The sequence below is a fragment of the Telopea speciosissima genome, chromosome 6 (assembly GCF_018873765.1).
Source record: "Telopea speciosissima isolate NSW1024214 ecotype Mountain lineage chromosome 6, Tspe_v1, whole genome shotgun sequence".
Lineage (NCBI taxonomy): Eukaryota > Viridiplantae > Streptophyta > Magnoliopsida > Proteales > Proteaceae > Telopea > Telopea speciosissima.
In genome coordinates, this window is record NC_057921.1 from 39,360,922 (window position 1) to 39,432,056 (window position 71,135).

General features: G+C 42.8%; 6 protein-coding genes across 6 annotated transcripts; 2 read left to right on the plus strand and 4 right to left on the minus strand.

Annotated features, from left to right (window-relative positions):
* The first annotated feature begins 16,998 nt into the window (after positions 1-16,998).
* Positions 16,999-19,874, plus strand: LOC122665720 (adhesive plaque matrix protein-like). Its single transcript, XM_043861869.1, has 4 exons — positions 16,999-17,938; positions 18,060-18,131; positions 19,464-19,676; positions 19,777-19,874. The coding sequence occupies exons 1-4, from the start codon at positions 16,999-17,001 to the stop codon at positions 19,872-19,874; spliced, it is 1,323 nt and encodes a 440-aa protein (XP_043717804.1).
* A 541-nt stretch (positions 19,875-20,415) lies between these two features.
* Positions 20,416-20,805, minus strand: LOC122665721. The gene has a single exon (XM_043861870.1). The coding sequence runs from the start codon at positions 20,803-20,805 to the stop codon at positions 20,416-20,418; it is 390 nt and encodes a 129-aa protein (XP_043717805.1).
* Positions 20,806-23,155: 2,350 nt separating this feature from the next.
* Positions 23,156-23,834, minus strand: LOC122664767 (gibberellin-regulated protein 1-like). Its single transcript, XM_043860740.1, has 3 exons — positions 23,734-23,834; positions 23,598-23,631; positions 23,156-23,352 (listed from the first exon to the last, which is right to left on the minus strand). The coding sequence occupies exons 1-3, from the start codon at positions 23,809-23,811 to the stop codon at positions 23,171-23,173; spliced, it is 294 nt and encodes a 97-aa protein (XP_043716675.1). The 5' UTR covers positions 23,812-23,834; the 3' UTR covers positions 23,156-23,170.
* A 2,809-nt stretch (positions 23,835-26,643) lies between these two features.
* Positions 26,644-27,236, minus strand: LOC122664766 (gibberellin-regulated protein 1-like). The gene is made up of 3 exons (XM_043860739.1): positions 27,159-27,236; positions 27,037-27,070; positions 26,644-26,900 (listed from the first exon to the last, which is right to left on the minus strand). Exons 1-3 carry the CDS (start codon positions 27,234-27,236, stop codon positions 26,719-26,721), a joined length of 294 nt encoding a protein of 97 aa, XP_043716674.1. The 3' UTR covers positions 26,644-26,718.
* A 16,444-nt stretch (positions 27,237-43,680) lies between these two features.
* On the plus strand, positions 43,681-44,407 carry LOC122664969 (snakin-2-like). Its single transcript, XM_043861016.1, has 3 exons — positions 43,681-43,804; positions 43,910-43,937; positions 44,064-44,407. The coding sequence occupies exons 1-3, from the start codon at positions 43,727-43,729 to the stop codon at positions 44,243-44,245; spliced, it is 288 nt and encodes a 95-aa protein (XP_043716951.1). The 5' UTR covers positions 43,681-43,726; the 3' UTR covers positions 44,246-44,407.
* A 10,601-nt stretch (positions 44,408-55,008) lies between these two features.
* LOC122665722 (DNA replication licensing factor MCM2-like) lies at positions 55,009-60,365 on the minus strand. The gene is made up of 17 exons (XM_043861872.1): positions 60,319-60,365; positions 59,967-60,172; positions 59,681-59,856; positions 58,656-58,837; positions 58,352-58,541; positions 57,959-58,178; positions 57,645-57,852; positions 57,431-57,565; positions 57,150-57,341; positions 56,856-57,028; positions 56,590-56,778; positions 56,393-56,509; positions 56,123-56,207; positions 55,889-56,041; positions 55,680-55,805; positions 55,396-55,578; positions 55,009-55,098 (listed from the first exon to the last, which is right to left on the minus strand). The coding sequence occupies exons 1-17, from the start codon at positions 60,319-60,321 to the stop codon at positions 55,009-55,011; spliced, it is 2,628 nt and encodes an 875-aa protein (XP_043717807.1). The 5' UTR covers positions 60,322-60,365.
* Positions 60,366-71,135: the final 10,770 nt, after the last annotated feature.

A 71,135-nucleotide genomic window follows, 5' to 3' on the forward strand; every position in this document is an offset into this window, starting at 1 on the left:
GTGCTAAATCAAATGAAATAGAAATTTTGAAATAGCTCCTCAGTTATTTCAGAATTTCTATTTCACTTGATTTCTATTTCACTGAAATAAGGTGCAAAAATCAAACCAAACAATTTTAGAAATAGAAATCACCCTCTGAAATTGAAATAGAAATCATACCAAATCAGGATTCTTGATCGATACGATACCGATCCAAGGGTACTGATCAAAGGTTAAAAAAAATAGATAAAACGATTTTTATTGTAATTTAGGGGTAAAACTGTTCGATCCAGATCAATATCATATCGGTAGACCGATACCGATTATAAAACCTGCAATGATCAAATCAACTCCGAGTTCATTTTTTTTAAGATATTGTATTTTATGGCCAAATGTTCTCTGTGCAGCAGTGCAGGCTGCACTCAGACACATGAGGGTGGGCAAAATGACCACCCTACCCCTGAATGGGCAGCCCATGTGTTTGGGTGCAGCCTGCACTGCTGCACTGAGAACTTCCGCCCGTATTTTATATATGCACTTAATTAGGTGATTTGATTCCCAAGTCCCTTTTAGTACCGTAAATCTTGGCATGACATTTTATTAGACATTAGATCACACACAACAACTGTGTAAATTGTTTTTTTGGAAGGGGCACGGCTGTCATTCCTAAGATATTTTTGTGTTGTTTCTTTTCTTTTTTAAATTCTATACACAAAATATTATTGCCGTTGTGGCCATGCCTCAACGTATCGGCCGATACTCTATGGTATCGTTAGCCAACGATCTTGATACCTAGTCGAACCATATCGCTGGAATGGTAAGAACCAAGGGTAAAACTGTTTAAAAACCTTGAAGTGGAGCGGCAAAAGCCCTCCACAGTGCCGGTGATGGGAAGATGGAGGATAGTTAGGGGTGTCAATTCCAGGCCCGGTCTGGCCCATTTACTAAACGTGTAGGGCTCAAGTCCGACATGTTTAGTAACCGGGCAATTCCGGTGTGGGGTCCTAGCTTGTCGAGCGTCCGATCGGATCGATCGATTCCAGGCCCGATCTAGCCCACCTAGTTACAGTCCGGCCTAACCCGACTCTTTACCTTGTAAACTTCCCCTCCTCTTCCCTCCCGGTCTCCCTTGTGTGGCAGTGTCTGATTTTGTCTTCTATCAGATTTTGTATTTCAATTTCAGAATTTATGAATTAATTATAATATTCTAATCTTACTAAGACTGTTTGATTTTGATAGATTGGTGATGTTTATTTCATTTTTGTCCCCAAGATTATTCAATTGAAAATTTTCTTTTTCATAATTTGTTTTCAATTTCAAATTCCGTTGAGCATTCGATAGAATCTACTTTTGAGTGGGTTTTCTTTTATGGTTTCATTGTTGAATTTGATTTCTTGTCATTATTAGTCTAATTTGTTTGAATATCAAAATATTAGTTTTTTTTTTTTTTTTATTATTTAAGAATTATAATTCTGCTGCACCGTTTAAAACCCGTTTAGATTTAAACAGACCCATAGCCTGGCTCTACGCCATTTAAGACCCGATTATATTTCCCAATTATAGCCCAAGCCCGATCGAGCCCATCCAGACCTAGCCCGATTATATAAACTGGCAATCATGATGTAAACTTTAAGCACTGTGAGGCCCGACTAAGCCCGACCGATTGACACACCTAGTGGATACCCAAAGTCATGATTCTGCCAACCTCCAATTAGTCCAGTAACATACAATTGCCTGTCATAGGGGGTTGCCCAAAAACTTCCATATTGGTGAAATTCTAGACTTAAAAACAAGTTTGAAACTTTCTTTACAGGAGAGGAGGGTGGTGTGGCACATGGGCCTGAAATGATGTTCAATGAGAGGGTTGGATTGTGTTACCAAAAACCAAAAAAAAAGAGGGTTGGATTGGAGACAAATTAAGCTGCACCGATGAGAAACAAATAGAAGTCAAAAGACAAAGATTGCTTGAATATGGTTCCACAGGTTCCCCTCCTTGAACCTTGAGCAATCTACAATAATAATACACCTTATACATGTGTGCCATAGTAACTTGTTTGTAAGAAAAAGAAATGGCCGTTTACATAATTACATGTCGAAATTAAGTTGATATAAGAAAAGAGATTACATTGGAATATTGGATTGGAAGTTGAGAGTGAGTCCGGTGAATCTTCATGTACGTGAGCATACGTGAACGACTCATAGTCGTTCAAATGAAATATTTTCATAGATTGGATTCCATCTGAATGGCTGTGAGTCGTTCACGTACGTGAAGATTCCCCATTCACGTTGAGAGTTGAAAGCATGCTGGGTTCCCATCACACATCAACATCATGTAGATTCCCTACCCTGAATAATAATAATAATAATAAATTAAAGCAATAAGATACTAGAACTATCATTGATAAATTCGCATTCTAAGTATAGTTTACTATTCAAGCAAAATATGTAAACATACAGCACATATTAGGAGATAGAGTTATCAATCCGTACTTGTGTTATCATCCCTAAGATATGCATGTTTTTCTTCGCCACTTCTTCTAGAGTCATTTTAAGCATACTCTTAACCCTTCTAGTTCCTCCAAGCTAAATCATATTTCTCTCCTTAGTAGAGCATTCAAAAGTCTAAGTTGTATGTGTCCATATTATCTCAAATGAGTTAATTTCTCGTAATTTATCAGGTATCAGAGCTACTCCTAAATTAGCTCTAACTTGTTTGTTACTTATTTTTCGTTTTTTAATTTTTTCACTCATCCATCTCAACATCTTCATTTCAGTTATACTAATTTTTTATTACCAAATATTTAGATCGATACATTATTATTGGTAATATGGTTGTCTTATAAAATTGTCTTTAAGTTTAATAGAAGATATGTATCACATAACATTCCAAACACACCTCTTCATTTCATCGATCGTATTCTAATTCTTTGTGCAACTTCATCAACTCTTCTTTAATTATTTGAGTAACATTACACCCTTTCATCACATTACAAATATTGATGACTTGGATGGCAAATTTTATTATCATTAATAGAAATATTGTTCCTTTTTTGGGTGACTTCTTTCATTTCTTTATGTGTATATATCCCAAGGGACATATTAATAATGCAACATCATGGACATCATGTTAGATATTCCTTCCCTCAAATTTAAGTCAGCACATTAAGAAAAAAATTGAAGAAGACATCCTAACTAAAATCTTGCATACATTCTCCCATGTCCCTACATTACTTACACAAGTCATGGGTTTTCGTGGTTATAATTATGTACAACCATTGACCATTATTGATACAACTATGTATGAATGAAAATTTTAATCAACCCCATGGGTTTATTCAGCTGGTTTAGGACGATGTGCTTCAATTATAAGTTTTCAGGTTCGAGTCCCCACGAATGACACGTTACATAAGGTGAGGGGAGGCTTTGTGTAACCCGGGGTTTCCCTTGGGCTGAACCATAAACCCAGACAGGTTCAATTAAAGGTTTCTTAATAAGATGAATTTAATATCTGCTACCAATTTAGAAATGGCTAACTAACCTATTATTCTATTTTGACAAGATTGGTGTTAAAGTATTACATAGGATGGACACTAAACACTTCCATCACTTAGTTAAGGATGTTCCTCCAAATTTAATCCGCAAATAGATGGGCCCCTCCGAGTGTCCTCTAAAAAGGGAATATAAGTGATTTGAGTTTGTGACCTATACGAGAGCCAGATGGTGGACATGATTAATTAATGGGTTTTTCATATTAACATCCCTGAAGGTGTCAAATATTTATAATCTTACAATTTTTTCTTAATGGATAATAATGTCATTTCACATGTGTACTCGAAAAATTTGTATAACAATAACACTTTCACTTTTTGATAATATATATATTGATATGTCTCTTTCAGCTTATTTTTGAAAACCTTTATATATCCTTATCTTAAAATCTTTGGAGAATAAAGTAAGTGACAATTAAAAGAAGTTGTCAATTTCTAAATACACCTATAAAGGTGTCATTCAGACACTCAATTAATTGTCCCACCACCAGGGCCTTATTACATTATTGCAAGGCCTTCCCCGACCTCCCCTCACTGACTAGGGGGTTTATCACTATCCAAATTAAATCCTCATGCGAGCATGGTTGGTTATAGTGGTGGTATATGTGTTGGACCAATCCATATTGGCTTGGTTTTGGGTGCAAAACTCATCAATAAGTTTTGATGAGCCAAAACATTTAATGTGTCACAACCAATCCAAAGGCTATCCTATCAATTCATATATCTATTGGTTAATGCAATAGTCACATTGGCCCACCACTCCACGTACCTCAAATCAAATGCATCCTTTAGTAATGCCCTGCTTGAGTAATTCTCGTGTCTCGTTGTAAATCTCTTCAACTATCCCACCTTATGTATGCTGATGATCTGATGTTGTACATTAAAACTGAGGTAGATTCTATTAGAACTGTCTTGAAGGAGATGGACTCTTTTATCAATGTCTTCGGGTCTCAAGATGAACAATTTAAAATCATCAATTATTTTGGGAGTGTTTTCCAAGCTTGTAGACAAGAGTTGTTGAGAATTACATGTTTCCATGAGACTATTATGCCAATTAGATATATCTGGTTGTTCCCTTGATTTCTGAGAAATTAAGGATAGTAGATTGTGCTTCGTTGTTTGAGATGGTCCACAAGAATCTTGAAGGGTGGAAGTCTCGCTTCTTATCTTTTGCAGGGAGGCTGCAACTAATTAATCCTCCTCCTATGATGTCAAGTGATTTGCTTGATGTGTAGAATTCCTTCCTTCCCATTTAGGAACATATTGAGTAGAGGGGATTCTGATAGAGTGGTGTGGAAGGCTTCTCATACATGAACCTTTTCAGCTAGATCAACATGGGGCTTGATGCACCAATAGTATCCAAAGGTAGGATGGTCCTCTGCAATTTGGTTTAGAGTCTGTACACCACAAAAATCTTTTATGTCTTGGTGTTGCCTCATTGATGCTCTCCCAATGGTAGATCAGCTCATCAAATGAAATATTCAATCGTCTCCCTTCGATCTACTTCTTTTGTTGTGCTGGTCTTGAAACTCAGAACCGCCTGTTCTTCATTTGTCCTTCTACCTCCCAAGTTTGGATGGACATTCGATATCTCTGCTCCCTTTCTCGTCGTTTTGGTGCGAATGTTATGACCGAAGCAGTTTGGATGGCCAAGGAGATTGGCGGTGATTCCATTGGTTTGATTGGTGATGAACCAAATTACTATCGACCAGTGAAAGGATGACATGTGGAAAACATCAGATTTGAGGCCGACCTGAGCTGATCATCCATCCAGCTCATCATACCTGTTAAATATTGGGCCAACCCGATTTGACCTAAGTCGACCATCTAATCATCCATCCAAGTCGTCATACTAGTCAAATGCCGGGCCGGGCCGACCCGATTTGACCTGAGCCAACCTACAGATCATCCATCTAGTTCATTACAACTATCAAATTCTAGGCCGACCCGAGCCGACAATCAAGCTAAGGACAGAATCACTTCACCCACATCATGCATCTTGCATGACCCAAGGTCATGCCTTTCATATGACTCTCTGTGATAGGTGTCCGCACTAGAAGACCTCCACCTATACAAATGGGAGACCAAAACAACGGTCTAGCACCGATGAAAGGCATACACCGATCCATCATCCAAACTCTATAAATAGCAACTCTAAGCCCAAGTAAGGGGGGACTTGACTTCTCATTTTCTCTACTTGAGATTATCTGTTGCAAGAGGTCTGACTTAGGCATTAGAGCTATTCTGCCGGCCCAGGCCGGCACTCCTTTGCCTCTTATGTTCTTCTGTACAGGTCAGCTCGGCCACAGGAGAGTTTGGGTCAACTTTTGCCGCAACAGATTGGCATCATCTATGGGAAACGGTATCAAAAAAGCTATGGAGACGATCCGTCATGTCAATAGTACAGCAATCAAAAACTTTTAGAAGAACCGACCCGACCTACAAGTCGGAAAGGAAGACCTCATCCGTGAGGTGTGAAGACCCGACCTCCGGATTGGTAAAGGAAGACCTCATCTCTGAGGTGAGAAGAACCAACTCGACCTCCGGGTTGGTAAAGGAAGACCTCATCCGTGAGGTGTGAAGACCCGACCTCTGGGTTGGTAAAGGAAGACCTCATCTCTGAGGTGAGAAGAACCAACCCGACCTCCGGGTTGGTAAAAGAAGACCTCAACTCTGAGGTGAGAAGAACTGACCTGACCTATGGGTCAGCAAGGAAGACCTCATCTCTGAGGTGAAAAGAACCAACCCGACCTCAGGGTTGGTAAAAGAAGACCTCAACTCTAAGGTGAGAAGAACCGACCCAACCTACGGGTCGGCAAGGAAGACCTCATCTCTGAGGTGAGAAGAACCAACTCAACCTCCAGGTTGGTAAAGGAAGACCTCAACTTTGAGGTGAGAAGAACTGACCTATGGGTCGACAAGGAAGACCTCATCCATGAGGTGTGAAGACCCGACCTTCGGATTGGTAAAGGAAGACCTCATCTCTGAGGTGAGAAGAACCAACCCGACCTTCGGGTTGGTAAAGGAAGGCCTCAACTTTGAGGTGAGAAGAATCGACCTATGGGTCGGCAAGGAAGACTTCATCTGTGAGGTGTGAAGACCCCACCTCTGGGTTGGTAAAGGAAGACCTCATCTCTGAGGTGAGAAGAACCAACCCGACCTCCAGGTTGGTAAAGGAAGACCTCAACTCTGAGGTGAGAAGGACCGACCCGACCTACCAGCTGACTTCTGGGATGGTAAAGACCTCATCCGTGAGGAGACGAAGCCGACCTCCAGGTTGACAACAGACGAAGCCGACCTCCGGGTTGGAAACAGACGAGGCCGACCTCCGGGTTGGCAACAGACGAAGCCGACCTCCGAGTTCGGAACAGATGAGGCCGACCTTCGGGTTGGCAACAGATGAAGCTGACCTCCGGGTTGGGAACAGACGAGGCCGACCTACGGGTTGGTAAAGACCTCACCCTTGAGGGATAAAAAGTCCTCACTCGTGAGGCATAAAAAGTCCTCACCCGTGAGGTATAAAAGACCTCACCCGTGAGGCATGAAAGCCCTTACCCGTAAGGCATAAAAAGCCCTCACCCGTGAGGCATAAAAGAGTCCTCATCCTTGAGGCATAAAAATTCCTCACGTACCGACCTCAGAGTCGGAAAGGTTCTCATCTAAAGGAGGACACTACCAACTTTCAGGGTCGGGCAAAGAAGATATCAAGATCTAAATATCTACGATAAATCACGTCAATCCAAAAACAACACATATTCGAAAGAAAGAGAGAAGTATGAGGAATATCTATAAGGCAAGTAAAGCGAAGAGAAAGTTCAAAGATCATATACTTTAGAGGTCGACATCGGTAAAGTTCAACCGAGCCGTGGACTTGTGACTACTCACTCAGGGCTATCTCACCCTGAATGAGTAGGGGGCTTATGATGAACCAAATTACTATCGACCAGTGAAAGGATGACATGTGGAAAACATCACATTTGAGGCAGACCCGAGCTAATCATCCATCCAGCTCATCATACCTGTCAAATATTGGGCTGACCCAATTTGACCTAAGTCGACTATCTAATCATCCATCCAAGTCATCATACTAGTCAAATACCGGGCCGACCCAATTTGACCTGAGCCGACCTTCAAATCATCCATCTAGCTCATTACAACTATCAGATTCTAGGCCGACCCGATGCCATGCAGACCCGATGCCAGACCGACCTGAGCCGACAATCAAGCTAAGGACAGAATCACTTCACCCACATCATGCATCTTGCATGACCCAAGGTCATGCCTTTTATATGACTCTCTGTGACAGGTGTCCGCACTAGAACACTTCCACCTATACAAATGGGAGACAAAAACAACGGTCTAGCACCGATGAAGGCCTACACCGATTTATCATCCAAACTCTATAAATAACAACTCCAAGCCCAGGTAAGGGGGGACTTGACTTCTCATTTTCTCTACTTGAGATTATCTGCTGGAAGAGGTCTGACTTAGGCATCAGAGCTATTCCGCCGGCCCAGGCCGTCACTCCTTTGCCTCTTATGTTCTTATGTGCAGGTCAGCTCAGCCATAGAAGGGTTCGGGTCAAATCTTACCGCAACAGATTGGCGCCATCTATGGGAAACCATATCAAAAAAGCTATGGAGAAGATCCGTCATGTCAATAGTATAATAATCAGAAACTTTTAGAAGAATCGACCTGACCTACGGGTCCGCAAGGAAGACCTCAACTCTGAGGTGAGAAGAACCAACCTACGGGTCAGCAAGCAAGACCTCATCCGTGAGGGGTGAAGACCCGACCTCCGGGTTGATAAAGGAAGACCTCATCTCTGTGGTGAGAAGAACCAACTCGACCTCCGGGTTGGTAAAGGAAGACCTCATCCGTGAGGTGTGAAGACCCGACCTCCGAGTTTGTAAAGGAAGACCTCATCTCTGAGGTGAGAAGAACCAACCCGATCTCCGGGTTGGTAAAAGAAGACCTCAACTCTGATGTGAGAAGAACTGACCCGACCTACGGGTCGACAAGGAAGACCTCATCTCTGAGGTGAGAAGAACCAACCTGACCTCCGGGTTGGTAAAGGAAGACCTAAACTCGAGGTGAGAAGAACCGACCTCGGTTGAAGGAAGACCTCCGAGGTGAGAAGTCTAGGTGGTAAAGGAAGACCTCAACTCGAGGTGAGAAGAACTCGGTAAGAACGACCTATGGGTCGGCAAGGAAGACCTCATCCGTGAGGTGTGAAGACCTGACCTCCAAGTTGGTAAAGGAAGACCTCATCTCTGAGGTGAGAAGAACCAACCCGACCTCTGGGTTAGTAAAGGAAGACCTAAACTCTGAGGTGAGAAGAACCGACCTGACCTACGAGCCGACTTCTGGGATGGTAAAGACCTCATCCGTGAGGAGACGAAGCCGGCCTCCGGGTTGACAACAGACGATGCCGACCTTCGGGTTGGGAACATATGAGGCCAACCTCCGGGTTGGCAACAGACGAAGCTGACCTCCGTATTGGGAATAGACGAGGCCGACCTACGGGTTGGTAAAGACCTCACCCTTGAGGGATAAAAAGTCCTCAACCGTGAGGCATAAAAAGTCCTCACCCGTGAGGTATAAAAGTCCTCACCTATGAGGCATGAAAGCCTTTACCCATAAGGCATAAAATGCCCTCACCCGTGAAAGATAAAAGAGTCCTCATCCGTGAGGCATAAAAATTCCTCACGTACCGACCTCAGAGTCGGAAAGGTTCTCATCTAAAGGAGGACACTACCAACTTTCAGGGTCGGGCAAAGAAGATATCAAGATCTAAATATCTACGATAAATCAAGTCAATCCAAAAACAACACACATTCGAAAGAAAGAGAGAAGTATGAGGAATATCCACAAGGCAAGCACAGCGAAGAGAAAGTTCATAGATCATATACTTTAGAGGTCGACATCGGTAAAGTCTGACCTAACCGTGGACTTGTGACTACTCACTTAGGGCGATCTCACCCTGAATGAGTGGGGGGCTTATGATGAACCAAATTACTATCAACCAGTGAAAGGATGACATGTGAAAAACATCAGATTTGAGGCCGACCCGAGCTGATTATCCATCCAGCTCATCATACCTGTCAAATATTGGGCCGACCCGATTTGACCTAAGTCGACCATCTAATCATCCATCCAAGTCATCATACTAGTCAAATGCCGGGCCAACCCGATTTGACCTGAGCCGACCTTTAGATCATCCATCTTGCTCATTACAACTATCAGATTCTAGGCCGACCAGATGCCATGCTGACCCAATGCCAGACCGACCCGAGCCGACAATCAAGCTAAGGACAGAATCACTTCACCCACATCGTGCATCTTGCATGACCCAAGGTCATGCCTTTCATATGACTCTCTGTGACAGGTGTCCGCACTAGAAGACCTCCACCTATACAAATGGGAGACCAAAACAACGGTCTAGCACCGATGAGAAAGGCCTACACCGATGTATCATCCAAACTCTATAAATAGCAACTCCAAGCCCAGGTAAGGGGGGACTTGACTTCTCATTTTCTCTACTTGGGATTATCTATTGCAAGAGGTCTGACTTAGGCATCGGAGCTCTCCTTTGCCTCTTATGTTCTTCTGTGTAGGTCAGCTCGGCCACAGGAGAGAGTTCGGGTCAAATCTTGCCGCAACAGTTGGCAAGTTGGCTTTCTATTCAACTATTTCTCACCTTTGGATGGAAAGAAATATGAGAATCTTCCAAAACATGCAAAACCCGACCTAACCAGTGATTCTTCGGGATATTCAGATGGATGTTCAAGATAATATTGTAAAGTCTCTACCCTCAGAAGGAAAGAGATCGAGAAGGAACTTTTTCCTTGTTTCTCAAAGGGATATGATATCCAAGTGACTTGACTTCTTGGGAGCTAGGTTTTGGGCATTGGTTGTTGCTCTCTGTTTTTTTGTTTGTCGGGCTGCTATTTTTTCATTTCATATTTTCCCTCGTCTTGGTTTGGCCCTCTCTTATGAGGCTAGTCATGATGCATTAGGATGAGCTTCTTGTACATCCCCTCCCCCTTTCGTGTTTTCCTTTGTTTTGAATAAAGTTTAAAAAAAAAAAAAAAAAAAAACCCCTACTTGAAAGTCAAAATTACAAGAACCTTTCCTTAGTGTATATTGAGAATTGATGACTACAAATAATTCTTCTTCCTCAAAGATGCTGGGGACGAGTTTAGGTTTCAGCTAATCCAATTCGTAGTGCCCAATAGTAAATTTCCAATTTTGTAATACAATTTGAGAACAACTGCTTAACACAATTGGTAGGAGTGTGGAGTGTAAAAGCGCACTTTACCAAGAGGTCTTGGGTTCAAACCTCTTGGTACTCTTCTTCCCTCTCTCTCACATAGAATAGGTACCTATAAAAAAAAAAAAAAAGTATATCCCTGGTACATTATTTTATCCTTCATTAAGTGATGGGAGAATGATGTTTGTTTAAGTTTTACATACCCCTCCAAAACTCTATCGATTTCTACTCTTGTGGGACCCTAGGAGAAGATGAAAATGTGGGGTAGATAAAGTAGAGGCCATGCACTTTAGGGTGCTATGTGAGGGATTACATTATATAAGTTGTCATAGTCTATATGAAATGACAAGATTACCCTTACATTAAATAACTTTTAGGAATAAGATGAGAAAAAAAAGTAAAGTTACAACTTCATAGTTCACGTACACCCTATAAGAGAAGGTTACAACTTCTTAGTTCACATACACCTTATAAGAGAGCGTTCTCTATGGGGGAGTGCAAGGGCTATGTGTGCGTGGCAGATGAGATAGCACGTGCTAGTGTCTCGAGGATAGAATTTTCACCTTCATAGGGGGCGGGGCGATCATTTCACCCACATTGTCTGGGTGTGGCTTCCACATAACACATTTAGTACGTGGTCTGAAAAAGGAGTCAATCCATATAGATCCCACATTTTCAAAATAAAAATAATACAAAAACATATGTAAGGACCCTCACTTTTTGTGAGAGAGCAAGGGAAAGTATCCATACAAAAGTAGTGTGCGCCTTGTGTGGCTCCCACGCCTAAACACACAAACTGTCTTGGTAGTCTGGGATTTATGCCTTTACATGGGGGCAAGGTGGTTCGTGTGTCTAGGCATGGGAGCCACATAAGGCACAAGACCGGGTAGCATTCTTTCTCCCATATATATATATCTTGTGTCAAATAATTTATAATCTTACTTTTTTTTCCTTTCGGTATAACATAACTTTGTTTAAAATTCTATCATTTCACATGTGTACTCGAAAGATGTGAAAAACAATAACTTTTGATAATAACATAATTAAGGGAAGTAGTTTTCTGTACGGGAGTGTGGCCTTCACCAGCACTCCCATGTGTCTATCTCTCTCCTCCTTAAAATAAGGGGGCAGAGATGTCTTTTCACATGGGGAGGAGAGAGATAGACTCATGGGAGTGCTGGCGTAGGCCACACTCCTGGACAAAGAACTTTTTCCCATAACATAAGGGAGAAAGTTCTTTGTCCGGGAGTGTGGCCTATGTTAGCACTCCCATGAGTCTATCTCTCTCCTCCTCAAAACAAGGGAGCAAAGGTGTTCTTTCAAATGGGGAGGAGAGATAGACTTCTGGGAGTGCTGGCATAGGCCACATTCCCGGACAAAGAACTTTCTTCCATAATATAATAATGTCACTTTCAATTTTGAAAACCCTTTTATCCCCAACGTAAAGAACTTTTGGAAATAAGACAAGGGGTAGTTAAAAAAAAGGTATTAAGTTCTAAATAAAACTATAATCCTTTTTACCCTTGATTTAAAGAACTTTTGAAAATAAGAAAAATGGCAATTAAAAAAAAATGTCAAAAAAAAGTGTCAAGTTTTGTATGGGGAGAGAGAGAGAGGATTCCCACAAAGCTATGTCCTCTGCTTGACGATATATAACCTGCAAATACTTCCAATTAAGGGATTTGCCATTGTCGATTCAAATCCAAATCAGCCAATTTGTTCTATCCAACCTCGATTCCACCACAAACTCTACTAAATATCATAAACCCTCTTTACCTGTAATTTTGTGTTCATTCCTAGAGAAGCTAATTCAATAGCAGACTCTCTAGCCTGGGAAGCCCTATCTATGCAGTGTACGACAGTGTGGCCAAATTTCATCGTGTATGTTGAAAGATTGTACTTCTACAGTTTCGTGCCCTTCATTGGTTAATAAATAGTTTTTGCATTTCCACACCCCCCCCCCCCCCCCCAAAAAAAAAAAAAGATATCATGTACCCTCTCACACTCTCTTCTTCCTAACATGTGAGCCCCTAGTATATGAATTGATGGACATATAGATAGTCTGATCCAAGGATGGATCGGATTGGCCATACAAGAATAAGCTAGGTCCGCTCCCATTGGCAGTGGCAATCCTATGTTAAACTCAGTAATAGTAACATGCCTAGATAAAAACTATAATGATCAAATTAACTTCAGGGAAAAAGAATGCTATCTGGTCATGTGGCTCATGTGCCCATATAGAAACATGCAAAAGAACTGTCTTGCTCCCATGAAATTTATAAGTACAATTATATTGATGCCCCTGTGTGTACTTTCATTGGCCCTACAATGATGCAAGCGTTACATAATCAAATAGTAATCTCTTGCCCGAGTTGAATTTTATCAAATTGAGTATTATATATGCATTTATGGAGCGATTTGATTCCCAAGTCCCAAGTCCCAAGTCCCAAGTCTTGACTTATAAGACATACATCATTTTGATTATTACACACAATTCCTGTGAAAATTATTTTTTGGGAGGGCTCTCATCTCCAAGATATTTTTGTTTGGGAAAAAGAGCACTAACCGGTCATGTGGTTCTTGCACCTAAGCAGTAGACCGTATGAAATTACTACGCCATTCCCAACGAATAAAAAAACTCATTCAATTAAATGTTCTTGCACACACTCTTATTGGCCCCACAAGAATAAGCTAGCTGTGATCCCATTGACCTGGAATAGTAACATAACTGGAAAAAGAATGTGCTATCTGGTCATTTGGCTCATGTGCCCATATAAGCATGCAAAAGAACTGTGCTGCTTTCATAAAATGTAGAAGTGCATTTATAATGATGTTCTTGCGTGTACTTTCATTGGCCCTACAATAATGTAAGCGCTTCATGACCAAACAATAATCTCTTGCCCGTGATGAATTTTATCAAATTGGGTATTGTATATGCATTTATGGTGCAATTTGATTCCCAAGACCCGAGTCTTGATTTATAAGACATACATCATTTTGATGATTACACACACAATACCTTTGAAAATTGGTTTTTTTTTATTTTTCGTTTGGAGGGGCTTTCATCTCCAAGATATTTTTATTTGAGAAAAAGAACACTAACCGATCACGTGGTTCTTGCACCTAAGCACAAAACCGTACGAAATTACTACTCAATTTCCAATGAATTAAAAAACTCATTCAATTAAATGTTCTCGCACACACTCTTATTGATACAAATACTATACAAACGGATAATGGTCTTTTGTCCTATTTATTTTATTTTTTCAAATTTTACCCGGAAGATATTATTGTCGCTGTGACCTTGAAGGGATGAGCAGATAGGAATGCGCCAGGCCTGGCACACGGTTTCTCGCCTTCTCAACGTGAAATAAGGTAGGCTGCCAGGTATTTCTCCAAGCCACTACCCAACCTGCCAACTTGCCAACTTGCGTGCTTGTGTTCAAACCTCCTAGGCTTTTAAGTCAATTACTTTTTAAAGGTCATTAAAACCTGCTTAAATTGTTATCTTTTTTGGAGGAATTTTTTTTGGTTATCTATCTAAAAATTGATTTTAAATTTATCAAATTATTCATCTTATTTTTTGTTTAATCAAATTATCTAAAATAAAGATGTGTATTACGTATCAATGACCTAAATCTTTTTTTTTTTTTGACACTGTATCAATGACCTAAATAATTATCTAATTTTTTGTCATTTCAATAATTATTATTAATTTATTTTTTTTTTGTAATTTGCTTAAATCGAAACCTTTTTTGGGTAATCTCATAATTCTCCAATTTTTCTCCCAACAAATTGCATATTATTTTTGAAAAAGTGATGTACACAAGGTTAATAGTCCACACCCATTATTTTATTTATTCATTAATTTATTTAGATGCTTACATACGACAATTTACATTTGATTCATATAATAAACTTTGATTGGGAAAAATCAAAGACATATTCTCATAAATAATACATACACAACATACAAATATCATATAGATTGATTAAGTTTTCCAAACTATATAGGATCTTGAAGTTTGATGCTTAAAAATATTCTGGAACTTTTTTTTTTTTTTTTGTTTTTGGTAAGAAAAGTATTCTGGAATCGGTTCTGCAACTACCTACTAAAAGATATATTCAAAATGGAAAAAATAACTCTGTCCGGGAGTATAGCCCCTGTGCCCAGACACAAGATGGGACAAAATTATCGCCCTATCCCCCGATGAGAAATGGAAATACCGCACCTATTTATGCTTCCGTACGCTAAGAATGTCAATTGAGCACTAGAACTGGAAACCAAACCGCAAAAACACCGGAACCTACCCACCCAATACCATATTGGGCCAGTTCTAGATCTACCGATAAGTTATTGATCCGATTTTAGATCTATCAATTAATTTATTAGTCTCCCAATGGTTCCAGAAGCGATAATCCAACTAGGAACAGTTGGAACTAGAACAAATCTCAACCCTACATATTATATAATTCTTAATTTTTATAGTCATGAAAGCTAAGGTCAAATCCTTTATTCTTTTAGTTTTTCGATTTTGACAGGTACCTCGTCTCATATACTATTTTACCAAAGATTTGGCTGTTAAGATCCATTTAAGAATTCTAACTTCAGAACATGCCTTAAAATAATCCTAATTTATGAGGGTGGTGGTGTTCCTACTTATTAATTGGATATAAAATAAGATGTACTATAGGTTGGTTCCATGATTTGAGAAAAGAAAAATGACAGTAGGTTGCATATCTCATGTGATTGAAATTAGTCATTTATTATAATATTATTAAATATATGTAAGCATGTATTAGGGAAAAATTTGGCCTGCTTAAAATCAAACCAGCCCACCCATTAGTCAATGGTTCTAAATAGGGATGTAAATGGATCGGATGCGGCTCGGATGGTGCTATATCCACATCCGCATCCGATCGATTAGCTTTCAGACGGATTCGGATAGTGTTAAACGGATATGGACACAGATACGGATCAGCTATTTTATCTGTTCACATGTAAATATAGCTTTTCGGATAGCTATAGTCTATCCGTATCCGCATCCGTTTAGCTTTCGGACGGATTCGGATAGTACTAAACGGATTCGAACAAGGATATGAAAACGAATTTCAGCTATTCATTTACATCCCTAATTCTAAATCCCAGATTTGGAAGTGATTTAATTTATTGGTCTAGCTCTAATCTTGACCCTTAGGGCTGGAATCAATAACAAGCCAAACCAATTAACACCTTTACCGTGCGCTCCCATTCGTCCCATGCTAGCACAAAGACCATAATCTCAGACAGAGAATACATTACTTATTCATAAAAAAATTAAATTGGAAAATAGAACTTTGTCCCAGAGTGTGGCCTAGGCCAGCACTCGCATGAGTGGTAAAAAAAGATACATACATGAATGCTGGCATAGGGACATAAAAATACCTCTTAGCAGGAATGTTCTTGCTACAAGACTGGCAGCCAAAGAAATGGAATAATTTACTTCCCTTTTCTTCCCCTTTGGTTCATAAATTACCTCCTAGGTTTTTGTATTTTCTAAAATACCCCTTAAGATCCTATTTCCTTAGCTGCCAGCCTTGTAACAAGAACATTTCGTTCAAAAGAGTTACACACATGAGTGCTGGCATAGGGACATAAAAATACCTCCTTTTTTTAATAACCAAAAAAAAAAAAAAAAAAACCCTCTCTAATTTCCCTAAAAATATACACCCAAAAGAATGCAAGTGTTTCCCCCGAATCCGTTCCCGAGCGCGGCTCCTTTTAAAATTGATTTTCCTTCAACGCCTTTGCACGTTACAGGCTTACAACCCAGGCTAGACTAGAGGAATCAATATGAAAAGTCAACATATCAACCATCTCACCATCTCTTACGATCAACACAAATTGATTTCTCAGGACTCCAGAGTGGAGTGAATAATGGAAATGATCCATCATCTATATCTCACATTCACATTCTCCTCCCTCTCTTTATAAATCTATCATCAAACCAGAGTTCTTCTCTTGCCGTCTTTCTCCTCATATAGAGGCCCATAGATATATATATACATAAGCATATATATATATATAGAGAGAGAGAGAGAGAGGAGAGAGACATCCAATGGGCCGGCCGGCAGAAGCAAATCCTCCATCATCAACACCGGCTGAAGCAAATCCTCCACCATCAACATTGGAAATGCAGCCGGAATCTGACCCAAGAAATGCCGGCTACGAAGTCAATCCAGACAACACTGGCCCAGCCGAAGAGATACCTCCGGAAACCCACAACTCTCAACACGGCCAAGAAATGCCCCAAGAGAGCAACCACCCTCAGCCATTTAGTCAAACACAGGATAACCCAATACACCACCACCACCACCACCACCAACCAACAACAACAACAAAAGTTCCACTTCTACCAACAAGCATCACCATCACCATCTTCTAATCCGGTTTCATACCCACCACAAACAAATCCTTACCCGACACAGCTACCACGTGACGCACCGGCACAACCACAACCATCTCAAACACCGCCGGCAAACTATCCTCCTCAGAGTCAGTCCCCCACAGCAGCAAGCTATCCTCCTAAGACATCGCCGGCAAACTATCCTCCTCAGAGTCAGACACCCACACCAGAAAACTATCCACCTCAGAGTCATACACCTAGAGCAGCAAGCTATCCTCCTAAGGCATCGCCGGAAAACTATCCACCTCAGAGTCATACACCCACACCAGAAAGCTATCCTCCTAAGGCACCGCCTGCAAACTTTCCTCCTCAGAATCAAACACCCCAAGTAGCAAACTATCCTCCTAAGGCACCGCCGGCAAACTACCCTCCTCAGACACTACCAGCAAACTATCCTCCACAATCCAACCCACAACTAAACCCTCCTTTTCATCAGAACGGTTATCAAACTACTCAGCAGCCGCCGCCGCCAGTGCAGTTTCCACCTGCGCAACCTGTTTATCAACATCAACCAACAGTACAGACATATCCTCAGACGTTTCCGGCCGATCACAAACCAGGGGTTCAGCCGACCGTTGCGGCAGCCGGGATTCCAGTGCAACAATCTGGAATGATGGGGAGTTACGGTACCAATGCCGGCACTGAGGCTTGGACCACCGGCCTCTTTGACTGCATGGAAGATCCCCAAAACGGTGACCAATTAAAGATCCTCTCTTTTTCTTATTATCTACATTCTTCGTTAATTTTCTTGAATCTAAGCTGGAATTAGGAACGAAAGCTGATCATAGTTTAAATTTTGTTGGGTTGATGCAGCTATTACGACATTTTTATTTCCATTCTTCACATTCGGGCAGATTGCAGAAATCATTGATAATGGCCATACCTGTAAGTTCTATGTTGGATTTGATTTGGTTGAAGAAACAGGTTTTAACTCGGGCGAGTCAAACCGAGTTGATTCCATTTTAGACATACTAATTACTAGGTTAGGAATTGGCTGGAAGAATTTCCTGATTCAATTCAGTTCAGAATGTAGAGAAGCCAATTCTTGATTGTGTTCTCACCAAGCTATTTCTGAGTCTGACAGATTTTAAAACTAATTCTGACGATTCTGGGCCGATTCAAATCGGAGGTTGACTCATTAGAGTCATTGTAGGCTGTATTTACTCTCATTTAACCACCATGTGATTGATCAATCATGCTAATCCAAGAAGCATGATGTCATGATGGAAAAGGTTCCTACCAATCCCGATCCATTCGGTCGAAATCATCATGGAATCGGTTGAAATTCTATAAATTAGAATGAGAAGCAACAACTATTTCTCAAAAACCTATGACTTTGGGAGTTTTTGATTCAATAAACTTGAGAATTGAAACTTGTTACAGAAATAAGTTTCATTGATTTTCTTTTACTGCCTGAAATTTAAAACAATGGCAAAGATTGAAAATAAAACATGAAACCAAGACGATTCAAAAAATGGTTGAAGAAATCAATTGGGATTGTGATCTGGCATGGCCGATTCTGATTCGAACCAGGCAATTCATCTAATTTGATTTCGATTCTCATTCCTTAAACCATGAGAAACATAAATCAACCCTCCTTTTTTTTCTTTTAAAGGAGAAAGTTTTACTCCACCCATCTTATGGTTCACAAACCCTTCCAAGTTTTAGTATGTTCCCAAAACACCCTCCTGATGCCCATAGTGGATCGAGGAAAATCCGATCCTTTCATAATTTTCCTAAGAAGTTCTCTTATCATTGTTTTTTCCCTACTGATTTTTCTATTTCAAAGTAGGAAAAGAGAATGCTACCTGGGCGAATGCGGTAGGCGGCACCCAAACATAGAGGCGGGCAGAATGATCACCATGCCCCCAGAAAATTCCGCCTTTCAATGGGAGCTTAACGGTCATTTCAACCGCCCTTGTGTCTGGACGCAGACAACGTAGTGCACATGCGCAAGTGGTTGCGTTCTTTCTCCCAATAATAACGAACTTAAGAAGTCTGAGTCACCCGCAGCTTGTCCATTTGAGTTATAAGGCAAAAGTTTTCATGCACGACTAGCATTCAATGCAGTTAGATTAGCATAAAATATCAATTCAAAATAACATAAAAGCCCTTGAACCCTTATAAGTTGATGGAAGAATGTCCACTATACGAAGAATACCTTTCCCAAACTTTTCTTCTTTTTTATTTTTTCTAATCTGATAAATGCACGTACAGCATGTGGGACGAGTGGAATATTCTATGGTGCAATCGCGGTGCTGATCTACATGCCGTTCCTGTTGTCATGCACGTACCGTACGAAGCTGAGGAGTAAGTATGACCTGGTGGAGGCTCCTGCACCAGATTGGATCACCCATTTCATCTTTGAATGCTGTGCTCTGAGTCAAGAATATAGGGAACTCCGCAACCGAGGCTTTGATCCTGCCTTAGGTAAAACCCTAAAAAACCAAATATATATATCTCATTTTCTTATTTTCTTTCAATTCTTCCCCTACCTTCTTATCTCATTCTTTGTCTCTTAAATTTATAGGATGGATTGGAAACGTGTCTAGGAATCAAAACTTGCAACATCAGCAGCAGCAAAAGGTTCATATGGTGCCTCCAATGAATCAAACCATGAGGGGATGATCACAAAGTTGATTTACTTGGATTAGTGTGATAATTTGTCATTTCTGGTTTAATAAGTCTTTGTTCTTGGAAATCCTTGGATATATAATACCATGATTCCAAGTTAATCAAAGGATTAATGTTCATTAATTACTGCAATAGGTTCTTTGTATGAGTCCATCTAATTAATTTTGCAAAAGTTTTATTTTCTTATTGTATTTTAATTAAAAGCAGTATTTTACCATATTTTCAACTCCAAACTAAAACATGGCAGATCTTATGGCCATGTGGGATGACCTTCCTTGGTGGGTTTGTGTATAAAATAATTGGTCAATTTTATTAATAGTTGACCTTGGTGTAGAATTAAACTATTATTCCATTCTATTTCTATTGCTATATGACATGGTGGCTTTCTTGATCAGCTAAGGGACTCTATAGACTTTTTTTTTTTTTTTGGTTAAAGGTCAGCAATTTGTATTAGAATAAGGGAGAAAATGGTTACATTATATGATTACATGGATCCAAATCAAGCGAATCTATAATACGGTCTCCCTAGAGCTTCCTAGCTCACCATACAGGTGACAAAGCTTGGCGCTGAATCCCATTTTGTAGAAGTTCTTCTTTTTGCTGCATGAGTCGCTAGGGCGTCTGCAGCAGAGTTTGCTTCCCGGAAACAGTGCGTGATTCTCCATTGTATTGAGTCAAGATATGCCACCACTCTCCACCAATCTTGCATATATTTCCAAGGGTAAGTGCGGTTGAGTACTGCTGCTACAAGTGCTGTGGAGTCATTCTCAATCCACAATTTGTCGATGGCCAGCTCTTGCGCCTGTGAAACTCCAGTGAAAAATGCTCCCAATTCTGCCATGTAGTTCTTTCCCACTCCTTGAAAAATCGCAAAGCATCTTCTAACATTGCTCTGCCAGTCTCTAAAGATACCTCCCTCTCCCATCACGCCTGGGTTCCCCAAAGACGACCCATCAATGTTGAGTTTCCACTATCCATCCAGGGGCTGCCTCCAAAATACTTCCAAGATCTTTCTGTCCTTTGGTTTGAAAATTACACAGTTTAATTGCCTGGAATATATAATCATGTTTCAACCATATCCATGTATTGACATGCACATGCATGCACCAGAAGTTTCAAAGTTTTTGCCACTTGACCGACTCCAACTGGTCTTAAACTTGATAGGTATGTTGTGGACCTTAAGTTTTCCTATCCACAAAATTTAGGACTCATCCAATATTCAGACTGATCCTGCTTTTGGTCACGGCTTCTCTAGTCCGGGGGCTGCTGATTCCAAACCTTTCATCTAATTTTGGCATGCAATATACCATTTTGAAAGCATGCTTCAAGTGTTATCCAATGATGTGGGATTTGGGTATTGTTTTGGCCATGAGTTCCACTGAAAAGTACTTAAGGGATGATGCCTTCTTGCCAATGGAGGGGGGGGGGGGGGGGTCGGCAACCATTCTGTGTCATTCCCGCACCATTAATGGGTATTACTCAAACCTCTATTATGTCGCGCTAGAACCGGTTCTTGCAAATGAACTAGCCATTATTACTCCAGTGAGGCCACTATGGTCATTTTGTGAGGGTTGAGTCCTTGAAAGAAATACTAAGGTCCCTTCGTGTCCTAGGGTCATCATTGTCAGAGGTGTCAAAATAAAGTGTCTATAATGGCAACTCTTTATTTGTTTCCCTCTCTTCTCAAAGAAGAGGTGGAGAACACGTGGCATTCCCACCATCGTTTGTCATCAAAACCAGCCCCTTTATTTATAGAGGGAAGACTCATTTTCATACACACTAGTTTGAAAGGTGATTTGTACGAGTATTGATTAAATCTCGATAGAAAATTCTAAATCTTTGGTCATGATCACACCTCTTAATATAAGCATCTTTTAGTATAGACAGAACCTTACCGAACATGTCTTCATACACTTTCAAGTATGTAGAGAATTCTTCTCCACATATATATATAAAGGTATTATTTATACCCCTTTGTACAGATAAGGTTGTGTGACTCATCTAAGAGTCATAACTCTTGCTCGTTCACTAAGGGATGTGTCTATACTCTACACATAGAGACACCCTTCTCTCAGTATAAATATTAGAGCATCCAAAATGAAAAAAAAAAAAAAAAAACCCTAACTCACGCGCACCCATGGTTTATGTATCGATATCAGATCAATACCTATCAGTGCCAATTCGTATCGAATGATTTTGCCCCAAAAGATATTGATACCATACTGGATTTTGACAATTATACCTTTTGTTCCATAGGTGTCAAAATAAAATCGAAATCAAACAAAACTATTTAAACCAAAACCGTGAAACCATTTAATAAATGATTCGATTATGATTTTAAAATTGAATTGTTTTATTAAACGATCTAAATCGAATCAAACCGTTCAACCGAAATAGACCGTAACACTCTTAGATATACATAAATGTATCAAAATCAAACATATACCATTTACCAAAATCGAACTGAATCGTTTAAATAAAAACTGTGAAAATATTTAATAAATGGTTCGATGATGGTTTCAAAATTAAGACCATTTAATTAAACAATTTAACCGAAACTAAACCTTTTAACACCCTTATTTTGTTCATATATGTCCATACCGTTCACCGATCTAGTATCATATAATTATCAATATCAATGTCGACCGATACCAATACGAATTCGCCAACACCGACAAAAACCAATTAAGCAAAATAAAAACAAAGCATTTTGAGTCTTTGTTTTTAAATTTATTTTTAAAGCTAAAGGTTTTGCCAGTCGAAACCTCCTTGATGGATATGTGAATAGGCCGAGTACTTTGAATTTTTATCTTATACTGTAATTGTACGGTGCTGTACTGCATTTTGCAGCGGCTGTAGAGACCATGTGCACCATATGGGGCCCGTTGTGCCACATGACCTCTGCAGCACCGCATGATACAGTACAACACCGTGCTGTAACACAAGAGGATAACGATTCGAATACTTTGATATTAATGATGAGCTTAACATGTGAGAATTGCTCTGTGAGAGAGAATTCGGACCAGCTGAGTCAGTTCTATCTCTTTCTTTCTACCCTTCACTCATGGTTAAACATAACTCTCAACTTATCAATATCATACATACATAATAACAGGTGACAAAAGCTTTGCTATCAATTCAAAAAAAAAAACATAGAAAACGTACACACTCTTATTCAATTCTTACAAGCAAGAGAACCCTCCCTTATTCAATACCAGTCCTTACGGAAACCCATACATCGAGGGGATACTTTAAACATCGTCATATATTGATATGGTTTTCCCTTAAATTTAAGGACACTTGTGTCTGCCGCCCTGGGTTGTCATGGTAGCATAGCAGGGACACACATCTTCGTTGCCTGACGTGCCTGGAGGAACACAGTTGCATCTAGCACAGCAAGTCCCACAAGCCCTATGGCAAAGGCGCTGCCTCGAAGATAACCGGCATCTTGCAGTGCACGCTGCTGCACAATCTGAAACTCACAAAAAAAGAAGCAAATCAAAAAGAACTCATAAATATGTTCATAAGAACTAGATTATAACTTTAAAACTATATTTGTTATACCTTGATAGGGTTAGTTTTAGAGTGTTAAGCATTAACAGATTTAAAATCTCTAGATATATAAAAAGGGTTTAGGTCGATGTATAAATTTGCATTAATACAAGTAGGATTATATTAGAACATATAAAGGGATATTACATAAATACCCTTACATACCTATGGTATTGGTTGTAGCTTTATTGCTGCTCAGCTGCAATTTTAATAAACCAAAGAAAATTTTAGAGAAAAAAAAATGAAAAAAAGCAAACTAAGAGAAGAGAGAAAGAGAGACAACTATTGTTTAATTGTTTACCGTTTGGTTAGCTTCAACCAGATGAAGAACAAGGAGAAAGAGGACAAGTGAAGTAGCAAATACTTTAGAGATAGCCATGATGGAAACGAAATTTGTCGAACAGAAGAAGAAAGACTAAAGAAACGTAACCCGTTTTTCTTTTCTTTTCTTTTGGGCTTTTTGGTGAGCACAGAAGGAAACAGAGAATCCATATATATAGAGAGAGGGAGAGAAAGAGAGATTGCAGGGGAGGTACATGTGAGGGCATCAAGATCTTAACAGGAACATTCTAGCCCGGGGCACAAATGAACTGGAAGTAGATAGACATGAAATCGAAACACCCCAAAAAAAACAAATTTCCTAATTGGCAATTTTAGCTACACGTGCGTAAAATTCTGTGATGTTGGAAGTGTTTAAGGATTTGGGGTATGGGATCAGGTGGGGTCCCCGTTTTGGCAATGAGGCTAAGAAAACCAAATGGGTTGCCATTAGAAATGGGCAGGTGTAATCAGTAGGCGTTATTTAAATACTATGAGGGTGCGGCACAGCCGTTCCTTCTGGACTCTACTCGGCACTTTTTGGCAAAGAGATTAGAGATGGGCTCTCTTCTCTCTCTCCTTCTTACTTTTTGTTTTTGTTTAATCCGATGTTCATCATATCATATGGTGTAGAATAACATTTCACGACCATTTAAGTGATGATTCTTGGGGTAGGTGGGGGATGAATCGTTATCACCTCCAATTTTTGTTCACTTCAATTCTCTCCAATCCTTCATGTAGGAACAATAATGACCACCTTTATCCATTACTTGAACACATTGCCCAAGGTGGGATAGGGTGATCATTTCTACTCTTATATGAGGGATTGGAGGGAATTGGAACGAGCAGCGAATTGGAGGTGATAAAAATTCGGTGGGGGATAGGGATGGGTAAAATTCCAAATCTTGTGTAGACGCTCCAACTATCAAATATAAGAGTCACAAAAGGTCACTCCACTTTGAACCAACTAGCTTTAAGATGGAAAGCTTAATATGACATTAGAGCAGGTACGTTAGAAGATAGAGATCACAAGATCAAGACCTGCACGTATGGGGGAGTATTGAGGTAATCTGACATCAACTGTAGGTTCTTCGACTATCAAGGACAAGAACTTCAAAAGCTTAATAATGAGAAATCAGGTTTTTCTGTGTTTTGTATTGGGACATAGGCTTATCTATACCCATGGTGAAAAGATAATTTCTTCATTCAGGGATTGATTCTTAGATTGGATTGGAGAAGGGTATTATGGCTCTTTAACAATAAGGGTGAAAGTTAATTACAACTGTCACTCTTTCTAGAGGCCAACCATAATGTCAAATAAGGGTGTCAACCCATTGAGCCTGGTTAGTTTTGATCGAGCTTAATCGGTCCCTATTAATTTAAGGTCTAGGTTCGGCATGAGGCCATTTACTAACCAATTAGTCTGATGTCGAGCTTTAACTGATAGGCCTACGAGGGCAGGCCAGCATGGGTGAGAAATTTTCTTGTCAAATATGATGAAGAAAAATTTATATACTTCATGATTTAACCACCAATTGCCTTCACAATCATCTCTTTTTTAAAGAAAATGATGAAAGTTTTTTGAATGGTCTTTGGATAGGTTAAACTCAAATATTAATCACAAGTTTTTGAAAGATCTTTGGATAAGTTAATTAACTCAAATATTAATCACTTAATAAATGATCAGATAAGACCCAAATATTGTTGATGAATAGACCCTATGCTATGGTGATGGATTCGACATAAACGAAATTTGCCAAATGAAAAAAAAAAAAAAAAAAGTTTGAAAATTTTGGTATGCTGGGAAGGTGCATTGAAATGCGTAGATTGCTGAAAAAAACAAAGAATATTCATATTCTTGGGTGAGCGAGTGGATCTTGATCAGCCTCGTATCGAATGGTTTTGCCCCAAAAAATATTGATACCATACCGGATTTTGACAATTATACCTTTTGTTCCAAATGTGCCAAAATAAAATTGAAACCAAACAGAACCGTTTAAATCGAAACCGTAAAACCATTAATAATTGATTCGATTATGATTTCAAAATTGAACTACTTTATTAAACGATTAAATCGAATCAGACCGTTTAACATTCTTAGATGTACATAAATATGCCAAAATCAAACATCTACCATTTACCAAAATCAAACTGAATTATTTAAATAAAAAACTGTGAAACTCTTTAATAAATGGTTCGATTATGGTTTCAAAATTCAGACAATTTAATTAAACAATTTAACCGAAACTAGACCTTTTAACACCCTTATTTTGTTCATATATGTCCATACCGTTCACCGATCTAGTATCACACAGGTATCAATATCAATATTAACCGATACCAATACGAATTCACCGACACCGATCCACAAAAACCAATTAAGCAAAACAAAAACAAAGTATTTTGAGTCTTTTGATTATTTTGAGTCTTTGTTTTTAAATTTATTTTTAAATTAAGCAAAAGGTTTTACCACTCGAAACCTCCTTGATGATATGTGAATAGGCCGAGTACTTTGAATTTTTATTCTATACTGTAACTGTACGGTGTTGTACTGCATTTTACAGTGGTTGCAAAGACCATGTACACCATGTGGGATCCATTGTACCACATGACTTTTGCAACTCCAAACGATACAATACAACACCGTACTGTAACACGAGAGGATAACGATTCGAGTACTTTGATATCAATGATGAGCTTAACATGTGAGAATTGCTCTGTGAGAGAGAATAATTCGGACCAGCTGAGTCAGTTCTATCACTTTCTTTCTACCCTTCACTCATGGTTAAACATAACTCTCAACTTATCAATATCATACATAAATAATAACAGGTGACAAAAGCTCTGTTATCAATTCAAAAAAAAACACAAATAGAAAACGTACACACTCTAATTCAATTCTTACAAGCGAGAGAACCTTCCCTTATTCAATACCAGTCCTATATATTGATATGGTTTTCCCTTAATTTTAAGGACACTTGTTTCTGCCGCCATGGGTTGTCATGGTAGCATAGCAGGGACACACATCTTCGTTGCCTGACGTGCCTGGAGGAACACAGTTGCATCTAGCACAGCAAGTCCCACAAGCCCTATGGCACATGCGCTGCCTCGAAGCTAACCGGCATCGTGCAGTGCACGCTGCTGCGCAATCTGAAACTCAAAAAAAAAAAAAAAAAACAAAAGAAGCAAAGCAAGAAGAACTCATAAATATGTCATAAGAAGACTACTAAGATTACAACTTTGAAAGATAGGGGCCGGGTGGGGGTATCTATACATGTGGTCTTACCTATGGTATTGGTAGTAGCGTTACTGCTGTTCAGCTGCGGTTTTGTTAAACCAAAGAAAATGTTAGAAATAATAAGAGGAGAAAGAAAGAGAGAGACAAATTAATATTGCTTAATCAATTACCGTTTGGTTAGCTTCAACCAGATGAAGAACAAGGAGAAAGACGACAAGTGAAGTAGCAAATACTTTAGAGATAGCCATATTAATGGAAACGAAATTTGTCGAACAGAAGAAGAAAGACTAAAGAAACGTAACCCGTTTTTCTTTTCTTTTCTTTTCTTTTGGGCTTTTTGGTGAGCACAGAAGGAAAGAGAGAATCCATATTTATAGAGGGAGGAAGAGAAAGAGAGATTGCAGGGGAGGTACATGTGAGGGCATCAAGATCTTAACAGGCACATTCTGGCTCGGGGCAAGAATGAACTGGAAATGAACTGGAAGTAGATAGACATGAAATCGAAACACCCAAAAAAAAACAAATTTCTTAATTGGCAATTTTAGCTACACGTGCGTGAAATTCTGTGATGTTGGAAGTGTTTAAGGATTTGGGGAATGGGATCAGGTGGGGTCCCCGTTTTGGCAATGAGACTAAGAAAACCAAATGCGTTGCCATTAGGCAGGTGTAATCAGTAGGTGTCATTTAAATACTATGACGGTGCGGCACAGCTGTTCTTTCTCGACTCTACTCGGCACTTTTTTGACAAAGAGATTAGAGATGGGCTCTCTTCTCTCTTTTTTTCTTAACTCTTTCTTACCGTTTTTGTTTAATTCGATGTTCATCATATCATATGATGTAGAATAACATTTCATGACCATTTAGGTGATGATTCTTGGGTGGGTGGGTGGGGTGGGGCATAGGGATGGGTAAAATCTCAAATCGGGTATATATAGGCACTTCGACTATCAAGTATAAGAGCGAGTCACAAAAGGCCACTCCACTTCGAATCAATTAGTTTTAAGAGGGAAAGCTTAATACGATATCAGAGTAAGGTACGTTGAAAGACAAAAACCTCAAAATCAAGACCTGCTCGTATGGGAGAGTATTGAGGTAATCTCACATCAACTGTAGGTTCTTTGACTATCAAGGACAAGAATTTCAAAAGCTTAATAATGAGAAACCAGATTTTTCTATGTTTGGTGTTGGGACACAGACTTATCTATACCCATGGTGAAAAGATAATTTCTATATTCAGGGATTTGATTCTTAGATTGGATTGGAGAAGGTTATTATGGCTCTTTAACAATAAGGGTGAAAGTTAATTACAACTTTCACGTCCAGCTATAATGTCAAATAAGGGTGTTAACCCATGGAGCATGGTTAGTTTCAGTCGAGTTTAACCGGTCCCTATCAATTTAAGGTCTAGGTTCGACATGAGGCCATTTACTAACCAATTCGTTTGATGTCGAGCTTTAACTAATAGGCCTACAAGGGCAGGCCAACATGGGTGAAATTTTTTTTATCAAATATGGTGAAGAAAAATTTATATACTTCATGATTTAACCACCACTTGCCTCCATAATCATCTTTTTTTTTAAAGAAAATGAGGAAAGTTTTTTGAATGATCATTGGATAAGGTAAACTCAAATATTAATCACAAGTTTTTGAAAGATCTTTGGATAAGTTAATTAACTCAAATATGAATCACTTAATAAATGATCAGATAAGACCCAAATATTGTTGATGAATAGACCGTATGCTATGGTGATGGATTCGACATAAACCAAATTTGCCTAGTGAAAAAAATAAAATTTTGAAAATTTTGGTATGCATACGATTAATAGAACTCTAGAGAAAAAAATAACTTTAAAATTAATTCATATGATGATGAGGCATAAAACACCCCACCTATCAGAGGCTGCCACAGGGCCGACCCGACCTCAGTCCGAGAACCGAATTGGGCCGAGCAGGAAACCGGGCCGACCCCATCTCCACTGTAAGTCACTGGACAGAGCCAGGCTCACGCAAGCTAGTCGGTGGCCAAGGCAGAGCTCATACAGGTCAGCCGTAAACTCTTGGCCGAGCTTACTGCCGAGACAGACCTCTCGGGCCAACCTCCTAGGCCGAGGTGGCGGCCAAGGCCGACCTCCCAGGATGAGGTGACGGCCAAGGCCGACCCACCTGGCCACCCTCCTAAGCCGACCTCCGAGGCCGAGTCCTCCTCCTCTGAAGCAGCCATAACGCCCCACCAGGGATCTCCTGGCCACGTCAGGAGATCCCGAGAATCACGGGATAAGGATCAAGCCACGATCCCAGCGCAACACGGAATCGCACTCTACATTGACTCTTACCTTAATAAGAGTCCGACCCCGAAAATGGCTCTCCACTCCGCTCTACGCCAGAGAACCTTCCGAAAGAAGGACTCCTACCATACTGAGACTCTCCCAACCGCCCCATCTCCTCCTCACTCTATAAATACCCAGGTATGGAGCACCATTCCTCATCTCACTTTTACTAGCAATTACGCTGTTGCACTGGTGATCTAACTTTGGCATCGGAGAGTCCTAGGCCGAAGCCACACCGGCTCTCTTGTGCTCATCACTTGGCCTTTGCAGGCTCATCCGTGGGCGAACTACGCATCGGAGATTTCCACACGCAACAGATTTGGCACCGTCTCTGGCAACGACATCAGCAAGCATCATCGTTTCTACCAACTTCAAAAGCAACAATAATGGTGCACACGAGATCAGGGCAGCATGGCTCGACTTCCCGCACGGACGAGCCACAACCCGTTGGGCAGACGAGGCGATCACCGCCCCCCGAAGCCTCTCGGCAGGGGATAAACAGAAGACCCCCTCGGGCAGGGGTGCGCAGCCCATCACGGGCACCGTTCCACCACCAGAGGATGGGAATGGGGGAGGTATGCTAACCACGGCCGCTGCTGGCCGGGTACAGGCCAAGCCAAGCTTGGACGGGATGGGCCTACCAGCGCCGCCACCCTTGCCGGAGAGTTTGGACCCCGAAGCCCTGGCAAATAATCGACAGGTTATGGACTTGCAGTTGCAGATGCTCCACACCAACGAGATGCTACGCACCTTCATGAACCAGATGCCCCGAGGCGGGCTGATGGGTAAACCACTGATCGTGCCCCCTCCAGCTCCGGTCTGCGTAGAGAGAAACTTACAGCAAAATGGTGGCCGGCGTAGGGCCAAGCCAAGCCGAGCCACGTCCTCACACCCGTCTCGTCAGAAGACTCCACCTCCGCGCCCTAGTAGAGGCGCCCGGTGGGATGAGCAAGAGCATCGCCAAAGCCCGCGAACAAGGCAGGAAATCGAACCAGCCAGCTCGGTAGCGAGGAGCTCGGAGAGGACAAACAGCCGAGGAGAGTCCGAGAACAAAGGAAAGAGCCGATTGAAAGGCGCGCGATGAGACAAGGAGAAGGATCTCGTCATACCCCCCGGCGTCAAAGCTCGCCTCCCCGAGAAGAACAACAGGGGAGCCCCCGTGGATCCAACTTCCAGGAGGAAAGGAGAACAAGGAAGGATGGTGTGGACCGAGCTGACCAGAATGGGACGACCGACCCTACCGACCCCTGGCCGAGGAGCCGGTTGGCCGAGCACCTGAAATCGAGCTGAAGAGGCGGCTACGAGACTTGGCGGAGCAAGTGGAGGGGTTGAAGAAACAAGCGACCCCGGACGCCTACTCGTTGGTCGGGCGTCACCCATATCCTCCTGAGATCATGACCGCACCGCTACCAAACGGGTTCAAACCTCCCCCGTTCGACCGATATGACGATACGACCGACCCGACAGATCACATCAACTACTTTAATGCGATGATGACCATGTACGGAGGAACCGAGATCGTTTCTTTTCGAGCCTTCCCTGCATCCCTCAAGGGCGCGGCGACCTCATGGTTCTCCTGGTTGCCGCCAAACTCTATAACAAGCTTCGCTCAACTCTGTCGAGCATTCGTCACGCGCTTCCAGAGTAGTATGAAACACAAGAAGACAACGGTCAACCTCCTCAGCGTGAAGCAAAGGCCCGACGAGTCGATCCGAGCATTCGTCTCCCGCTTCAACAAGGAATCCTTAGACATCAAGGATTTGGATGAGGCGACGGCCCATACTGCTATGAGCAACGGGCTTGCCGACATGGACCTCATCAAGGACTTGGCCAGGAAGCCGACCAGAAACCTGGCCGAGCTCTTAGAGAGATGCAATGAATTTGCAAATATGGCCGAGGTCCTCCAGGCCCGGAAGGGAAACGAAGGCCGACCCGACAAGAAAAGGCCGACAACAGATGACCGTAGGGAAGACAAACGGCCCAAGACAGATCACCGAGCTGAAAGGTCGGATCGGGCTCGGAGCCCCGACTACACTCCACTGAATACCTCGCGCAAGGAGATCTTGATGCAAATACAGGACGGGAGGTACATTCGCCAACCCCGACCGATGCAAGCGGGGTCATCTCGGAATCCCAACAAATATTGTCAGTTCCACAAGGACACCGGTCACGACACCGAGGATTGCTATGAACTGAAAAGAGAAATCAAAGAGCGGATAAAAGCGAGCCATTTGAAGCGATATGTCAAAGGAGGCAGAGAGGATCGTGGGGGTTAGTGGCCTGAAGAGCGGGATCAAAGAAGAGCCGAGCCGAGGCCCGAAAATAGGCGAGTCGAACGAGAGAAAGATAAAGTCCGAGCTGAGAAGAAAGAGGACGGGTCTGGGCTAAGCAGTAACAAGGGAGCCCCCATATACACTATCCTCGGAGGGTTCGGACAAGAGACTACTCGAAAGGCTAAGCCAAACGTGCGGTTCATCGGAGTTGCCGAGATGCCCACCAAGAAACTCAAGCCAGCGGCGACGATCTCCTTCACCGAGGCCGACCTCGAAGGTATAAGTTTACCTCATGATGACGCTTTAGTGGTGCAGGTAGAAATTACGAAGAGACCCGTCCACCGTGTATTGGTCGATACCAGCGCATCCGTGGACCTTATGTTACTAGAAGCATACTGACAATTTGGCTTCGGCGACGAAGCGCTCAAGCCGGAAGGTACCTCATTTCACGGGTTCTCGGGAGCTGCCACGACCATCAAGGGCTCAATCAACCTGCTGGTCACGGTTGGCCAAGCTCCATGCCAGGCGACGATCCAAGTCAAATTCATGGTGGTACGGTCGGTAGTGGCTTTCAACGCCATACTTGGCCGTCCTTCATTGACCGCTCTCCAAGCCATCATCTCCCCGACACACTTGAAGATGAAGTTCCCCACCGAGAACGGTGTCGGCGAGGTCCGAGGTGACCAAAAAAAGGCACGGGAGTGCTATGCTACTTTTGTTAAGCAAAACAAAGGTAATGTCCGAGGAATGGCAATGTGCGTCGAGCACCTCCCCGAGGATCAGCGGGATGAGCTTATCGAAAGGAGAAGACGACCCGTGGAAGACCTGACCCCATTTCATCTCAGCAAAGATGACCCAGCAAAGGTGGTCCAGCTCGGATCATTACTGAATGAAGATAAAAGGAATCAGCTCGGAGCCTTCTTAAAGGCAAACACCGATGTCTTTGCCTGGTCGGCCACCGATATGACGGGCATACCCAGGCATATAGCCGAACACCGGCTCCACGTGGATCCAGGTCGAAAACCAATTCAGCAGAAGAAAAGGAACTACGCACTTGATTGACAAACCGCGATCAGAGAAGAGGTGGAGAAGCTTCGCCGCTCAGGGTTCATCCGAGAAGAAAAATTCCCGACTTGGTTGGCTAACGTCGTCATGGTCCCTAAACCGAACGGGAAATGGAGAATGTGTGTCGACTACACCGACCTCAACAAGGCTTGTCCAAAAGATGAGTACCCTCTACCCCAGATCGACCTCTTGATCGACGCCACGGCAGGTCACGAGATGCTGAGTTTCATGGACGCGTATTCTGGCTACAACCAAATCATGATGCATGAGGAGGACGAGTCATACACGGCATTCTGAACTGACCAAGAAAATTTTTGCTACAAGGTCATGCCGTTCAGATTGAAAAATGCCAGAGCGACACACCGGCGACTCGTGAACTATATATTCCGCAAGCAGATCGGAAGAAACATGGAAGTCTACGTGGACGATATGCTGGTGAAAAGTTTGAAGGCCGAACACCACTTGGCCGACCTGGGAGAAGCCTTTGGCGTATTGAGGAAGAACCAAATGAAGCTGAATCCCGCCAAGTGTGCATTCGGCGTGACCTCGGGAAAGTTCCTCGGCTTCATGGTCTCTGTCAGAGGCATCGAGGCCAATCCGGAAAAAATCAGAGCCATCCAAGAGATGAGCCCTCCAAGGACGATCCGAGAAGTACAGAGGCTAAATGGACAGGTGGCGGCGTTGGCACGGTTCATGTCGAGATCGAGCGACAAGTGCCTACCGTTCTTTAAGGCCCTCAAGAATATCCGGAACCCAAAGGACTTTATCTGGTCGGATGAATGCGAGGAAGCTTTTGAAGAGCTGAAGAAATATTTGGAGAACCCGCCTCTTCTCAGCCGACCCGAGCCAAAGGAGGAGCTTCAAGTTTATTTGGCCGCTACCCCTGTAGCGGTCAGCGCGGTGTTGATTAGGGAAGAAAGTGGAACTCAAAGACCCATATATTACATTAGCCACGTTCTTGTCGATGTCGAGACAAGATACTCCGGGTTCGAGAAAGTAGCATTCGCTCTTGTGACGGCTGCAAGAAAACTAAGGCCGTACTTCCAAGCTCATACGATCGCGGTACTGACCGACCAGCCACTCAAGAAAATATTGCACAAACCCGACGTTTCGGGAAGGTTGATCACCTGGGCGGTTAAGCTGAGTGAATACGATATAAGCTATCGTCCGAGGACGACGATAAAAGGACAAGCCCTTGCCGACTTCATCGTCGAGTGCACAGGGCCCGACCTTCAGGTCGGGGAAGAAAAGACAGTTGAAGAGGTCGGGGCTACAGCCGAACCGACTTGGACCATGAATGTCGACGGCTCAAGCAACTCCGAAGGAAGCGGGGCCGGCCTGATACTAGTAAGCCCCGAAGGGTTCCTGATCCAATATGCCCTGAGGTTCAAGTTCCTTGCCTCGAACAACGAGGCTGAGTATGAAGCCCTCCTAGCTGGACTTCGAGTCAGCAAAGCAATGGGCATAAAGCGGTTGAAGGTGCGAGGAGACTCCCAACTCGTGGTCAACCAGGTCAATGGAGACTATGAGGTGAAAGACGAAAGGATGATAGCTTACCTGAGCCGAGCACGAGATCTAATTTCCGAACTCGAGCACTTTGAGATGACTCGAATACCGAGAAAAGCAAATGCCACGGCTGACTCCTTATCCAGGTTGGCCGAGGCCGACCTCCAATATCTGAGCCGATCAGTATACATAGAAATCTTGGAGAAGCCCTCCTTACAAGAAGAAAGCGTAAAGCACATTGAAGAGGACGGGCCGACCTGGTTGGACCCCATTGTCAACTACTTAGAGAATAACCTGATCCTGAAGAACCGAGACGAAGCAAGAAAGGTCAAGATCCGAGCTGCCAAGTACACCATGATCGACGGAGTGCTCTACAAAAGAGCAATCTCGGCCCCTCTTCTCAGATGCCTTGGACCAAAAGGAGCCGAGTATGCCTTGGCCGAGGTGCATGAGGGAATATACGGGAGTCACATGGGTGGCCGAGCTCTTGCATACAAGATACTTCGACAAGGATTCTATTGGCCAAGAATGCAAGAAGAGGCCATGAGGTATGTGAAGACGTGCGAGAAGTGTCAACTGTTCGCACTAATCCCAAGCCGACCAGCAATAAAGTTGACCTCAATGCTGAGCCCAATCCCATTCGCTATGTGGGGAATGGACATTCTCGGAGATCTCACCCCGGCATCGGGAAACAGAAAGTACGTGGTAGTGGCGATCGATTACTCCACCAAATGGGTTGAGGCTGAGCCCCTTGCAACCATCACCAAGAAGAACATGGAGAAATTCTTCCGAGATAAGGTCATCTATCGGTTCGGGCTACTGAAAGTGCTCATTACAGATAATGGCACGTAATTCAATAACCCGGCCTTCCGAGAGTTCTGCGAACACTTCTATATTAACTTTCGACCTGTCTTGGTAGCTCATCCGCAAGCAAATGGACAAGTAGAAGTGTCCAATCGAACATTACTCGTCGGCATCAAGAGAAGGTTAGATGAGGCCAAAGGGAGATGGGTGGAAGAACTCCCAAATGTCCTATGGGCATATCGGACAATAGTAAGAACTCCAACCGGGGAGAGTCCTTTTCGCCTCGCTTATGGGACCGAAGCCCTCGCCCCGATTAAAGTTATGGCCTCATCGTACCGAGTGCTCAACTTTGATGAGAAGACCTATAAAGATGGACTGAGAGCCAACCTGGACTTCCTTGACGAAGTTCGAGAAAATGCCCTACTCCGGAATACGGCATACCAATAAAGGACGGCAAAGTACTATGACTCAAGAGTCAAAGAGCGGCACTTCCGTCAGGGGGACCTCGTCCTCAGAAAACTCAGCGCATCCCAGCCGAGGCAGTAAGAAAAGTTAGCACCAAATTGGGAAGGCCCGTACATAGTCTCCAAGCAAATTCGCCCTGGCACGTATCGATTGCAGACTTCGGGGGGCAAGAAGGTACCGAGACCTTGGAACTCAGAAAATTTGAAGAAGTTTTTTCAATAACTGAGCATGCTTGTATTCGGCTTCAGCTCCGACATTTGATTCAATTAAATAAAGTCTTTCTCCACCACTTAACGTACTCGCAAGCTCCTAAATCAAAGTCGTAAGACCAATCCTCATAGACCTGGCCGACCTTGAAGACCGACCCTCATAGGTCGGCAGCCAAGTCGTAAGACCAGTCCTCATAGACCTGGCCGACCTCGAAGATCGACCCTCATAGGTCGGCAGCCAAGTCGTAAGACCTGGCCGACCTCAAAGACCGACCCTCATAGGTCGACAGTCAAGTTGTAAGACCGGTCCTCATAGACTTGGCCGACCTCTCAAGAGCAAACTCCCCCTGTGGCCGAGCCTAACAAAGTTTGAAAGTAAGCCAAGGCATTACGCACGGCCAGGAAGACTGCTCGGCCACGCGTCCACTTATATGATAGCCTGTCCAATCGGACCGATGGGAACGAAAAATTAACCATCCAAAGCAAGGATCACATTGACCTCGGGCATAGCATGGCCGAGCCTCCGACCACGTGAAGCATGGGTAAAAAGGAGACAAGTTCCTAAGCTCGGCTAGTGGAACTACTCGGCAGTTCGGCCACAACCTCAAATAGAACAGCGTACGCAAGAAAGAGAAGGTTAAGAGCGTTGAGCTAAAACACTTGGACAAATTCTGGAAAAAATAGATTTTTTCATTCATTATAAGCCGACTGCTCGGCACGGTTACAAGATGGGCAGTTCGGCCCCCAACAAAAAAAAAAAAAACAACAACAACAATAAACAAAATTTTACATCTCGATCTCCTCGATGTTGGACTTAGAGGCGACCTCGGTGATATCCACGGCAGTAGGCTCGGCAGGGGGGTCTTCTGGTCTAGCGTTAAGAGGGAGGATGTCGACCTGAGAAGGTTCCTCAAGGGGCAGAGCCTGGGTGACCTCGGCTCCCGCCTCATCTCCAAACTCCCTAGAAAAGATAGTCGCATCATCATCAAAATGGGAGAGATTGAGATCGGGGTAGACCGCCTTGATCTCGGCCAAGAGCTCAGCCCGGCCTGCCTCAAAACCTTCGACGTAGGGAGGCTTCCTGATCTCATGACACACATCAGCGTACTCCTCCGATTGGAGATAGTCGTTGATCGCCTCGTCCCGAGCCAGTGCAAGGTCTTCCTTGGCCTTCTCCCTCGTTCGACAAGCTGAGCTTGTAGAGCCCGGACCTTCTCCTTCTGCCTGATCACCTCGGCCTGAGAGCTCTCCACTTTGGCCTCGGCGGCAGTAAGCCTCTCTTGGGTCTCCCAACGCCTCTGAACAGCATCCTGGGCATCCTGGTAGGCCTTCTTGCACTGGACACCCAAGGAGTCGTTCTCGGTCAGGAGCCACTCAAAGCGAAGCATGGTCTCCACTGCCTTGGCGAAGCCCTACAAAAAAGCATGAGAACAAAAGTCAAGACAGACTACACAGAGCAGATCTAATCAAAAGAGCCGACCAAGAAACTTACCATGTTGAAATCCTTAAACAGGGTGGACGGAGCTCGGGGTCAGATAGCGCCTCAAGCTTCTCCCTGTCGGTTGGAAGCCGACCTGCATCCAGCCATTCCTTGGCGTGGGCGGCCGACGTCAAGGCCGAGTCCCCTGGGAAGAGGCGCCAGGTCGGCCTCACAGGAACGTTGCTAGCCGAGGCCCTCCCCAAGACGTATCGGGAGATGTTGGGGGGTGAAGCCACGAGCGGAAGACCACCACTCGTCAGATTGACCAAGAGCTTCTGACGCTTGGTGTCTTTCGGCGGGCTTCTCTCGCCTTTTCTGCCTTTCCCCTTCCTCGGAGACCCCGCTGGGCCCATACTCTTCTCGGCCTCAAGGCCGACCATAGCATCCGACGGGCCTGGCATCACGGCCTTGCCCTTGGGGGTCTTGGAGGACTCACCCCGGGACTTCTTCTCTGCATTCTTCTTCCTTTGGTCTGCGAGGGGTCTCGGCCCTTAGCCGAGCTGTATCCATAGGAGGAATGTGGCCAACCACTGCAAGAGAAACCGAGGACATAAAAAATAAGTCAAAAAAGAAAAGAAGACTAAGTAAAGTGGTCAGCTCGGACAACAGAGACGGGCTCAGCTCGGGCTCCTACCAGGGGTCATATGCCACCTCTGAAGAAACCCCTCGTCCTGAAGCTGGAGGACATCGAAGGGCGAACGCTGGAGGATCAGGTCAATCGAGGTCATCTCGTTCTCGGTTAGGGGTAGTGCCCTATTGACATAATTCAAATGGATCTCCTTCCACTCGGCTCGGAGAGGGCTGTTAGGGATCGAAGCAAAGAAGAAGCGGGGCTTCCACTGCTTGTTGAAGCTCGGCGTGCCGACCAAAAACTTGTGGCTGCCCAGGGACGCACTCTTCCCAGATCGGCGGCTGAAATAATACCACCCCTTTTCTGGAGACTTCTTCAAGAAGAAGAGCCGAGAGAAGAGCGCTACGCTTGAGCCTCGGCCCATCTCATAAAATAGGGCGTAAAAGCCGTACACGGCCAGCCAGGAGTTCGGCACCAGCTGACCCGGGGACAGATGGAAGTGGTCCAAGATTTGGTCCACCAGGCCGAGGACGGGGAGCCTGAACGCATACTTGAAGGGCAGCTCGTACAAAGCCACCTCGCTGGGCCTGATGTAGCAGGCCATCTCCCCTGGGTTAGGAGCTCGGAGCTGGATGTCCTCGGGGATGGCGTAGGTCGTCCTCAGATAGTCGAGGTCAGCATCCGTGATCGTGCTCGGAACGGTGCCGACACTCCCTTCTTCGAGCTCAGGGATGTCAGCGGACGAGCTAACCGAGCCAACCCCCACTTCGGACGAATCTCCCTCACTTAACTCCTCATCGGATGAGGACGACCCAGAGTTCTCGGCTCGGTCCGTGGCAATTGGCTGGGCAGCTTGGTAGAACTCCAGGAGCAACGGAGGTTCGACCACTTCGGCCTGACGAGGCTCTACTACATCGGGCTCATCCGAAGTCGAGCCCAACAAGTCTATGGTGGGAGAACGAGCAGGGAGCTCTCGGCTCGGACTAGCGCCCTCTGTCGCACCGGCGAACAGCTCGCCCATGAGACTACTACCAACTGACATACTGGGCGGAGAAGACTTACTGGTTGAAGAAGAGCTGAGGGTGAGCTGAGCGCGGACGAAGCAAATGCCAAGCTGATCACGAACCAGTAAATGTCGAGCGCTACAGAGCTGAAGAATCCGAGCTTGCCGAGGAGTCAATAATTTAGAGCAGTGAAGAATGAATAGTTAGGAGTCGCATATTTATAATTCTTGGCCTGAACTAATCCAACGGCCAAACAAAACTCAACATAATTCAATGGCCCAGATCAAAGGACATTTCGAATTCCTGAGCCTACCATAATGACTCCGCTGACATGGCACTGACATCCAACCATCAGACCGTGCAACGTCAAATCCGTGGCAAAAAATAAGCTCGGCTCGACCACAAAAAATCTTCCAGACAAGCAGACCAGGAAATTTCACTCATCAGTACTGAGCCGACCCCTGATGAGTGGGGGGGCCTGTGATGAGGCATAAACCTATCAGAGGCATAAACCTATCAGAGGCTGCCACAGGGCCGACCCGACCTCAGTCCAAGAATCGAATTGGGCCGAGCAGGAAACCGGGCTGACCCCATCTCCACTGTAAGTCACTTGACAGAGCCAGGCTCGCGCAAGCTAGCCTGTGGCCAAGGCCGAGCTCATACTGGTCAGCCGTAAACTCCTGACCTAGCTTACTGCCGAGACAGACCTCTCGGGCCGACCTCCTACGCCGAGGTGACCGCCAAGGCCAACCTCCCAGGATGAGGTGACGGCCAAGGCCGACCCACCTGGCCGCCCTCCTAAACCAACCTCCGAGGCCAAGTCCTCCTCCTCTGAAGCAGCCATAACGCCCCACCGGGGATCTCCTGGCCATGTCAGGAGATCCTGAGAATCACGGGATAAGGATCAAGCCACGCTCCCAGCGCAACACGGAATCGCACTCTACATGGACTCTTACCTTAATAAGAGTCCGACCCCGAAAATGGCTCTCTACTCCGCTCTACGCGAGAGAACCTTCCGAAAGAAAGACTCCTACCATACTGGGACTCTCCCAACCGCCCCATCTCCTCCTCACTCTATAAATACCCAGGTATGGAGCACCATTCCTCATCTCACTTTTACTAGCAGTTACGCTGTTGCACTGGTGATCTAACTTTAGCATCGGAGAGTCCTAGGCCGGAGCCACACCGGCTCTCTTGTGCTCGTCACTTGGTCTTTGCAGGCTCATCCGTGGGCGAACTACGCATCGGAGATTTCCACACGCAATATATGAATATGAATGGATTTCATAAGAAGATCAGACATCACAATCAAGGATCCATTCTTCACCCCCAACACCTTAAGGTTCCAATATTAGTGCGAAAATTTTCATCAAGACAGGCCATCCTAATAAGCTTATGAGGGTTCCAATAAAATAGTCGCCCATGCATGTATTGGTTACATCCTTGTAAATTTGAACTATATATCCACCCTCTCTTCTTATAGTTCATAACTATATCAACTAATGATCTTGAAATCTATGGCTGTATTTGGTATGTATTCTAGTTCAATAATGCATTTTAAAAAATTAATATCAAACACAATCTTAGTCTTTCATCCATGATATTAAATATTTGGACTCACTATTTATTTGATGTGTTCAGTCAAAAACTAACTAGGATGACGTATCGGGTTTCCTGCTAAACCACAAAACACTAGGACATAAGAGAGCATCGGAGGGGACTCCGGGAGGCCTCTCCAATGCTTCAGTCAGTTCTTCAAACAACGATAAGGGATACAGAGTAATGACAAAGCTAGAGTAACCAATGTTCGATCCATTACCTGGGGATACCTCCTATATTTATAAGTAGATTGTTGAGAGGTGGTGCCTGGCGTATTCGGATGGTGGGTTTTCCTGTAAAGAAAGATGAATCCCAATAGAAGCCTATCACGGTAAGAGATCAGAACAAAGAGTCCTCCATGGGAAGTCCCGTTGGATTGTAGATCCTACAACTTATATAACGTAGAGTGACTAAAATCCTTATATATATGACACGGGTTGTAATAGGATCAAGCATATTTTGTGGGATACTTAACTGCTGTGTCTATGCCACATGGAGATCTCTTATTGGGAACCAGATTTTACCCGTATCATGATGTATATTTATTTATAATCATAAATTCTCGACCTCAACATTTTGTAGATCCTGAGCATCCTATCCTGTAATAATTCCAACTATAAATCGTAATTAAAGAGAATAAACTATGCACTTATACTTTCAAAAACTATATATTGAATTTCTTTTTTTAAATTAAAATTACATTTAGTATGAGTTTTTGGAATACATTATCGATATAGAATGCATTCCAAACGCCGCCTATTTATCCAATCCCAACCTAATCAACCATGTCCAAAAACTTGGACTGCTGTCGTGTGCTGATACTTCATAAGCGGTCGCTATCGCTATTCTTGGTCCCCTCAATCTGGCTCCTGTTGTCTTTTAATTTAGGTTCACTTCTAAGGAGGAAGGATTGTGGGGTCCTTTTCCCTTAGTCCTGTCATATGGTAGACTCGCATAGCTGTCCTGCACTATCTACGACAAAAGATGTTTTCCCAGCACAGCTTGTAGAGTAGAGAGGACAATGATTGTGGGCCCCGACGACCAATTGTGGCATTTGTTAGCCAAATGCCGCGTTGGCCTTTCTCCTTCCGTTTGGTTGCAATGTTGCATTGGCATGGCTTGGCTCCACCCATAAACTTCACTCTTTAATTTAGTCTACCCTAATCTAGCCTCCCAAAACAATATGTTAAAAATAAAATGGAGAAAGAATGTTATCTGGGGGTATGCTGTTTGCTATCTCTGTGCCCGGATACAGGGGAGTGCAAAATGATTGTCGTGTTTATGGGAATTTTTGTCTTTTCATTGGAGAAGGACGATCATTTTGTGCGCCCCTATGTTTAGCTGTAAGGGTAGCACACCGTATGCATCCAGGTAGCATTTTCTTTCCCAAAATCTAAATAAAATTAAAAAAAAAAATGAAATTCATTAGAAAGGAATAAACAAAGATAGAGAAAGTGTTTCTTATTGGGGAGCGTGGCTCGTTTGCATGTGTGAGACTAATGTGAGTGCATGCAAAAGCATCAAGAGAGGCACAGTGATCATTTCACCCTCTCTGTATCTTGTGTGCAGGCATCATATTCTCCTATAATGTGGTTTTCCTAAAAAATGAAATTGCACACACCCTCACATATCATTGTTCATGTGAAGGGATGATATGTCATAAAAGTCCATGCCTCTTTTGTTAGATTCCAAAAAAGGTTCATTTATTCACCCAAAACTACACTAAGAAAGTATAAGGAACCCTCTCCCATCTTATTAATACCCACCTGCTTAGAAATGTATTATTCTTCTTTCGTTTTTTTGAAAGTGTTATAAGTTTTTTGTGTGGAAGTTGCCCTTACAAAAGGACTCACATGGTGACATTTTTGGGTTTTGGTGCAGCCTTAAAAAATATCTTGTGTTTATGGTGAGGAAGTGCAATATCAAGTATTTGAGGAACCTTGGTAGTGGATGTAGCGAGCCATCTGAACCACTCTAAAATTTTTATTCTCTCTCATGAAACCTTGGTAGTGGACAAGACCTAAGAAATTTATACAAAAAAGGGAAAAAGAATACTAACCGATCACATGGTTTCTACACCCAGACACACTGGAGCATGTAAAAAGAATGCTAATCAGCCCCTTGTGACATTGGAAATCTCATCCAAACTCATGCTTCTATGTGCATGCTCATTGGTTTCATGTTATGCAGGGGTTACACGACCGAGTATTGTTCTCTTGTCCAAAATAAAAAGTGAAAAGATCTCCACATAAACGGTATGGGGATTCCTTCCCATGCTCTCTCATGTAATGAATAGTATTGCACTCTAATGTAAAGGATAGTAAGTAAGTCCAGTTCCTCTGCACTAACATGTGAAACCTAGCCATTTGTCCCATTTTTTTCCTTTTACAAAGGGAGAAGGGGTATCAATGGAAACAAAAAGGACAAGTGCTTATCTCTCATAGGCATTTTCACGAACATGCAGATGATCTATTCTCATGGATAGTGATTTCAAAACGAGTCCGGTGAATCTTCATGTACGTGAGCGTACGTGAACGACTTACAATCGTTCAAATGAAATATTCTCATAGATTAGATTCCATCTAAACGACTGTGAATCATTCACATACGCTCACGTACATGAAGATTTCCCACTCACGTTCAACACTAACATTCTCTCTCCTAAACACTATATGGACCTTCTTACTAAACAAAACCATGTTCTCCACATCATGATTGCTAAAAAAATGTATTTCATCAATGAGAGAGAGATATGCTAAAGTAGGATTTGGCTCCTGTTCTGCAGTGGTGGGAGTTGGAGCATCCAGCCCAGCAAAATCACCCAAAAACAGGGGATGGGGTGGTCATTTCATAGGTGGGGCCCACCTGGGACCTACCTGTGAAATGATCACCCCATCCCCTGGTTTTGCTATGATTTTGTTGGGCTGGACGCTCCAACTCCTGCCACTGCAGAACAGGAGCCTTTTCGGCTAAAGCGATCTCCGACGGTGGTCCGGCAGCTCAGAGATTCTCCCAACAAAATAAATTATAAATAAAAAAAAAAGTAAAAGTACATTCGCCGCCGGATGCTCGGCCGACTTCTTTTATTACCCGTCAAGCAGCTGAAGCCGAAGCTTCGTAATGGTGAGCGTTTGGTAAGGTAAAGGCCATAGACTGACAAGTGGCAACATTCCATTCATCCTTGTTTTAAGCTTTCATATGTTTTCACTCTTCTTTCCGGCAACGCAACCTTCCGCGTGCCAGAGTTTAGAACGTTCCAGCTCGCTCGCTCTCTCTCTCTCTCTCTCTCTCTCTCTCTCTCTATCTATATATATATATATATATATATATATATTAGCATTTGTCCTCCCATTTTAATCGCGAGCGCTTTTAGGCTTCTTCAGGCTTTCAACATTCAATCTTCTCCTTAATTTGTGGTTGGTTCTTCATTCCATTATGGCTGTGTCTAAGGCTGCAATTGCTTTGCTTCTCTTCTCTATTCTTGTTCTCAAAGTGGCTGAAACTGAACAAACGGTAATATCTCACAGAAGCTAGCTTCAGCTAATTGAGATGTTTTATTTATCTTTACTATTGTGTTCTTTAACTAATAATACGTGCCATGGTCTTAATAAATTGCAGCTGGGAAGCACTGACGCAACTAAAATAGGTAACACAAACATCGCTAAACATTTTTCTTTAATTAATTCCAAAATAACCCTTAACTATGATTGTTTAATTTTCTTCTTGTGATAACCTTTTCATGCGACCTTATTATTCCTGTCTACCAATTCAGATTGTGGGGCAGCTTGTGCGGCGAGATGCCGGCTTTCGTCGAGGCCAAGGCTTTGCAAGAGGGCTTGTGGGACTTGCTGTGGTAAGTGCAACTGCGTTCCTCCAGGCACATCTGGTAACCAGGAGGTCTGTCCTTGCTATGCCAACATGACCACACACGGTAACAAACACAAGTGCCCGTAAGGATGAGAATAGTGGAAGTAAATATGGGGGCTGGCTGCCGGCATGGAATAATAGTGTGTTTCCTCTTTATGTAAAACTATTGGTGGTTCTTGTTTGGTAATCACTATAATATAAACTATGTAAAAGTTAAGAGTATGGAAAATATACTTCAATGTTTTGAAATTCATTGTTTGCCATGTTAGTTGATCCGTCTCAGTTTTTTAAAAACTTTGTAGGTTAATTCAAACAGGAGATGGGTGAGTCAATCCATGAGTCATATTTGTTTAAAAAAAATAGATTAACATTGTTATGTGTGTTTCGAATTCTTGTACCTATCTTGAAAATTGACCTGCTCCGACATACATTGTGGCGACTTAAATGGTTTTTTATTTTTTGAGATATGTGATAGTAGTAGAGGGCTTGGGCTGAAGCCCATCAGTGATCTCATTTAGGGTACGGGGGCAAAGCCTCTAGGGGGGCATGGTACGACCTGTCTCGATGGATACCCATTTGAAAGAGTACTTATTTTCTTTACCCACCTTGTTGTAAAGATAGAGAAATTTGGGGTTTTTCGAATTAGGTTTTTGGGAGAGAACAACAATTTTTGGATGTTGTTGAGAGATCTCCATTGTAATCTTCCATTATATAGTAAAAAAGCTTCAACTTCACTAGTAGATGTAGCACATCATATTGATGTGTGAAACCACGTTATATCTCTATGTCGTTTTACTTTATTTTTATTTCTGTTCATATTTTGCTTGGTGTTCGTTCTAACACACATGAAAAATATAAAAATACAAATATATATATATATATATATTTGATAGAACTTTACAGAGGAGCGGGGAGAAAAACCATGAGAATTTGCCTAGATAAATTTTTTCAATGTATAAGTAGTAGGATCATAATCCTCTGTAGATAAACCCAAAGCCTACCAATCATAAAGAGAAAATATCCACACATTTTGGTAACAAAATCACTCACTCAATAGGTGAATTCATGAGAATAAAATTGCCCTCGCCTTTCAATTTTATAAAAAAAAAAAAGTGCCCTTAGCCTCCAAAACCGATTGGATAAAGAGAAGTGTTCAACTTTTGTTTTTGTTTTTTTCCCTTGACAGAGAGAAGCCCCATGTTGCAATCCAAGTATGAGAGAGAGAGTTGCTTTTGTATAACTATACGTAATTGAGGTGGGCAGGGAGAAAGAATTGAATGACCAAATTCAATATGGTTTTGGGCTCTTACCTTTTGGGTTTAAGCTTAAATAATATGAGTACAACTTTTGGCAAAAACCCAGATTTTGATGTCTAATAACTTCTACTCTTAACGTATGAACGTCATAATGATTTCAAACGCACGTTTAAAACCAAATCGAATCGAAACAAAATTTTTGGTTTTAAAAATTTGAATATTTTCTCATTTTTGGTTTGGTTTCAGTTTCATGTCTAAAACCGTTAAATTGAATCTATTTTTACATTGAATAAAATTTAATTCTTTTTTTTTAATCAAATGTGGATGATAATTTCTATTCTTTTCTAGTGTTTGAAAAAAGTTTGATGAATTATGATCTTAACAAAAAAGGTGTTTTTCTATTGGTGAAGATGTAAAAAATTTGGAAAAAAAACTATATACATGCAACAACTTGAAGGTTTTCAGGTGATGAAATAAGAAGCTAAAGTATGCTGACTAAAAACGTCTTTATACGGAGTCAAACAATCCTCTTGACAGTAATATTTGATATTCTATAAAACAATCCTTAAATTAGGATCCAAGGCTAACAAGTTAGACAACTGTGTATATATCTTGAAGAGGAATAGTTTTACTATTCTCTCCTTGTATGTAGATGATATATTGTTAGCTGTAAAGGACATAGATATGTTGAATAAGATCAAGTATGAACTCAACAGTAGATTTAAAATGAAGTATATGGGGGAACCACCTTATATCTTAAGAATTCATATATCTAGAGATAGTATACAACGTAAGTTATGTTTGAGTCAAGAAAAATACTTGAACTCTGTGATGAAAAGATTCAGGATGCAGAATAGCAATCCTTCATCAATTCCAATTGTATTGAAAAAAACTTTGTCAAAAGTGTCCTCAAGAAGGATAGGAAAAGTTGAATGTATCTTTTGCTCAGGTAATAGGTAGCTTGATGTACGCTATATTGTGCACGCGATCGGATTTGCCCTATCCAATCGGTTTGGTAAGTAAATGCTAAAGTAATCCTAGCTCTGCTCATAGGAAAACAGTGAAAAAGATTATGAAGTACATCAAAGGAACTAAACACTTAAAATTATGTTTTGAAGCAAAAAGGCTTGAGGTCATTGGATACTCCGATGCTGACTTCGGAGGTGATAGAAATGTTTATAAATCCCCCTCTAGTCATGTGTTTATATTTTGGGGTGCATCTGTTTCTTGGGGTAGCAAGAAACAAGGGTGTGTTGCAAGGTACACACAGGAAGTTGAGTACATTGTTTGTAGTATGACAACTACATATGCAGTCTGGATAAGATGGTTTTTAATTGAATTGGGGTTGGATCTTGTAAATGAACCAATGAGAAAATTTTATGATAATCAAGCAACAATAAGCTTTATACATAGTTACGTAAATAGCTCAAAAGGAAAACATTTAGAAATACAATATCACTATATACGAGATATAATAGAAAAAGATGAAATTAAAGTAACCTATATATCTACTAATAATATGATAGTTGATCCCCTCACAAAGGGACTTCGTGCAGAAGCTTACATTAAACATGTAAATTTAATGGGATTTAGAGCAATTGTAAGTACCGCGGTCCTCGGGACGAGGATTGCTCAGCCTTATGGCGACAAGGACTAGATTCGATGAATAACGGCATATTGTTCTGACATATCATCATGGGGATTGGAATCATACTTCATAAAGAAATGGAGTCACCACCTAGGATTAGGGCCTAGGACCCAATGGGTGTAACCTTATCCGGGATTAGAGGAAAGGGCTATGGGATTCCATGTGGTCTTGATAAGGCATAAAGCACCCCACCAATCAGAAGAAGGCCACATGGTCGAGTCGAGGTCATTCCAAGAACCGAACTGAGCTCAGCGGAAGATCGGGCCGACCCGATCTTTGACAAACCTTACTACTTGGCCGAGCTCGTCAGACACATCCAAGTCAACCTGACGAAGCCCGAACTCGTCACGTGGTCCGATGAGGCCGACCTAGTAGGCCGAGCTCTTCGGCCGATCTCGGCCACACGGCACGGCAGATCGGACCTACCCAAAGATCCCCATCACGGCCGTGCACGACCGCCGACCCCATGGTCCGAGCCTACGCAGGTCGGCCTCAATTGGAGTACCATAGCGCGGCCAAGCTCACACAACTAATGATGACCCTCAGGTCATACGGGCAGAGGCAGAGCTCCGAGGTCGAGCTCTGAGGCCGAGCTCCGAGGCCGAGCTCTGAGGCCTAGCTCCCCATGAAGGATACTATAACGCCCCACCGGAGATCACGGCACCACATCAGCACCACCCGAGAATCAAGGGATAAAAATCAAGTCACGATCTCATCACGATACCAAATCACACTCCCATTAGGACTCTTACCTTAACAAGAGTCTGACCCCGAAAGAAACTCTCCACTCCACTCCGCTCCGCGGGATAGAGCCTTACCAAACAAGGACTCTTACCATACTAGGACTCCTCCAACCGCCTCATCTTCCTCTATAAATACTAAGGTATGGAGCTTTATTGATCATCTCACTTTTTACTAGCTGTTACGTTGTTGCACTGGTGATCTAATTTTAGAATCGGAGAGTCCTACGCCGGAGCCCCACCGGCTCTCTTGTGCTCATCACTTGGTCTTTGCAAGCTCATCCGTGGGCGAACCAAGCATCGGAGGTTTCCACACGCAACAGGTCTGGTCAGAGATTAAGGGTAAGTAGTCAGGTTATGAGAGTGGGAAGGTATTAGGCACCCACCTCGCCCAGATAAATCGGTCTTTCTACTAGATGCTTGTTTTCGAATATTCTTCCTTAATAATATATCTCATACTAATATGTAAGGCTAAATTATGATGCACTAATCATGACAAAGAAAGAAAAATCATTTACTATGTACATTAAAGCGAGCTACTTTAATTGTCTACATTATGCCAAAAGTAATAAGAAGGAAAGAAACAGATACCCGTCAAGAAATATAAGAAATAAATGAAAATGTACTATATACGAAATATGTGATGTCCCATGGCTTAGGTGGAGATGGACGATCGGTTTGGCTCTCTCTTATCGGACAGGATAAGGACTAAATGAGATGGGTTTCTTTACTCAGACTTCGGGCAGAGCAACAGCTATATAAGGGATTCTCGTTATCTGTATACAGGCATAATAACGGCTATAAAAAGAGGCTTTTGATATCTGTATGCGAACGGAATAACATCTTGACTAGCAGATGAACGCCCTTCACTCAAGCAGGTAATCAATGGATCTACCCACAATGGAATATTACTCAAAACTCACTCACAAAGGCTTGAGAGAGGGCAAAAATCGGACTGGGAGGGTCTCCCTAGGCTTGGAATCCATATAATGAAGGGAGGGGGACCCTCCAATTTATAGGGAGGTGTCCCACACCCCCTGACCTGGATAGGTCCTCCACGGAGCAGTGGATGACGTCAACCTGTTGACGTCGTAGCACTCCATGATGGCGTGGTTCCATACACCATCATCATGGGGGAACTCACCAGGGTTGTGGGACACTGTCCAGGGCGTCGTGGATAGTGTGGTCCTCCTCTTTCCACTTTCTTGGGCTTTGGTGTGTGTCTGGGCCTGTGGGTCTTGTTTTTCTTGGGGAAGATGAGTAGTACTTCCTTCAACATTTGGTAAAAGGGTCTTATAAGTCATTTTAGAGATATTAGGGTGATTTGGCTTAGATATAGGGACAAGAATCTTTCTTGAGAGAGATACTGATGTCATTCCTGTCCTGTTGTCATCATCGCGGGGGGGTGACAAAATTCAGTGCCTACAGCAACCTTAGTCTAGAAATAGAACTAAATGGTTGGAATATTTATTGAACCAAGAGCAGTCTAAGTCTGGAATAGGAACTGATTGTTCCTTATCATGACAATGGAAATCTTTTTTTGTTTGTTCGTCGAAATGGGAACAAAAATGAAAATATCATGATGGATGTTCCTGAAAATGGAAACTAAGAACGTGCATTTGGCTAACATGGTGTCTACACCCAGATTTCGCTCGACTCTGTCATGGTTAGGAAGGGGCTCTCAGCCACAAGGCAGCTCCACCATGCGAGTTGACCGATGGCATCTTGGCACTTTCGGTCAGAGGTGGTTTCATCGGCCAAGGTGGCGGGCAGTTACAGCTGCGAACAGTTTCCTTGCAGTTTGAACTGGGAAAGAGTGGTTGCCTGGATATGGCACAGTTATGGCCGATAATCAAGGAAATTTTCTCTTGCGGTTACACTTACTATATAAATAAGCAAGAGGAGCATGAAAGAGGCATCAATCAAACACAAAACAAACCTGCAATTTTTACTTATCTTTACTTTCGTTGCATTGTTTTCTTTTACTTTCATGATGGTGTGAACGTAAGGTTTTTCTTGTTTTGCTTTATGAACCCTTTTGATTTGCACTGTAGATCGTTCACAACAAGTAATCCAAGTGCAATTCTAATCCATTGTTTGGGTCATTTGTCTATCTGCTGTCCTTGAGAAGTCCTCAGAATACCGGGGCATGAGTAGAACCCTAGACCGCCATGACCAATCAGAGTGTTTTGTTCCATTCTAGCTTCAGTGCGCTGGTTGAAGGATTTTTAGCATAACATTTTTGGCATACCCGGTGGGACACTCGATAGCGATGGTGGTTGAGACTAGAGCAAGTCAACGTAACAAGGATAGCAGTACAAATGAGTTTGATGGCGGAAATGTTGATCAGCTGGTCGCGCAAGGTGAACAACAATTTGACACTGCTATACCTCCTTTCGTGGCTGCATTGTTGCAAAGGCAGGTCCGCGCGGCCGCTGAAACACAAGGGTGCCTGCAATCGGGGATAGAGGACATGAAAGCCATCGTGGCTTCCATGGCCCAGGCCTATAATGGCACCTAGGCCCATTTCGAAGAGTTGGTTATGATGTTTCTGGCCCAACAACGGCCGCCTCATGTTGCCCAGCTCCGTATCGGTCAGAGCCGTGTAGTTAAATCTGATTGAACCAACTATATGACATTCCTAATCCTAAGCATTTTTTTTTGGTGGGGGGGGGGGGGGAGTAGAATCCTAAGCATCGCTCCTAATTTTACAAGGTTGCTTAAATTTTAAATCCATTTTAAATATAATTAAAAAGAAAAAGGTGAACATAATCAACGTTAGGAATGGGAGGAGATCAGTGAATCCATAGAGTGATAGATGGACCTGCATGGGCCGGAACGATCGGAGAAGATACCTTTTTATGTTGAAGTGAATCCGCCCTGCAGAACCAGAACCAGAACCAGAACCCTGGCTTGTAATTAGGCTAGCTATATACAGTGCATAGACAAGTTTTTGCTTTGCTTTGTTATGTTTCCTCCAAAGTACATGGGAAGTGTTTCCCAAATCTCCCTCAAGGTCGAACAACAAACACACACTACAAGGTTCAAGTGGGGTTTTTTTTTTTTTGTTCCCTTCTTCGATCTTCTTCTAAATGAAGGATATGCCATAATAGCATCCATGGATTCACTTCACGGTACTGGTAATGGTTTGGGTCCTTATCGATATTGATACATATCGGTCGTATCAGTATCAGGTACCGTATCATAGAGCACTATCCATTCTGATACTACTCATACCAAACTCGATCCATTTGAAGTTTTAACATTTAATTAATAATGCATGAATAGGAGTCCGGATCAGCTGCACGTACGTGCAGACGACTTATTCTGGACACACGGTCCACTCTTGACAAGTGTCCAATTTTCTCACGGATGAGGGAAATGTTCTGATTTAGAACTTATTCTGACTTGTACGTGGTGCATAAAGCTTAAGGGTCTTGATAAAAGAAGCCCGATCAAGATCAAGATACCTTGTTTGGACTCGATCGATCTGGTGTGTGGTCTCAAGTCAGTGATGGGGGATTCAATCCACATCCTCTACTTTCTCGCCTGCCCCTACTTCCATGTACTTCCTACATATAATGGGGTGTGCAAAGACCGCCTTACCCCCACTCGAGCAAGGTGTTCGGGCAGGGGTAAGGTGGTCTTTGTGCACCCCATTGTATGTAGGAAGTACAGGAAATAGGGGCAAGCGGAAGTAGAGGATTCGAACTCAGGGGATTGGTGGCTGGGGTGGTGAGTTCATGGATCCAAAAAAAAAAAATCATATTCTTTTCTAAACTCTGGTTTTCTTTGCATAAATTAATTCGAGATTTCAACCCGAACCCTTTCATGTCAAAGTTGGAAATTTTTAATATGGTAATTTGTGACTCCCGCAGAAAAATTGAGATAAGAGCACGATAAGGGGAGAGGACCATTAATCAACTTATGATTCGAGGACTGGTTTTTGATAATTAAATGCGTGCATGGATTGAAGTCTGTAAATTTATTTGATTTGAAGAGTGAGTATTCGATCTCTACTGCAATTGAAAGGAATTCTTTATATGAAAATGCAGTTAGCTTCTCTATATTTTATATGTATATCACACCTCCCAAAATTCATATGTTGTGAGATTTTTTTTTTTTTTTTTTTTTTTTTTTTTGTTGGATCATTTATTTACTCGTGTATTACACATGGTAGGGGAGTCATAAGATTCCCAGAACCAAGTAGTGGAGTTTGACCAGGTTGTCGAACACGACAAGGCCTCCTTGGCTAGGACATCGGCTACAAGTTTGCCATCCTAGAAATATGAGAAAAAGTACAGGTAACGAAGTGAGAGGCCTATGTTGGGAGATGGTTGCCTGCGAATAATGGATGAACTAAACTAATCCCCTTAAATAGATTGTTCCTTGATAATTTTAGATTTACCAACTACGTACGAGCACTTTACCCGGGCCATTAATTCCCCCAATTCTGTAGAATGAAACCTCCTCACAAGATATGTGTGCTTGTAGCTTAGAAGATCGATTTATCCGAAGACTTCCAATTAGTTTGCTATGATATATGACCATAAACCACATTTGTTTTTTTTTTTTCTTAGAATATTTATTTTATTCACCAAAAAGGGGAAGAAAAAAACAAAAAACAAAAAAAAAACCCATATATTACAATGATCCATAACTCCAACCTTGCAACTACTCATGCACTCTTATAAACCCAAACAGTAATTACTATGATATTTGCTCCCATTATATTATATATATACAAACGAGCAAATTAAATTATATACAAACGACGACAGAGACTCACTCTTGCAATAATCTTGTAAACCCAATTGACAACTCTTATAATTATGACTCTTACTATGATATATATATATATTTGCTCCCCTCCGGCCCATTATATACAAACGACAGGGAGAATAATAATACACTTCATCAAACCCAACCCAATGCATTCTTACTATATATGATATTTGCTCACCTTATCAGAAGCTGCTGCTCTCTCCGCAGCACTCTTAACTCATCCTCATAACCCTCCATGAGTTCTCTGCAAGCTCGAATGCGCGAATCTCTCCCACTCCTTGGTGCTGTAACATCCCTAAATAACTGGATTACCGTTCTACGATGCTCTTCAAGTCGATTTTCCAGTTCAAATATTCGGGCACCAATTGCCGCAAGCCTCCTCTCAATTGCAGCAAGCCTCCGCATTTTGCCAAGAGCCATGATTTTTTATGAAGTGAAGAAGAAAGTCTCTACGTACGATCTTGCATGTCTTGTATAACCTCCTACCTCCACCATTTTATGGTGTGCTTGCTTCTCTTCTCCACCACTATTTTGGTGTGACTTCTTCTCTCTCTCTCTCTCTCTCTCTCTCTCTCTCTGAGCCGGAGGAAAAAACCTACCTAAGCTTTACCGACTTAAACGTCAACGTCGTAACATTTAGACTAGTAGCGTAGCTTTAGGGGTGAATAAATGTCATCAGCTTCATATACTTGGCTTTTTTTTTTTTTTTTTTTTTTTTTTTTTTTGGTTAAAGGAATTCTCATATACTTGGCAATAGTTGGCAACTTTATTTCCAATTGTAATAAGTTTGTAACAACCCCAATTACAAATAAAGGACCAAAATAAATAACACTAACTTACTATTGGTCGCATGATTAGCGTGATTCCCGTGAAAAGACAGCTCTATTCCATTCCAATGAATTTTATTTAACCTTTTATGGGGTAAGACGGTCATTTTTGAAAAAGTTATAGGGGACATTTGTCCGACATTTTCAGCTTTCAGGGGAATTTGTTAAAACCCAAAAAAAAAAATATTAAAGAAAAGAAAACTCTTGCTCTCGTTTTTACTGATTTTGAGCCCGTCCAAGGTTATTTCTGGGCTTAACATTATAATTCTTATCGTTCTGTTCTGAATTTAGACTTTGGGATCTGTAGCTAAATTATATTAATTTCTCCTGTTTTGTTGACCTTTAATAATGAATTATTAGTTAAACTCTGGTTCCAACTATCTATGAAGGTTGGTAAACTATTTACATTAGAAAGATAATTATTTTGTAACAGTTACACATTTCATTGCAGAGCACTACGAAAGTAGAAAGCATAAGAAGCGGAATTTGATTGGGTGGGCTTGTATTGGTTCTGAGTCTTTGTTTATTGTCGATCATCTTCTTTTTTTTTTTTACTACTCCCTGATATTTGTCTAATCTCTTTCTTTTTTTTTGTTTTTTGAACTCTTAATTGCTCAAATCAAGGTCTGGGACCTTCTTAGACAATGAATGTTAACCACCAACTCATTTATCCATAATTGTCATTATAGATTCCCTCCCCCCCCCCCCTTTTCCTTTTGAAAGAAAAACCATAGTTAATAGGAGTAGAGTCATCTTTTATGTGGCAATCACTTGACTTGGATTTTTTTTTTAGAATTCCACTTGAATTAGCAACCAACTAAAGTTAATAATATTAGAAACAAGTTTGTTCTTTGGCATTTTTTATTTTTTTTTTTTTTGGGTTTTGTGATGCAAGTTCTTCAGCAATTTGACACAGAAGATCAATAAGTTTTCTGGACTTAGCATTAATTAGTTGCCTTGTGCATGTATTGATGTGGGAATCCATGTGCTCTCTATCTCTATCTCTCTCTCTCTTAAAACAACAGAATTTTCTCTTTTCATTCACGCGTTCTCCACATTATCCTAATTGAGGTTATCAAGTGGATGGGTGTTTATTATGAGTAGGAGAGTTTCATACCGTTTGCATTCAGAGGGTCACCAATGTGCACTGGTTATAATATCCCACATAGCATAAGAATATTATTCCTTGGAAGTAATTGGAATTTGCTAATTTAGGATGAACCCCATGCTAACTAGAAAAAGTAGCACTCTATAATGACATTCACAACCACCAAAGCATCTCATCCCCTTGTTGAGTTTGCAAAGCGATTCGTTCTTCACCATGATTTCAACATTACCTTCACAATCCCAACTAACGGTTCTCCAACCAAAGCTCAGAAGGAGATCTTGGATAGCCTCCCCAAGTGTATCGATACAATCTTTCTCTCACCTGTTAACCTTGACGACCTCTCCAAGGATACAAAGGTAGAAACTCGTATCTACCTCACCATACTCCATTCCCTTCCTTCACTACATGAAGCTCTTAAGGTTGTTGTTGGTGGAGCCTGATTTGAGTCAGAAAGGGCGGTTCAGATCTTCGAAGGGCTGGTTCAGCCTAGAAACGATCTCCAAACGCCGAAAAATGGCGAACGTCCCCGCCGGAGGAAGTCATTGTACTCCTGAATGTCATGTACTTTCTAAAGCTCTGTAACAACATTTAAATTTCATGTGAATTTATTTATTGCAAGTCCATAGCTACACCGTAAATTTGGAGCATTTATTCATGTAGCTGTCAGGTGTTGCCTAATAGAAGAAAAATTTTAAGTGTGCGAAATTTATAAAACGTTTACAAGAAGCACAGAAAAAAGTTAACTGGAAGATGTTGAAACTTGAAATGAAGATAAAGACCACGGATGTTCTAATGTGTCTTGATCTACTATGCAATAACCACCAAACCACTATCCCCAAAAATAATAAGATAAATATTAGAAATTAATTTAACCTTTTGGAGAGCTTTCTGGACGCCAAACCTCTGTGTTGAAATGAAGGAATCAAGTAGCACTTGTATTGCCATATCTACATCTTCCTGCGTCACATGCTGTCTAAGGTGCATTCTTGCATGCGCTTCAGACATCCGTATCATTGATTCTATGTGCCTCACTGCTATGGGGACACCTTGTCCATGCTGGATACAGCATAACAGAGTAACAAAGAAACCTTATCATGAAGAAATTGAAGCAAAAAACTTATGGGTTATGATAACTGGAACAATTTATTTAGTCATACCGAAGACTCTCTACGCAGTTCAGCATAAACATGTTTTAGCTTATCCAAATCAGCATCATGCAATCTTGGAAACGCATGCAACTTGGCGTAAGTTATGTACTTCTTCAGCATATTTTGAGAGAGTATCTGATTTCACAAACCATTTTTACATTAAGTTCACATAATCAAATAGATCTAGAGGAGGCAAGATAAGAGCTTGAGATTGAAACCTCCAGATCAACAGGCCTCACAGAGGCTGGAGGATCTTCTATTGAATTGCTAACAGACTTGTCATCCATGTTAGCTCCCTTGGGCTGTGACTTGAAGTGGCTATCAACAACGAATTTGGCAAGCATTTCATCAGTGTCTGGATCAACCACATCCTGCATTTCATCTTCTGTTAAAAGTAGTTCTTGTATATGTGAAGTTGATGAAACAAGTTCGTAGAGTGGATAAAAGATCACCTTAACAATACAAAGGATATCAAAACGTGAGACAATTGGATCGGTCAGCTCAACATTTTGGGAAAAGGTCTTTGAAGAGTCATACCTGGAAAGAGATGTTCTGTAATTTTTAGAGTTGTAAAGAGAAAGCTTAAGAACACAGGAATAGAGAAAGGGACCTGTCACTATGGATAGTTGACTCTTACTTCATCCCGAAATTATATGAAATGTTCCATTGCTAACTATACCACACCATTTCCTCATGATTAAATTGTGTGGGTACTTGCATACCTTCCTCCAACCGGATTTGCAGCAGCAATGACAGAGCAACGAGCCTGTAGAGACGTGACAATCCCAGCCTTTGATATGCTAATGCTTTGCTGTTCCATTGCTTCATGGATACTCACTCTGATCAAGGAGGAAAAATTTTGTGCTCAATAATTGATAAAATGTTGGAAAGACAAAAGGAATATATATAGAGTTCTTACCTGTCCTGATCATTCATCTTGTCAAACTCATCAATAAGACAGATCCCTCTATCAGCTAAGACAAGGGCTCCTCCTTCAAGGGTCCACTCTCGTGTGACAGGGTCCTTGTGCACAGCAGCTGTTAGTCCAACAGCAGAAGCTCCTTTGCCAGTTGTATACACAGCCCTCTGCCCCGTCTTTTCTACGTACCTTAGAACAATAACTTTAAAGATTAGACGAGTGCTTACCAACATAAACTAGTTGAGACAAAGTCAGGGTGCTCATACTTCAGGAACTGTGACTTGGCTGTTCCTGGGTCTCCTAGGAGGAGTACATTTATGTCTCCTCGCAACCGATGTTTCCCTTCAACATTCTTCTCCTGACCTCCAAACATTGCTAGAGCAATTGCTGTTTTAATGTCCACGTGGCCATATATAGATGGTGCGATGGACTTGATAACCTAATCATTTAGCATTAACCAAAATATGATCTGATCAATAGTCATAGAGCTTTTCTCTAACAAAATTCTAGAGAGTACATACCAAGAAGTTAGTAAATATAAAGGTAAGTCAGTAACAAACCCTTTCTCCAATCCTAGGGTCCTTGGCCAACTTTTCGATCTCTTCTTTGTCTTCTTGGGTGAGTTTGTAAGCTGAAAAGAGATCTTGCTTTTTGGTGACATAGTTCGCTTCAACCACAGTGGCAAAAACAGGAAAACCATTTTTTGTATTTAAAGATAAGTCAAAGTTGTTCGTGTATATGCCTGTGACCTCCTGCAACATATTGCAAAGTCTGGATGAATAAGGTGGCACTCACTCAAACCTAGCAGCATAAACTACATGTCATAGGGAGAGTTCGATACAATTTCTTCCCCAGGGCGTGCACAGTCAATTAAATCATTCAAGAGAATCACTTCCTTGTATCTTGGAAGTCGACCAGCAGGGACAATTCCAGGGCTTTCCTGAAGGATGAGCTTTTGATAGTTCCTGTAGATTGTCTGCATTGAACATGGAAAGACAAATTGGCTACTTATCTAACCTGTTCGTGTTCTATGGAAAAGCTCTGAGGAAACTCACCTGCTCAATGTTAACGGTGAATGGACCTTTGGATTGGCATTCAGGACAAGATCCCACCTTGACTTCTGAATACGAGTTCTGGAAGAATGGCCCAAGAACTGCACCACATTTGTTGCAATCATACTTAACCCGCTGCAACTGGGGGAAAACCCCAGTTCGTCGGGTTACTACTCCTCCAATACGAATCATGGTATTCAAATGGATCTGCCTGAAGTGCACCAGAGACATAAAATAAAATACAGGGTGAGGTAACCTGAGGAATGGATTAAGGGATACAAGTGTATATATGGTCTAGGAGAGATCTCCAACATCACCTTATGTTGTGTATCTGATCATATACCGGTAAGTTGGTTATCCGGACATAGATCTTTTGATGAATATTCTTGTAATTAGGGTGTAGATCAAACACAACATTTTTGGCAACTTCTTCCATGACCTCCAAGACAGACTGGGGAGCATCAGCCAGCCAGATAGCAATGTTGGGATGAATGTAGATGAATTGCTTGTAATCAATCTCCAAGCTACACCCATCAGCTAAATAGAAGAGAAAGAAAATGATAAATAAAAGCACAAATAAGGTTAAATGCAGGTGATGATATATGCCCTTGGTTTATGTGTAACTTTATGTGCATGAAAAAAATTTCAACATGTAAATCACAACACTTTTCAATAATTATCTAATGGAAAGCAAAAGTTGAATGTTTCACCTAAGACCATCTCATTTATCAGCCGTACATATTCAAAATCCCCTTGCTCATTCTTTGGGTTAACATATGTTAGCAAGAACTCCTTAAATTTCTTGGCGATGAACCGGCGCACTTCATCTCTGGTAACCCACTCTCTTAGAGTACCTTGGACACGGTACATCTCAAACTCTCCATCATCATCATCTTCATCCTACCGTGGATACAATTAAATAGGATGGACATAATACACATCAGACGATCCCACATTACACATCATCAGTGGCACAAGGAAAATGAAAGTTTTGAGCTAAAGATATTCAAACACCTCGTAGGGCTCATCATCTGTCTGATCGGTGATTGGAACATCATCTCTAGAATGTCCCCTCTTCAATCTTCCTGGGGAACTCTGCATTCCATCAGCATCATCATAGCTTCTTGGTACTCTTGGAGGCTTAAAATCAGCCCTAGACCTTTTTGAAGGCCTGTAGTTACCATCCTCGTCTGTATCTGCGACCAAACACCTCAGATACTCAATTCTAAGAGAACTTCTACTCCAACTACAATTGTAGATCCAGTAAAAACAGCAAGTATAGATTCCAAGAAACTTGATTAATGATACATTCAACCATCAATTATTTTCAATCATGCAGAAGAAATTTAAAAATCTTGAATTTTAGAAAAAAATAAAGATTTATTTACCAGGATGCTGCAATGATATGCAGGCTTAAACCCTGCAAGGTAGGAGAAAACCATACTGTTTGGATGGGTCTACAGGTAAACACTAAATTTTCCCCCTAGAAGAATGCACCGTGGCACCTCATACCAAACAAATACTCCACTCTCCCTAATGATTTCTCCTAGTGCATCCTGCAATATTAATTGACTGATCTATGTTCTATCAGAACAACATTTTAATGCCCCATCGTTGCTACTACATTTTTGCCAAAAAGGAAGAAAGTTGGTTGAAACAGAGGACAATTGACACCAAAGTTCTAACACATCAAATTGGGCAAAGAGAAACATTTTCTGCTCCACATAAAGAATCTCAGGCACAGTTTGGTTCTTACCATGAAACGATCGGACTTCAGGATTTTGTACTTATAAAGATCTGACTAACACACAAAAGCTCTGCAGGTTTCATGCATTTGTGAGTCTGTGTGTTGAATGGAGGGGGATACTGTTATGGTTGCAAGATATGAAACGATTTTCTCATTAACAGATTCGTAGCCCTTAATTGTTTAGACAAAGCAAGAACGAAGGTTGTTATAGGGAACCTTCCGTTCAGTTATAACACAACACAACCAACAGGGCACGTATTGTACGCCTGTAGTCTACGGGACACCATTTTACCTTGGTCGTGCAGAAGCTGAGGGAGCTTCCGGTTGCTCTTACGTCCATCTATAGCGTCGAGCTCGATCTCAGCCGCCCTCCTATCCTCCATGATCTGATCCAAATCCCTCTCATCCTCCATTGAATCAAGTCCCACTGATTCGTACTGATCCAGCTCTTCCATCGGCCGATAGTCCCTAAAAGCATAAACAATAGAATAAGAGAGAGAGAGAATTCACTTATAAGAAAATGGCAATGGAAAAAGAAAAAGAAAGGGGTTCGTTCAGCCACGGATGAGAAATCTAACTCCATGTAATTTTCGAAGAGATCCTCTCCTTCGTCTTCTTCTGCGTCGCCGTCTTCGGGCTCGTCCCTGATGACCTCTGGATCAACAGCGGCCTCATCATCATCTGAGTAGGTTTCAGAGGTGCGGCTGGTGTTGGGAGGGAGCCGGTCTGTACTGAACCCGGCGGACGTGGGGGAACCGGGTGTCGATGGGTTTTCAGAATCCGCCTGTCGAGACACAATTATTAGACAACCGCCGTTAGCCTGAAGTTAGGGCTAAGGGAAGAGAGACACAGGGAGGGAGAGAGAAGAACAAGAGGAAGAGCAAACTAAAAATGACGAAACAGAGCGATAGAGAACATGGGCGAGATTACCATTTGAGCGAAGCAGGTGTGTCTCGAGCGGTCCTCGGAGATCCCGAATGGCTTTCCCGCCGGCGCTCAGGTACTGGGATACAAGATAATAGACTAAGCAAAGGCTTAGGTCTAAACTCTGACGGGTTGGGAATGTGTGATATGATGGGTTTGGCGTTTGGCTTCTATTTTGTTCCCTGCATCTGCTGGTTGGCGGGAAAATTTGGCGCCAAAATCCGAATTTTTATCCTCTCCTTTACTGCACGGTGCGGTGCAGTACTGCATTGTGCCGAGTTCTAGATACCATGTGGCACAGCGGGCCCCACATGATGCACATGGCCTCTGTAGCCGCCGCATGATGCATTACTGCACCGTGCAGTAACAAGAAAGGATAACGATTCCAAAATCCCAACTTGGCTATGTTCCACCTTTTATACGGTTGTGATCTGTCGGTAGCCTTGGCTGAGGGTGAAGATGGCGGGAAAAAGTAAGGATCGTAGCCCTATACAAGCACGGCCCCAACGAGCACTAAAGGCATCAACAAGGATGGGATTTTTTTTATTAGAAGGGAATTTTTTTTTTTTTTTTTTTATGCAAAAGGCCCCAAAGCCCCCTCAAGGAGGGGGAAAGGGGGAATATATAGAAGCCTCAAAGTAGGGATGTAAACGGATTGGATTCGGATCGGATACGGATTAGATGTGATCAGAATCGGATATTCCCAAGCCGAATACAGATACCTCTAAACGGATTCGGATTTTCGACCATCCGTTTACATCTCTGCCTTGTATAACCCGGACCTTCTTCCCCCTTCCCCCTAGCGGATACAATTCACTCTCAATCCATATCTCTTAGATCATGATTTTCTTTTCATCATATTCTAGAACCTATTGAATCTTCAAAAGCCCTCAAAATCATTATTTACTTAATTTTTTATTATTAAATATTCGGATTTTTTTTGGACGGATTTAATCGGGGTATTCGGATTATTTTTCGGATATCTCTAAACGAATACAGATGTCCCTAAACGGATGAGTGTTTTAAACCTCTCATTAGGCTTGTGGGTCCCACGACATAATATAACCCACATTCAAAGGTCAAGGGTGGGGTCCACCATGTCCAGGGCATAGCCCTGAGGTCCAAGGCATAGGGGCGTGGGCCCCACACAGGAAAACACTCAAAAAGCAATAAACAACATGGACGGAACCAGTCTTGTGAGTCCGTCCATGACTCCATTACTACTGTAAGGGCTAAAACAAAATTAAAGTTGTTGGGCTTTGACCCACAATTCAAGGCCATTGAGGGGAGGACAACCAGTTGAACTTTAGGTTAGTGACGTACCCCCAGGTCGTCATAGCACGTCCTTCAAGATTCGTGAAAGCTTCCCTACGGCAACGTCAGTCTCGTTACGGAACGAAGTGTCTAAGTGGGGTGACTTGGGGTAGACCTTCCGATACGCCTCACTCTCGGGACTCGTGCTAGGAGGGAAGTCGACGAAGTCATCATCTAAGAATCTCCCCCACTGTCGATTAAGAAACCTCTCTTCCACAGGTAGACCCGTGTCAAAGTCAATGATCTTGTGGCTAGACTTGACCACCATAGCGAACAGCTCACTAGTATACTCGGTAGCAACATCTACACGTCACAAGGACAACAATTTAAATATTAGGGCTTCGGGTGTGGGTATAACAATTCCTTCATTGAAAAAGATTTTAATCAAAAAGATTGGGAATGGTAGTTCTACCTTTTTCTGGACTGATCCTTGGATCCCTTCTCTTTCTGAGTATTCTATCTCGACATCGATAGATACTCGGAGCCATACAAATAAATTTGACAAATTTATCTCTAACTCTGAATGGAATTCTAGACTCCTTGATGCTACACTTCCAAAGGAAGTTTCTCTTCATATTCAAAAGATTAATTTGTCAAATTCTGAAGATAGATGGTGGAGTACTTTGGCCAAGAATACTACTTTCAGTACTAAACTTGCTGCTAGATCTTTGACTTGTTTAAATCCTAGCAACAATATTTATCTTTCCACCTGGTGGAAATTCTTCTAGAAACTTAAGTTACATCATAGAATTAAATCTTTTTTTGGCATGTGTTAAATGCAGGACTTCTAATTAAGGCAACTCTATCCAAATGGCTTCCGATTGACCCCTTTTGTGCTCTTTGTGGAAATTGTGTGGAACCATACTAGCACATATTCCTTTTATGTGATTAAGTTAAACATACTTGGGTTGCTGGTCCGTTGGGATTGAGAACTGAGTATTTGTCTCATTCCTCTTTGGAAAACTTCTGCCTCTCCTTTCTATTTAAGTTTAAGTTGGATAAACAATCTTTAACTTGGTTCTTTGAGGTATTTATTATTACTTGTTATTTTATATGGTTGGCTTGAAATAAAGTTGTTTATGGACCAGAGAAGCCGGATCCAGCATGGGTTGTGAAAAAATTTTGAAAGTTGGATATTAGATTTGGGGCTATCCCCCCCCCCCCCCTCATTCCCTTCCCATGATGTATTTTCTCCAACTGAGGAGGTTGTCACATTGGCTACTCTTTCTCATTTGCCCATCTTCAATTTCCCTGTTTTAATCTATGCAGGATACCAGATCTCCAGAGTAGTTACAGTTGGATGGTCTTACATTGTTTTGCTAAATGGCAAATTTATTTTGTTTGTTGCAGGATCAATCAAAACTTCTTGTCCTTTGGAGCCAGAGCTGTTTAGTATTCATACTGGTCTCGAGAACGCTCAACATTTAGGGTTGAAGATGAAAGAAGTGTGGTGCTCGAATCGACAGACCTTCAATTTTCTTCCATCTCTAATTACGAAGCCTTAGCCTTGGCCTTGGCCGCTCGTACACTTTTTTTTGGATATTAACTCTATAGGGCAGGATTTGAGTTTTAGCAATATGGGGGATCCATTCTGTTCGCTAGTGGTGTCTAACTTAGCTAAAAAGGCTAAAGAAACAAACAATACTTATGTTTATCCCTCTCTTTAGTTTAATTTTTATCATAAAAAATAAAAAAAAAATAATAGAGAATCGGAACTAAAATAGAAGCTATAGTTAACATTAAAAGGGTGTCAATTAGAATTGAAAACCGGAACTAAAATAAGCAGTTTAAAATCAATTTGGATCGAAGTAAATTGGTTTAGTTTTAATTTTAAAAGTTGGAATTTTTTGATTTGGTTTAATTTCAGTTTCATGACTACAACCGTTAAACCGAAGCGAATTACTTAATTTCAAACCGAATAAAAGTCTATTCTTTTTATTTTTTTATTTTTCAATCAAACATGGATGATGACTTCTATTCCTTTTTAGTGTTTGGCAAAAGTTTGGTGGACTATGATTCTAACATATTAATAAGGGTTTTTTTTTATTGATGAAGATGTAAAATTTTGGCCCAAACACCTAAAGTAGGAACTAAACCGAATACGAAACGAAATTAAAACCCACTAAGAAACCGAATACAAAATTGAATCGAACAGAGTTGATTCGGTTTTGGTTTTAGAAAAGTATTCATATTCTCGGTTCGATTTTGATTTTTACAGTCCGGGTTTAACCCCTGACAAATTAAACATTTGAAAATCCGTAACTTTTGCTTAGTCCAAATTTAATGATTCAAAGTAGGGGTGAAAGTTTGACCCTGTCGGTCCGAACCCACCATGGCCTGACCTAAGCCCAAACAGGGCCTGAACTAAGATATCTTGGCCCTGAGGGTGGGTAAGGGCTGAAAATTTCTAACCCTAAGTTAGGGTCGGGTTGGACCAAGGTTGAGGCCTCAAGCTGAGCCTGACTCGGCCCGGCCCGACCCTATTTTAAGTTATACTATGAAATATATATTGATAGTATATATATATATTATAAATTTTAAATATCACCCACATTTTGTTATATAATTGTAGACACTGAATTTTGTCACCCCCCGGTGATGATGACAACAGGACACTGACAGACATCGGTATCTCTCTCAAGAAGGGCTCTTGTCCCTACATTTAAACCAAATCACCCTAACATCCCTAAAATGACTTATAAGACCCTTTTACCAAATGCTGAAGAGTCATAAGGGAGCCAAAAACCCAAAACAAAAGGAAAAAAGGCACTGCGCCCCCACGACGCCGTGGACTCCTTCCCACGGCGCCGTAGGCTCTTTCCACAGCGTCGTAGGCTCCTTCCCACGGCACCGTGGGGATGTGTACCGGATTTCCACGGCGCCACGAGGGGGTGTGACATCAGCTTGCTGACATCACCCACGGTGTCGTGGAAAAGTCCCCCACAGCGCCGTGGAGGACTTATCTGGCCAGGAGAGAGAGGGGACCCCTCCCTATAAATAGGAGGGTCCCCCTCCCTCATTTCTCAAGCTTTTATCGGGTAAGGAGACCCTCCAGAGCTTGTTTTGCCCCCTTTTCACCATCTTTTCCTCCGTCTTTCCCTCATGAGTATGTGAGTGAGTGGAGTTCTTTGACGTGGGTAGATCCTTCGGTTACCCATCCACGCATAGAGCGATTTTGCTCTTGGGTATTGTTATCCCGTCAGTGTACGGATAACGAAAAACCCCCTTCACAGCCGTTATTCTGTCTGTATACAAATAACGAGAATCTCTTATATAGCCGTTACTCTGCCCGAATTCTGAGGAACAAAACTCGTCTCGTATAGCCTCATCCTGTCCGATAAGAGAGAGACAAGCTGATCGTCCGTCTCCACCTGAGCCGTGGAACATCACATATTTCGCCCTCAGTGCGCTTTCATTTATTTCTTACATTTCTAGACAGGTATCTGTCTCTTTCCCTCTCATTATTTTTGGCATAATGTAAACAATTAAAGTAACTCGTTTTAGTGTACATAGTAAATGATTTTTCTTTCTTTGTCATGATTAGTGCATCATAACTTAGTCTTACATGTTAATATATGATATATTATTAAGGGAGAATATTCGAAAACCAGCATCTAGTAGAAAGACCGGTTTATCCGGCCGAGGTGGGTACCTAACACCTTCCCACCCTCGTAACCTGACTACTTACCCTGAATCTCTGATCAGACCATAAGGAATCACATAGCCCTTTCCGCTAACCCCGGATGAGGCTACACCCATTGGGTCCTAGGCCCTAATCCTAGGTGGTGACTCCATTACTTTATAAAGCATGATCCCAATCCCCATGATGATATATCGGAACGATACGCCGTTATTCATCGAAGCCAATCTTTGTCGCCATAAGGCTGAGGAACCCTCGTCCTGAGGACCACGGTACTTACAATAATATATTATATGTGAATTTAATAAGTGTTATAAACATTTTATTATAGTGTTATTTTACGTAAAATTGATAATTTTCTCCCTAGTCCAGTCTAACCCATGATCAGAGCCAATCAGGGTCAGCCCGACCCGACCTTAAGGGCGGGTCAGGGTTAGATTTTTCAGGCCTAGATTATACGATTTTAAATTATGTGAAACAAGTTTTAAAAATGACTTTGAATTAGGGCTGCAACAGGGTCGGCTGGGTCGGGCCTGGGTCCAACTAAAGGGACTCAGGGTTAGGCAAGGTTTTTATAAAGCCTGGTCCAACCGACCCTCTTGCAGAGTTGCAACCCTAATTCAAAGTCATTTTTAAAACTTGTTTCACATACTCTAAAATGGTATGAGATCCGAGGTTTATTTTGGTCAATGAAAATTGCATTTAAAGTGCGTTCAAATGACAGCTCAGGAATTTTGATTATCGAAGCAATTGGGTCGACAGTCAACACCCATTTGATCGGGTTAATAACTCAATACTCGATCTATGGACCAATGAGAATGAATGGGATTCATCCATTGATGACTCTACCATTCATGCCAAGTGGGAAGAGATCTCTAACAAGAGGTTACACTCCAGACTACAAGAGGACACAGTGGTTTGGACTTTTGACGCCCTATGCCAAATGAGAAGTTCTCTCTGTTAGGACTGCTTGGGAGACAATATGAGAGAGATGTCACGGCCTTAGACCTTACTAAGCAACCGCGCTGGCACTTAGCACTCACTCTAGCACTAAGTCAGCCTTTCACCAACTCTAGCAAGGGACTTGGGAAGAGAACTTAGAGAACACTGGAGAGACTTTAAAAGAATACACTTGAATTGCTTGAAAGCTTTGAGTACAAGACTTGATAGCTTGCTTGGTTGGTTGGGTGGTTGGTTGGTGCCTTGGCCAAATGAGGCCACCTCTATTTATAGGCACCCCAACTTACAATGTATGGCTAGGATTTGTACAAGTGTTCTCCATCCAATGGTGGAGAACTTTCTAGCCTAAGGGATTAGAATTTTCCCACTTCCTCTGTGGAGGATTCTAGCTATTTGGAGAACTCTAGAAGTCTCCCCTTTCCTTAGCTATTTACAATGCTTCTCTAGAAGCTTCTCTAGAAACTTCCTTACCCTTCCATGCTTCTAGAGGTTCTAGAGTATATCTTGACTCCCTTCTAGTGTAGAGAGTTCTAGGACATGGACTTGGTCTTAGCCCAATGTCCAAGTCTATGGGCTTGCAAGTTAGGCCCGTGGGCCTTTGTTGGGCAGGCCATGACAGAGAGGTGTCCAAGTGTCATGGCACAAGCTTATATGGTTCTCCGCCACACAACCACCATTTTCCTTTATCTCATGGCTACCAACAATCCATCGAAGATTACCAGTCCGTGGTAGGCTTGCGACTTGGGGCATTTGCACCAGAGATGTTGATAAGGCATAAAACCACCCACCAGTTTGAGGACGCCACGTGGCCGAACCGAAGCCATGTATAAGGGCAGGGCCGAGCTGAACAAGATCAGGCCAACCTGGTCGGCCAAAGAGAACACACCGTAGCCTCTTGATAGATCTAACACCTTGGCCAACCACTCGGCCGAGCATGAAGCACTCGGCGCGTACCAGGCAGAAAGGTTGACCACCCGCATCACCAAGCACCACCCAGGTCGGCTATCGACTCCGAGCCGACCTCACAACTGGCTGTCGAGGCCGAGGCTGACCACTATGGCCGAACTCGGAGGCCGAGCCCTCCATAAAAGACATCATAGCGGGTCTGCCCGGGATCGCGGGGCCACATCAGCACAACCCGAGAATCGCGGGATAAGAACCAAGCCACAATCCCAGCGCGATACGGAATCACACTTTACATGGACTCTTACCTTAACAGGAGTTTGACCCCAAAAATAACTCTCCACTCCGCGCAAAGAGATAGAGCCTTCTAAGGGAAGAACTCCTACCATACTAGGACTCTCCCAGCCGCCTCACCTCATCCTATAAATACCTAGGTATGGGGCACCATTACTTATCTCACTTTTTACTAGCCGTTACGCTGTTGCATTGGAGACCTGACTTGAGCGTCAGAGATTCCTAGGCCGAAGCCACACCAGCTCTCTTGCGCTGACTCGGTTTTTACAGGCTCACCTGTGAACGAACCGAGCACCGAAGGTTTTCACACGCAATAGATTTGGTGTCGTCTATGGGAACGACATCAACAAGCTATCGTCGTTTCTACCAACCTCAAAAGCAACGACAATGGTGCAGACGAGATCAGGTCAACATGGCTCAACCTCCCGCGGAGATGAGCTACCGCCTGATAGGCAGGCGAGGCACTCGCCGCCCCCGGAGACGTCGCAGCAAGGGTGAGAGGGAAGACCCCCACGAGGAGGAGGGGCTCCGGGCAACGCGGGTACCACTATCGACCCTACACTACCAGTGAACGGAGGCGACGGAGGGAGCGTACTGGACCCGGCCACGATAGACCAGACTTAGGCCGAGCTAAACGGGCTGAAGTTACCGCCGTCGCCACCTTTGCCAGAGAATTTGGACCCTGAAGGGCCGGTAAACAATCGGCAAGTCATGGATTTACAGTTGTAGATGCTTCAAACCAACAAGATGCTTCACACTTTCATGGCGCAGATGGCTCAGGGCGGGCTAATGGGTCAACCACCAGTCACGTCCCCATTAGCACCCACGCGTGTCGTGGAAGACCAGCAGCAACAGGATGGTCAGCAGAGGGCTGACCTGAGCCAAGCCTCATCATCTCATCCCTGGGGCCGCAAAACTCCCCCTCCCCAGGCTAGCGGGGGAAATCGGTGGGACTAGCGAGGACACCGTCGAAGCCCAAGGGCCGCAGAGGACATCAAGCTGGCAGGGTCAATTACACGAAGATCGGTCTTTTCTGGGCAACTCGATGAGGACGAAGGACCAAAGAGACACCAAGACTGACGTGAAGAGCCCCGAGGGTGACGTGCTACAAGGTAAGGAGAGGATTCTCGCCATAGCCCCTGACATCGAAGTCCACTTTGCCAGAGAGATGAACGAAAGAGCCCACATGAGTCTGGCCATGGAGATGAGGGGTGAGTGTGGAGGAATGATGTTGGTCAAGCTGACCAGAATGGCCGAACTCGTCGGGATGAGCAAGAAGATCGAGGTGGCTGACCTCTTCAGGATGAGTTGGCCGACCTCAGCATAGCAGAGTGCAAGACCTCATCCGAGCTGAGGAACAAAATGGCCGAGCTCCAGAGTCTGAAATGGAGAAAAAGCTAAGGGAGTTTTCCAAGCAAGTTGAAGGGCTTAAGAAGCCAGCAACCCCGGACGCTTACTCGCTGGTCGAGCGTCACCCCTATCTTCCTGAGATCATGACGGCACCGCTTTCAGTAGGGCTAAAACCACCTCCCTTTGATCGGTATGATGGCACTACAGATCCAACTGACCACATCAACTACTTCAACGCAATGATGACCATGTATGGGGGAACCAAGATCATTTCCTGTAGAGCCTTTCCCTCGTCTCTTAAGGGATCGACGACCTCTTGGTTCTCGTGGCTGCCGCCGAACTCCATCATGAGCTTTGCTCAACTCTGTCGAGCCTTTGTCACGCGCTTCTAGAGTAGCATGAAGCATAAGAAGACGATAGTAAACCTCCTCAGCATGAAGCAGAGATCTGACGAGTCAATTCGGTCATTCGTCTCCTGATTCAACAAGGAGTCCCTGGATGTCAAAGATCTGGACAAAGCCACAGCTCATACAGCAATGAGCAATGGACTTGCACATGAGGCCCTCATCAAGGACTTGGCCCGAAAGCTGACCAAAAGTATGGCCGAGCTCCTTGACAGGTGCAATGAGTTCGCAAACATGAAAGACCTTCTCTAAGCACGTAAGGGGAATGAAAGCAAGAGTGAGAAGAAGAGGTTATCCCCTGGCGACCAAAAAGATGAGAAGAGGACCAGGACTGATCGTCGAGCCAAGAGGTCAGACCGAGCTCGGAGTCCTGATTACACCCCTTTGAATACGTCGCGGAAGGAGATCTTAATGCAAATCCAAGATGACGGATACATCCGTCGACCTCGGCCAATGCAAGCCGGGTCACCGCGGAACCCCAACAAGTATTGTCTATTCGACAAAGAAAGCAGTCACAACACCGAAGATTGCTATCAGCTAAAGTGAGAAATCGAAGAGCTTATCAAGGCAGGTCACTTAAAGTGGTATATCAAAGGAGGCCGAGAAGACCGTGGAGGTCGAAGGCCCGAGGGCCACGACTAGAGGGGAGCAGAGCAGAGGTCCGAGAATAGACGAGCTAAGCAGGACGAGGATAAAGCCTGAGCTGAGAAGAAAGACGATGGATCCGGGCTGAGCAGGGACAAAGGAACTCCCATATATACTATCCTGGGAGGGCCCCGGCAAGAATCCACTCGAAAAGCCAAGGCAAATGCACGATTCATCGGGGTCATCGAGATGCCGAACAAGAAGTCGAAGTCCGAGACGACAATCTCCTTCACCGAGGTCGACCTCGAAGGTATAAGTTTTCCTCACGATGATGCTTTGGTGGTGCAGGTAGAAATCACAAAAAGACCCGTCCACTAGGTATTGGTTGACACGGGCGCATCCGTGGACCTTATGTCGCTAGACGTGTATCGACAATTCGGCTTCGGCGATCACACGCTCAAACCAGAAGGTACCTCACTCCATGGGTTCTCGGGGGCCGCCGCCACCATCAAAGGCTCAATAGACTTGCTAGTCACGTTCGGACAATCTCCATGTCAAGCGACGATCCAAGTCAAGTTCATGGTGGTACGATCGGTGGTGGCCTTCAATGCCATACTCAACCGCCCTCCAAGCCATCATCTCACCGATCCACATAAAGATGAAATTCCCCACAAAGAACGGCATTGGAGAGATCCGGGGTGACCAAAAGAAGGCTCGGGAATGTTACGCCACATTTGTCAAGCAAAACAAAGGCAATGTTCGAGGAATAACAATGTGCGTTTAACACTCCCCGAAAAACCAGCGGGATGAGCTCACTGAAAGAAGAGGATGACCCGTGGAAGACCTGACCCCATTCTCCCTTAGCGAAGAAGACCCCATGAAGGCGGTACAGCTCGGATCACTACTGAGCGAGGAACAAAGAAATCGCCTTGGGAATTTCTTGAAGGCAAATGCTGACATCTTTGCCTGGTCGGCCGTCGACATGCCCGGCATACCTCGACATATAGCCGAGCATCGACTTCACATAGAGCCGAGCCGAAAGCCGGTTCAATAGAAGAGAAGGAACTATGCCCTCGATCGCCAAGCCGCCATCAAGGAAGAGGTGGAGAAGCTCCGCCGATCAGGATTCATTCGGGAGGAAAAATTCCCGACCAGGTTGGCTAATGTCGTCATGGTCCCAAAGCCGAATGGGAAGTGGAGAATGTGTATCGACTACACCGATCTCAACAAGGCTTGCCTGAAAGACGAGTACCCGTTACCACGAATCGATCTCTTGATCGATGCCACGGTAGGGCACGAAATGCTGGGCTTCATGGACTCATACTCCGGCTACAACCAAATCATGATGCATGAGGAGGATGCGTCATACACAG

Excerpts from the sequence above, each read along its gene's own strand:
- LOC122664969 (XM_043861016.1), top strand. The coding sequence starts at position 43,727 with ATGGCTGTGTCTAAGGCTGCAATTGCTTTGCTTCTCTTCTCTATTCTT. Across the intron at positions 43,805-43,909 it reads TGGCTGAAACTGAACAAACG|CTGGGAAGCACTGACGCAAC; the intron begins GTAATATCTCAC and ends AATAAATTGCAG. Across the intron at positions 43,938-44,063 it reads CACTGACGCAACTAAAATAG|ATTGTGGGGCAGCTTGTGCG; the intron begins GTAACACAAACA and ends CTACCAATTCAG.
- LOC122664767 (XM_043860740.1), bottom strand. The coding sequence starts at position 23,811 with ATGGCTATCTCTAAAGTATTTGCTACTTCACTTGTCCTCTTTCTCCTT. Across the intron at positions 23,632-23,733 it reads TGGTTGAAGCTAACCAAACG|CTGAGCAGCAATAAAGCTAC; the intron begins GTAAACAATTAA and ends TTAAAATTGCAG. Across the intron at positions 23,353-23,597 it reads AGCTACAACCAATACCATAG|ATTGTGCAGCAGCGTGCACT; the intron begins GTATGTAAGGGT and ends TGTGAGTTTCAG.
- LOC122665721 (XM_043861870.1), bottom strand. The coding sequence starts at position 20,805 with ATGGGAGAGGGAGGTATCTTTAGAGACTGGCAGAGCAATGTTAGAAGA.
- LOC122664766 (XM_043860739.1), bottom strand. The coding sequence starts at position 27,236 with ATGGCTATCTCTAAAGTATTTGCTACTTCACTTGTCGTCTTTCTCCTT. Across the intron at positions 27,071-27,158 it reads TGGTTGAAGCTAACCAAACG|CTGAACAGCAGTAACGCTAC; the intron begins GTAATTGATTAA and ends ACAAAACCGCAG. Across the intron at positions 26,901-27,036 it reads CGCTACTACCAATACCATAG|ATTGCGCAGCAGCGTGCACT; the intron begins GTAAGACCACAT and ends TTTGAGTTTCAG.
- LOC122665720 (XM_043861869.1), top strand. The coding sequence starts at position 16,999 with ATGCCGGCTACGAAGTCAATCCAGACAACACTGGCCCAGCCGAAGAGA. Across the intron at positions 17,939-18,059 it reads CATGGAAGATCCCCAAAACG|CTATTACGACATTTTTATTT; the intron begins GTGACCAATTAA and ends GGGTTGATGCAG. Across the intron at positions 18,132-19,463 it reads CATTGATAATGGCCATACCT|CATGTGGGACGAGTGGAATA; the intron begins GTAAGTTCTATG and ends ATGCACGTACAG.
- LOC122665722 (XM_043861872.1), bottom strand. Across the intron at positions 57,853-57,958 it reads GATCAGATACACAACATAAG|GCAGATCCATTTGAATACCA; the intron begins GTGATGTTGGAG and ends GGTGCACTTCAG. Across the intron at positions 55,099-55,395 it reads TCCAGAAAGCTCTCCAAAAG|AGCTTTAGAAAGTACATGAC; the intron begins GTTAAATTAATT and ends ATGTTGTTACAG.